The sequence below is a fragment of the Pteronotus mesoamericanus genome, unplaced genomic scaffold, assembly GCF_021234165.1.
Source record: "Pteronotus mesoamericanus isolate MK-2021 breed Mesoamerican mustached bat unplaced genomic scaffold, CSHL_Meso_final contig_166, whole genome shotgun sequence".
In the NCBI taxonomy this organism is placed as follows: Eukaryota; Metazoa; Chordata; class Mammalia; order Chiroptera; family Mormoopidae; genus Pteronotus; species Pteronotus mesoamericanus.
The window spans coordinates 2,557-74,645 of NW_026555066.1; the positions used below are offsets into that span (position 1 = coordinate 2,557).

The 72,089-nt window shown below is 47.3% G+C and overlaps 1 protein-coding gene, 1 long non-coding RNA gene and 1 pseudogene across 3 annotated transcripts in view; 1 reads left to right on the forward strand and 2 right to left on the reverse strand.

Annotated features, from left to right (window-relative positions):
• Positions 1-5,377: 5,377 nt before the first annotated feature.
• On the reverse strand, positions 5,378-13,826 carry LOC129064585 (uncharacterized). Its single transcript, XR_008528503.1, has 3 exons — positions 13,756-13,826; positions 12,365-12,544; positions 5,378-5,454 (listed from the first exon to the last, which is right to left on the reverse strand). It is a non-coding gene; the product is annotated as an uncharacterized LOC129064585 (long non-coding RNA).
• Positions 13,827-16,047: 2,221 nt separating this feature from the next.
• Positions 16,048-21,938, reverse strand: LOC129064569 (protein FAM156A/FAM156B-like; annotated as a pseudogene).
• A 36,578-nt stretch (positions 21,939-58,516) lies between these two features.
• GPR173 (G protein-coupled receptor 173) overlaps positions 58,517-72,089 on the forward strand; it is a 20,575-nt gene continuing 7,002 nt past the window's right edge. For both annotated transcript variants that reach the window (XM_054565685.1, XM_054565687.1), the window contains exon 1: positions 58,517-58,746. The gene's annotated coding sequence lies outside the window, so the exon portion shown is untranslated. The remainder of the gene's footprint in view (positions 58,747-72,089) is intronic.

A 72,089-nucleotide genomic window follows, 5' to 3' on the forward strand; every position in this document is an offset into this window, starting at 1 on the left:
TTAGAGACCTTGGGGTCCTTGCCCCCTCAGCTCTTTGACCCAGGACAACGTTTAGTATCCCGTAAACGGGCTCCTAAAACAAATCACAGAAACAGGAGAGGCGCGGACAGACTCACGGAGAGGAGGAGCTCACGTGGGTGGTCACTGTGGCGAGCAGGGTCTGCTCAAGGCCGTCCTCGCCTCCACAGGCGACGCCCGGCTCCGCGTCCTCTCCCAACACAGGCCTTCCCTTCAAGGCCCGAGTCCCGGGGTTCGCGCGGCTCCACACGCGCGTTTCCAGAGCCAGAAAAGGACTCCTGGGGGAATATGCAGAAAGGCAACTTTTGTTACCAGGAGAAGCCAGTGTTTGCCTTCTTACTTCTTTAGAAGGTAAATCACGCCAGTGTCCTCCCTAGAGTTGAGTCCTGAGGGAGAACCGCAGTAGGTCCCGACACACCCAGACCCTCTCCCGAGATCTCCAGCCCAGCCAGCGTGCCCTCCCGCCCAGAATCTATTCTTCAGGGGGGACCCTGCGCCGGTCCCCTCCACACCCCGGCCCCGGGCGCAGGCAGTGGCTTTTGTCCGGAGAGAGAGCAGCAACCAAGTCAACCCCCCTACCCACCGCCCCTCGTGATGCGCAGGCCTCAGGTCTCCAGTTCTGGGCGCCCCGGGTGCCCCCGGACCCCTGAGTGTGTTTTCCACACAGGAGAGCCCACGGGATAACAGAGGAACGCCCACTAAATGCCAGCAGCGGTATCCGTTGTGGCGGCCTTAAACTTTGGAGCTTACATGGAGCTATGTGACTTAGACGGCATTTACACCCCCATAGCCTCATCTGGTTCTTGCAGCTCAGAAAGCCGGACCCACTGCCCGCTTCATCCTAAGGGGACGGAAGTGCTCTGAGCCCCCCCCCCCCCACCGCCCCGACCCAGTCTCTCAAGTGGAAGCCCGGGACTCGTTCAAAAGCAGACCCCAGGGCTCTTGTGTCTCCGCCTTGTAGGAAGGTGTCACCTTGTAGGAAGGGCTCGGTTCCTCTACTCTCACGGTCCTGCTCCAGCTCATTCCCATTCCTCATCTTTTGCTGTCTCCCGCCTGGTCCTTCCCTCCCTCACCCCTGTCCCTCAGCGGGGTTCAGGAGCTTTGGAAGGGCAGGGATTCCTCCACAAAGACCGTGAGTTCTTACGGCCGCCTGGCTGCGGCCAGGTGGCAACGGCAGCCAGCCCTCCCTTGTGGATCGGACCCTGCTCCTCCACCCGAGAGCACACGCTCCAGTTCTCTCTCGGTGGCCTGAGATCTGCGACCCTCTCGCACTCCCAGCACCCCGCCTGCACCCCTGCACCTGCATCCCCTCTGTGGTGATCTGGGACTGGGTGGATATCCCACCCGTGCGGGGGTCACAATCACAAGGCAGTTCTTCCCGACTGCTCGATGGCTCGGCCCCTCCCTTCCTCACCTAAGCACCCGAGAGCACAGCCCCATCACCACCAGCTAGGGGCGATCGAGGCCAATGTCATCAACAGGCTTAGATTTACAGATGCTTTAAATCTATCCAAGTCCAAGACACACACAAGAGAAACCTCTTGTGCCTCCTCATAGCTTCCTGGGCTTCTACGGTCCTGGAACAAGAAATGTCTCTGCAGGCGACATTTTGTCCGACTCTCGGGACCATTCAGACGCCCATGCCTCCAGGAACTGCCACCACCCCAAGCCCAAGTCCCTTGCGTCCACTGCCCTCATCACAGGACTGATGTCTGCTCCTCCAGTGCCATCAGCTTCCCTCTTATGCCGCCTTTGCCCAAACCCCCGATCCTTCCCTCTGTCCTGACTCAACTCATTCCCGTTCTTCCCTGATACCACCGGCTGAGCCTTTGACTTGGAAGATGTTGTAGCTCCCAACCCAGAGCTCCGTGGGTCAAAGCCAAGAAGGGGGGCAGGAGTGAGGATGGGCGGCTTCCTGCAGACACGGTGTTGCCTCCTCAACCTACAACATCTCCCCCGAGGTTCAGGCCAACCCTCCGACACCCTGTCATCCAGTCAACAGTCCTCAGGATCCACAGGGACTGATGGTACCTGAACCCTGTGGTGTTCTCTCCTGTGTTGCGGACAGTAAATGACATACAGAAAAGCAAAGAGCCCTCCGCTTCTGCTTCTCATACCCACGTCTCGATTCCGTTGACGCCATGCTTCTCACAGCTATGGACTCCAGTAGCATTCCTCCTCGGGGACGGGTCAGGAGAGAGGAGGGATGGCGAGTGCAGGAGCAAAGTGCCCGAGCAGGTGGAAGCCAAGGGGTTCTGAGCACAGGCGAGGGAGGGCTGGATGCAGCCAGGGGCACCCATGCCCAGGGCCCGTACAGAACGCCAGGGTTAAAACAGGTAGATTGGATGTGGGAACCTCTGACAAGGCACACCTCCTTGCTTCTATCTTCTCCATTGAAATGGAGGAGGGCTGCTATGGAGGACAGGAGTGGTGTAGGTAGAACGAGGGGCAAAGTGAGAAGCGATGCTCCTCCGGTCACGGATTTCAGATAAACAATTCAGTGAGGTCAAACATTTTTGTGGTCGAGGCTCAGGCTGCTCACACAGAAGCAGGGTTGTGTCCCTTATGGGAGCACACAGCAGGACAGCATGGGGGTGCTGGGGGTGCGGAGGAGAAAGGACCAAGAGAGGTGCCACAAGTGGCGAGCGGCACCGCGGGGAGTGGGGTGGAGCGGGGCGGGGCGGGGGGGGGCGGGCCAGTGGCGGCCGGGGCGCGGCTATACCCCTGGGCAGGCTGGGAACGGCGGGGGCCTAGTGGAAGGTGGGGAAGGCTTGCGTGTGGGGTCCACACTGAAGAGGGCCCCCAAGAGGTCGAAGGTTGTTTAAGCAGAGGGATTAGCAGGAGGGAGCTAGCTGAACAGGGCCCAGTGTTGAGATGTTGACAGGGAGGCATGCTGGAAGGGACATCACAGGGACGGGGCGGGGGAGAGGGTGGTGGCGGGGTGGGGAGCGGCAGCTGGTTTCCGGAGGTTCAAGCCTTGACCGAGTGCACAGTGATGCTCAGGTGATCAGGAGGAGAAGCACCCTGAGGTGGGAGAGGCCCCGGGGCCCACCGAACCCGCTCGCTCGTGGGTCCTGATGTCACCGGGAGGCTCCCCAAGCCCGGGGGCTGACAGGAGGCAGGCGATTGTGCCAAGGGACCACGGCGTTCTCAGGCTAGGGCGGGCACAGGGTGACCGGGAATTGGTACAGGCCCCCCACGCGCGGGGCGGCTGGGGCATTCGGGCAACAGGACCTGGACATCACAGGTCCTGCCCAGCAGCTGACACTTTGGAACGCGGTCCCTGAGGAAACGGTTAACTGAGGCGGACCGGAAAGGGGCTTGGCGCTCACTATTCCTCCTCCTGCCGGCCTACACCGAACCGCCACTTCCAGGGCCGCCCGCACGTCGCTCTGGTTCCAGGGGCGGGGCTAAGGCCGCGTCGGCGCTGGAGGCGTCGTGCAGTGACCACCGCTGCCGTCTGGTACGGTGTCCCTAGGATTCGCCCGCCGTGCGTTGCTGCTGTTTCACTTTCGAAATGCAGCGGAAAGCGGGCATTTGCTGCCAAGAATGACGGCGCCGCGTTTCTGCGGGCAGCAGGGGGCACTGTGGAGCCAGGAACTCTTTTCTCGCCCCCGCCTTTTGTGGTGGAAAAAACTGCATGAAGCCACTTCCGCGATATTCGGGCCTTCGTTTCTGCCCAGGAGCCGGCTGGCCGGTTCCTTCCCTGTGGCTGAACTGCTCTGTTCACTGGAGTCCCTACGGAAAACTTGGCTCCCCGGTATCCTGTATTTCTGATTCCCTGAATGGTCTACCATTGGCTTTCATCAGCGTGTTTTTCACTGAACTAGTCACGCAGACCTCAGTGCAGGCAATTGGGAGGGCTGATTAAAAAAAAAAAAAAAAATAGGTGATCCGAACCACGCTTTTGCCACCAAGGACGGCCACTGTTCCTTTGTGATACACGTCTTCGTCGGCCTTCGCACCCATAAAGGTGCACTGCACACACAATGAGATGCATGTTGCAGTGTGACTTCAGCTTCTTTTATTAAAAGCTCAGGTTTTGAGCGTGAGGTAGCTGTTCTAAACATCATTTGAGAGGGCTTGAGTAATTGTCGTTCATTTCTCTTTGTAAGAGTACGCGTAGTCTTGAAGAGTGTAAGTACTATATTGGACAACCGAGACGGAGAGCAGAAATGACCCGTGACTCGTGCTTGAAAGGGAAATAACCATACTGTCGCCTTCCTAAGGACAGGGCCCCTGTTTCTGCTTTGTTTTTAACTTTGTATTTTTAACATATGAAATCCACTTGTTTTGTCTGTCCTCCCACATGCTCACTTTATTGTGCCCAGGGCGGGGGCTAGCTGCTCCCTCGCTCCTGTCCAGCAAGCCTGGGAAGTCACAAGACCCACTGAGATGGGTCACATACTCCCTGCGGTGTCTTTCCCCCAGGCTATTTGGGAAAAAAAAAAAAATTCAACGGATTGTAGCCTTTTGGGAGGACAGGAGAAGAGTAATTATCCGTGACCAGCCACGTCCAACACGTTCTGCACGTCACCTTCGTTTTTGAGTCCTTGTGATAGTCCTGTACCCGGGAGAGAACGGTGAGGTTTTCATGGCTGACATTAGGCAATTTATGTATTTTCTGGAAACTCACCTTGGCTTATGCTGCGCCGAACGTGTCCTCCAGTACTCCTCCCTGGCTCTTGAAATACAAACACCAGTGAAACGGCAAACTTGCCGAAGAAACCCGCGCACACGTTTAGGGTAATGGGCCGCGCGCTTGCGCGGAAACCTACAAGTTGACACATACTGCCTCTTTCCTTCAATCGGGGATATAAGCCAGTGGCTGCGCTGTCCTCCCCAGAGGGTACTGATAATCAGACGTGGTCATGTGCTAGGCTGACAGGTGAAACGTAGGTCGTATGGTCTGAACACAAGTCTTTATGATGTGTGAGAGTCAACGTCCTTTCGTATGTTTAATGCCTACCCGTTCTTTTTAAATCCCCCTCATGGAACTTCAATCGATGAGGAGTCACGTAAGGAGATACAGTGACTTTTAAAATGACTCCTTGGACAAATAAGGAAAGGAAAGGAGAAATGAGAATGATAGAGCGAGACCAAAAGCAGGTAAAGCCAAAAATGGTGCCTGGCAGACGCGAACTCAGTCCACTACTCCACGTCTAATTTGCTGTTTTCTCTTTTCATTCTGATAAGGATACTCCTTCCCAGGGGCACGCGGTCACATCGAGTCAAGCCCCAGCCGCGCTGTCCTGTTCGAACGGATCCTCCAAGCTACGATCAAGGCCAGAAGGCCAAAGGACGCACTGCTCCTTCAACTCGCTGCAGGGGCCCGTCTGACTCGGTTCCTGAACCTCGTACATGCCTGGGCCTCCCTCTCGGAAAAGAGCTGGCTGATGATGAAAGGACTTCATCTTGTCCGGACGTTCATCTTGTCTGAGAGAACACAGGGTAAATCACTTACAAGAGGCTCTACTTTTCCTTGCTTCAAGCCGTGTCTCCTACGTTGTTTTCCCCCTTCCCTTCCTTCCCCGAGGCACCCTTTTGGTTGCCTCTATCACCCTCAAATGGTACCAAACAACAGGGCTGGCAGAAACAGCTCTCAAAGAACCCTGCTGACGGCTGCTGGAAGGAGACTGCACCAAGGACCGGACCGGAGCAAGAGGCACGGAGAAGCCGAATGAGTTCCCCGCCATCCCAACCACACATCTGTGACAGGTAACAGAAACCGAAACCTGAGGACCACCACGGTCACGGACCTGCCTTCCCCTTTCCCTGTACAGGGACCTCTCATCCCCTTTCCCTATGCGCGCACCTCTCCTCACCTTCCCCTGTACGGCCTCCAGCCGGCTTCCCGCGCAGACAGTCAGCTGGTCTGAAGAAGACAAACAGCAGCCGAATGAAGCCAGGAGCCCCTATCTGAGTCACTCTAGTCAGACTTTCTCTTCTCCCCAATTCAACCACCAAGTTGACCTCAGTTTTCTAGCGTCCACAGCAGAGGGCTCTGCAGGCTCGCGTGCTCGAGCTGCAGTCACCCGCGGGTCGGTGCGGACCTTTCAAGGCAAGGGAGGGCCAGGCTTCCTGATGAGGCCATTCCAGGGAAACCTCTGCCCTGAGACATGGGAGGGTTCGCGTTACCCAGAAAGCCTCAGCAGTGGTCTCCCTAAGTAGCAATTTTCGTTCTCATCTGCTAAGTGGGGGTCACTTTTTGAAAGTGCAGACAGTTATACTCACCTGCCAGGGAAGGTTTCTGTCCTGAGCGGCACCACACTGCATGCGGAGTAAGACTTAGCCCGGGGTGGGGGGCGGGGGCACGGGGGCGGGGGGGGGGGGCGAGGCGCGGAGTGCCTGACACTAAGTATATACGCTCCGTACATCGTAGCCACGTGATTTTGTAGCAGCAAATAGCCCACGGTGTGGAATCACAATTGGGGCGCTCAAGAATTTCCCTACCTCCTTCGACCGGAGGCAAAAGCTGTCTGTGCCCAAATAATACAACTATGAGCGTGCCGTTAGTTAAGCAATATAGGAAAAGGTCTGACTTGCTATTTGGGAAATGTGTCTCACGGAAAACCTCAGAAGCTGACAAAAAGAAAAAGAGAAAAATAAAATAAAAAGGGCTCGCACTTCTGCATAGAGTTTGTTTTTCTGGGGATGCTGCAGTCCATGCAGGTAGGTAACTCAGGGTACAGGCCAGTCCTTTGGAAGTCGGTTTTTTTTTTTTTTTTGGTTTTTTTTTTTTCCATTTTTGAAAGGTTTTATTGATTTATGTTTAGAGAGAGGGGACGAGAGGGAGACAGACATCAATGTGTGTGTGTGTGTGTGTGTGTGTGTGTGTGTGTGTCCCCCTCGCGCGCCCCGCACTGGGGACCGGGCCCCCAACCCAGGGGAGTGCCCGGACAGGGAATCGGACCGGGCGCACCCCTTCGGCTCCCAGGCCGGCGGCGCTCGACCCAAGGAGCCACACCAGCCAGGGCCGGGCCAGTCTTTTGAATAAGGGAGCGAAACCCCTTAGCTTGAAAGTACATGAAAGTTTCTCTTCCAAGGACTCTTTTCGTTACAACGAGGGCAGGTGTCGTCACTTGAGAGCACCGGGGACCTCCGCTTACAGCTGTCTTTCAGTGTCTGGTACTCCTGAGGACGGCCCAGTCCATTCCTGTTTACGCTGTCGTCCCTCTCCATTCTCCCTCTCGTGTGCGCGGGACTGAGCGCAGAGGGCATCTCAGAGGTCACGCAGACCAGGGGGCATCGAAGTCGCTGTGCAGGTACAATAAACGTTTCGTGCAATAAATCCCTACACATACCGGGACAAAAATGAGTTTCTGTACTCGGACCAGGGGCTCTCTCACCACCCTTGCCTAGATGCACCCTCCTGCTCAACCAATAACTGAGCTTGAATCCTCTTCCTAAAACTGAGGAGACAGCGGGCCCAGAGAGCAAAGAATCTTAATGGAGAGCAAAAGACGGCAAGGCTGGTAGAGCTGGAACTGGGAGGGAGGTCTCTGGAGCCCTGGTCCAGGGCCCTCCAGGAGACCTCCAGGAAGAAAACGCTGGGGAAGAACTTCACGTCCCACCTAAGGACGCCTTTCGCGTGAAGAAGTTGTCAGCATAAACGGGTTCAGATTACCTGTGTACCGTACTCTTTAAGAAGAAACGTTTTGGCAAGAAACATGGGACCTGTTTTCAGTTACGTGAGGCCTGCCAAAGCAGCGTCAGAGCGTCAGAACCATCAGCTGGACTTGGGGAGGGGCAGGCCATTGCCGTCGGGTCAGCCTGGCTTCGCCCGTACCGCTCCCTGTCAGACGGCCGTCGCTGGGCCCCTTCGTACAGGCTCGGTGTGTTCTTCCTTACACGCCCTGCCCCTCACTACGTGACCCAAATCAGCCACCCCAGGCAGCAGGCTAGGGTGACTGTCGCTTTCAACCCTTGGACCAAATCGCCTTGGGGTGCGCTGCAGAATGCAGGTTCTACGAAGTGAATACGCTGCAGGGCAGGGATCCCCCTGGAAAGACTCCCGAAGTGGACTGAATGCTCGGTTTGGGGTGATGGTGACACAGGACAGTAAGAAGCTAGGAAAACGCCTTGGCAAGTGGAGTAGGGACGCCGAGACACGTAGCTGAACACACTGGTCCAGCACTTTACTGGTCCAGCCAGGTGCAGATGGTCACGAGGGCGGAAGGCCCCCGGGGCCTGGCAGGGGCCAAAACCGGGCAAACCAGGACCTCGCCCCGCCACGGTAACCTCTCCACGCTGGAGGTAACAGCCAAACCAGGCCCGGGAAGGCAGCCAAACCAGCTGGGTGATGCCAGAACCCACTGCACTGACTGAAGACCCCCCTGCCCTGTCGCTCACCAATGGGCGGAGACCACCACCCTAAAAGGGCACACCCGGACAGCTGATGAACACGGAGGCCTCCCCGGAGATCCCTGCCCGCAAGACAGGGGTAACGGCCCGAAGGCAAAGGATCCAATGGGCGCCCCGTGGCTCCAGGGAGAAGCCTGTGCCATTCCCTTCCTTTCCACACCAGAACATCCTCCCCTCCGCCCCCCCCCCCCAACAAACACACCAACACACCAACACACCACCGCCACCACCGCCACCACCATTCTTTCTTCACAGGCTTGGGTCTCCTAAACTCTAAGGCAATGGGCAGCTGGCAGCTTGTCCCAGGCTAATCCCCTTGAACCTGCCCCCAAATCCCCCTTTCCTCTGACCTGCCAGTGAGCTAAGGCAGCCGAGCCCAGGCTCCCCTGTTGCTTCTTCTGTGCTAAGTCCTCCCTTGTTTCCCTCTCCGCAGCTGCAATAACTGTATCCACAGAGTGACCTGGCTTCGTGCTGTGAAATCTTTCCTGCCGGACGTCGACAACCCACACACTAGAGCTGGCTTTAGGCAGCCCCACTCGGGGCCAGGCAGGCTCCTGTCCGGTGACAATGGGACAGTGCTTGGGAGCACTCTATTGTATCCGTCCCTGAGTTTTCTATAATGAGGCCCGAGCGACTGCCATCAGTGCAGCCTATGGGCACGAAGGCCCATGAAACCCAAAAGGAGCTGGGGAAAGGCCACGTGGACCCAACTCGGAGGAGCGGCAGGACAGGCTGCTAAGCAGCCTCGGCGGCAACGTAGAAGAAACAGGCAATCTGAAAAGGAAAGCGTCCGGTGTGTGTCTAGAACCCAGCTTTTCACTGGTGAACCTAGTGAAACAACAGCGGCGGGCACGGTGGCTGGCTGCAGAGCCTGCACAGGCCCAGAAGAGAGCCACCAACCACGGATAGGACTGCATTTTTTTTCCAGCAGGAAGGGCGGGGGAGAGCTGGCCCGGCGGGGACACGGTGCGCCACTGCCCTCTACTGCCCAGAGAAACAGGAGGCCGCGCGCGCCACGGAAGACGGGTCTTTTCCTCCGGCGCTCCGCGCCGAGTCAGGGACCCCAGTGGCTGCTGGGGACCAGCGCGGTGACGGTGAGCGTCCGTGAAGGCAAAAGACCCTGCCCGAAAGGCCCCGAAAGGCCCCGGCAAGGCCGCTTTCCCGGCGCGGCCCCCAGAGCCTGCCCCGCGGGAGCCGGAAGTCCAGGCCAGCCCAGGCGGGCAGGAAAGCCGCCTCCCACAAGCGGGTGCTGCCCGCCCTCCGATTGGCGGGTTCTGGGCGTGCGCGCCGGAGCCCTGTGGCGGCTCTGCCAGTCTCCGCGCCAGCGGGCTTAGTCCCAGATCCTGCGGCAACGGTCAGCTGAGGGCCAGGACTCCTGTTGCCCTGGGGCTGGGGACCCGCTTCCCCAGCGCCCCCCCCCCCCCAGCAGTACCCGTACCATTCTCTTCTTCGCTGCCCCCCACCCCCTCCCCGTCCCGATCTCGAACAAGATCTTCCTGTGACGTGTTCTCCCGTGGTCCTCACTCTTTGGCACCGTTCGCGTGACCTCGGGGCCCATGAGCCTGGCCCGGTCCACACGGAGCCTCCACCTCCTCACGGACATACTGCACTTCCTCTCCACCCTACATCCCCATTCCCAAGCACGCGCCTGGGCATCAGGGACCCCCTGCCCCTCCGCGGCGCGTTCGTTTCTAGCATCCTCCTCTATCGTCACCTCGAAACCATGTCCCCCTCTTCCAGCACCCTTGCTCTAATGCCTCCCCTCAGACAGCCTTCCAGCTCATGGGGCCGCCCGTGTGGACGCCACAGCCTGCTCACCAGCCACACGTCCCCCCCCTTACCCAGCCTCTCCTGGGCTATCGACTCCCCCTCTAAGGGCGGCTGTCTCGCTGCTTTCTACCCACTCCGTGCTCTCCTGCTGTGGCCCAGTGAAGAACACACCCCTGGCTTGGGCGTTGATGGCGCCAGTTTAAGCCCCCCTTAACTTTCTGAAATCCCTAACTAGAAGAGCTTTGGTTCTCACTTTGGCCCTCATCCTACCGACACCGCCGCCTTCCTCACTAGCAAGCCTCTTCCATTCCCATGCCCTTCCCCAATAATTTATGCAGGGCACAGAGGCAGCGAGGCAGGGCTCCCGCTCTGCTTCTCAGACCCAGGGGACCTGTTTCTCCCGGGGCAGTCGCTGCTGGCCCTGGGCATGCCTGCTGGCGTCTGCAGCCAGCCCTCACCTGTGCTCAGCATCCCTTGCCTTCCACCTGCTCGGGGACTTTGCTCCCGCGCTTCTCACTAGTCTCCTGAACTATCTATCGCCTGCTCTTTGTACGCGGGGGCCCTCCCACGCCAAAGGGGCCACACCCGACAACCCCCTTCCCGCGTGTCACTCTGCGGCCACTGGCACAGGACTGGATGGTTTTCAGAGGGCAACTGCGTCGACTTCTCCTCAGACCGTTTGCTCCTGGGTCCCCGTCAGTAAGGCTTGGCCGTGCCCAGCACGCCCCTGCAGCTGGGCTACTCAGGGCCACCGCCATGAATATCCGTAGTATCCAGTTGCACCATCGCTTTTCTAGGCTCATCCTGGGCAACTGCTTTGGCAGCTCTGGCTCATAGTCCCACTCCGTCCTCTAGCGCTCTGCTTCATCCTCCCTTTTGGAAGGAAGGCAGACTTGGTGTCAACATACGTAGCCTGCCGTTTCGACAAGGTAACGTTCCACAGGAGGCCCCGCGGACCTGGGCAGGCTCTGGCACATCTGGAGTCAACACGAAAGGCAAACCCCAGAAAACAGTGTCTGTTCCAGTCCCAGGGCGAACGGCCTTCAGAAGCAGAGGCAGGCAGGGGTCAGACCCCTCAGAGAAGGGAGGTGAGTCCAGGAGTGAAGAGGAGCTCCATCTGAGGGAGGATTCACCCCATTCACACTCGGGACACAGAGAAGGACACTGCGCAACGAGCCAGCAGTCTCCTTGGGCGGAGGGAGGGCGGAGGTTGGGAACGCGGCTGTCCTGTCGGGGAGCCGACCCTGCTTCCTGCCGTGGTGTAGGCGAGGCCCCAGGGGACTGCACTCCTTGAAGGGGGCATGTAGAAAGCGGCTGACCGCAGGCGTGGCAGCATGAGGGAGGCCCGAGCAGGCAAGGGGCAAATGACCCTGCGGCGGGGGCTGTGGAGGGGGCAGTCCTGCCCCGGCGGGAAAAGCAGGATGACGCCCAGAGGGGTCCGCACAGGTAGGAGAGGCCGGGTCAGCTGGGGAGCATCACCACCCGCCCGCGTTCGAGACCAAGAGTCCCGTGTCGGGAATGCCAGTTCCGCCCGCCGCACCCTTGGGTGAGCTGCGCCAGTTAGAGCTGGGAGACAAGGGCCCTCGTTTCCCCAGCGACCGCCTGGCGCATGTGAGCCACAGAGGTGTGTCACAGATCCCCCTGCCTCTGTCATCGCAGACTCACAAGCCAAGCACACCCCTTCCCCAGTGTGGAACGAGCCGGGGATGTGGCGCAGAAATCTGAGAGGGAGCGCTTTCACTGACACTCACCGAGCACTTGTACGCACGCACCATGGACGGTGGACGTGTTTGCCTGTAGCTGCACTTAAGCGGATCGGAGGCAAACCGAGAGTCCTTTGGCCCCCACCCCTCACACGCCAGTTCAGGGGGCGGGCGCCTGTGACGGAACAGCAGTACGTTCAGGCAGAATAAATGGGCCGAGTGCAGCTGCTCTCCGAGGAGCACGCGGCAACCTGGGAAGTCAGGACCACCGTCCCTGCCGCCGCCGCCCACCACCACCGCCCACCACCACCGACCCCCCCCCCCGCCCCAACCCCTCCACCCCAAATCTCCTCTGCCCACCTTCCTACTGGAAGGTCCGGGTGACAGAGGTCCTTAGAGACCTTGGGGTCCTTGCCCCCTCAGCTCTTTGACCCAGGACAACGTTTAGTATCCCGTAAACGGGCTCCTAAAACAAATCACAGAAACAGGAGAGGCGCGGACAGACTCACGGAGAGGAGGAGCTCACGTGGGTGGTCACTGTGGCGAGCAGGGTCTGCTCAAGGCCGTCCTCGCCTCCACAGGCGACGCCCGGCTCCGCGTCCTCTCCCAACACAGGCCTTCCCTTCAAGGCCCGAGTCCCGGGGTTCGCGCGGCTCCACACGCGCGTTTCCAGAGCCAGAAAAGGACTCCTGGGGGAATATGCAGAAAGGCAACTTTTGTTACCAGGAGAAGCCAGTGTTTGCCTTCTTACTTCTTTAGAAGGTAAATCACGCCAGTGTCCTCCCTAGAGTTGAGTCCTGAGGGAGAACCGCAGTAGGTCCCGACACACCCAGACCCTCTCCCGAGATCTCCAGCCCAGCCAGCGTGCCCTCCCGCCCAGAATCTATTCTTCAGGGGGGACCCTGCGCCGGTCCCCTCCACACCCCGGCCCCAGGCGCAGGCAGTGGCTTTTGTCCGGAGAGAGAGCAGCAACCAAGTCAACCCCCCTACCCACCGCCCCTCGTGATGCGCAGGCCTCAGGTCTCCAGTTCTGGGCGCCCCGGGTGCCCCCGGACCCCTGAGTGTGTTTTCCACACAGGAGAGCCCACGGGATAACAGAGGAACGCCCACTAAATGCCAGCAGCGGTATCCGTTGTGGCGGCCTTAAACTTTGGAGCTTACATGGAGCTATGTGACTTAGACGGCATTTACACCCCCATAGCCTCATCTGGTTCTTGCAGCTCAGAAAGCCGGACCCACTGCCCGCTTCATCCTAAGGGGACGGAAGTGCTCTGAGCCCCCCCCCCCCCCCACCGCCCCGACCCAGTCTCTCAAGTGGAAGCCCGGGACTCGTTCAAAAGCAGACCCCAGGGCTCTTGTGTCTCCGCCTTGTAGGAAGGTGTCACCTTGTAGGAAGGGCTCGGTTCCTCTACTCTCACGGTCCTGCTCCAGCTCATTCCCATTCCTCATCTTTTGCTGTCTCCCGCCTGGTCCTTCCCTCCCTCACCCCTGTCCCTCAGCGGGGTTCAGGAGCTTTGGAAGGGCAGGGATTCCCTCCACAAAGACCGTGAGTTCTTACGGCCGCCTGGCTGCGGCCAGGTGGCAACGGCAGCCAGCCCTCCCTTGTGGATCGGACCCTGCTCCTCCACCCGAGAGCACACGCTCCAGTTCTCTCTCGGTGGCCTGAGATCTGCGACCCTCTCGCACTCCCAGCACCCCGCCTGCACCCCTGCACCTGCATCCCCTCTGTGGTGATCTGGGACTGGGTGGATATCCCACCCGTGCGGGGGTCACAATCACAAGGCATTTCTTCCCGATTTCTTGCCCCTCTGTTCCCCACCTGAGGCACCCGTGGGCAGAGCCTCATCACCAGCTAGATTGAGAGATCGAGGCCAACGTCAACAAGAGAGCTTCGATTTACCTTTTCCATGCCGTTCGTAGTGTTACATTTTAGCCCCACTCTCTCCCATTATTTTCTTGGCTTGTGTTGTCTCAGGCTCAGTCTCTGGTCTAGAATCAGACTCGCTGGCAATGTCTGGACCTCAATGGATTCTGGCTCGTCATCTGTATATCGGAACAGTGTGCACTCTCAGTGTGACCCCAGATTCCTCCTCCACCCCACACTTAGGTATTGGGACAAAGCCTTTAGGTCGGGAGGGGCGTGGCCTGTGACTCTGTTACCCCACCCACCCATTCTCCTTGACCCCCAAGTCGAAAAGTCAGCAATTAGCACTTCGCTCAGCAAGCCTCCTGCCATTCCTCACCACCTGCCCCCCAGCCCGTCCTCCTCAGTCCTCTCTTCTGGCCAGCGCGCCTCCCAGGGGACCCCATGACACACTCTCTACCACATGTATGGGCGTCAGATCTCTCTCCTTGATTAAAGGCTCAGTTGTCCAGGGCAGGGGCTGGCCCTGGAATTCCTCCTCTTCCACCACTCCGAGAGCCAGGGTACCATGCAGGGGACAGGCGAGGGGAGACGATGGAAACCTTCACGCGCGGTACAAGACTGACTGTGGTTGGCGGGACTGCCCTGATGCGGCTGCTGGAGCGAGGCTCTCCCTTTCCTACCTCTGCCAGCCGGGCACAGTCCCCGCCTTCTCTGTACTCTGCTTTCCCACCTCATAACCTGGGATGGAAATCTTGCTCAATGACGAGTCTGGGGGAAATGGGTGTATGTGGCATACTGTCTGACACCTAGTAAACCACCAGCGAAAGTGAGATGCCACGTTAGGCCTGCTCACCACACACCCCAAACGACCAGGCTGGAGTTCGGCCTTTGTGTTTCACGACAAGCCCTGCTTTACTGACCTTCTCCCCTGGGGCTGCGCACAAAGCCTGGCAGGGTCCATGGAGCTCCCATGCTCTCTGATGAGGTCAGGAGTTTGGAATCTAATAAACGTCCCTCTTCTGAAGCCACTCCTGTCTGCAGAAGACATACATTCTTGCAGCAACACAGGTCTGGGGACCACCTATAAACACATGTCAAGAATGCAGAATTTATTTTCACTTCAGATGAAATGCACGGTCACTTCCTGGGTACACATCGTCGGATTCTGGGGGCGGGGAGAGGCAGGCTTAACCACCTCTCTCTCCTGAAATGAAAAGGCATTGTGTCCGGATCCCGACTCGTACTAGCTAAATGATGTTCTGGTCCTCACGTAGCAGGCACGAAGCTGCTGTTCACATTCACCACCCCAGGGACACCAGGCAGCAAGGAATGTCCCCTGGAGCCCAGGACAGGGGCACCAGCACCATCCTGCAGGCCCCCCTACTGTGGGCACGGACTCTGCTTGCAGCTCTCCCTGGGGAGCGGGACTCTCTGCCATGTCCCCCGCGTGCATGATCTGAAGGCTGTTCTTGCTGTAGGGGCGCCAACAGTGACTGGACCGTGTCCTCTTGAGCCCTCCCTCCTCCCCCCGGTCCTAAATCTCCTCCTCTTGATAAACTCGGATCTGCTGCTCTGGGATTTAAACATAGTGATCTGAGGTCTGACAAAGGACAAGCCCATGTGGATACACAGACCTGAATTCTAAAGTCAGTTTCCTCTAACACGTATATTTATTTGGTACCGAGGATGAGGTACTTCATCAGAAACTCCTTCAAGGGCAATGCTACTCGATGTTAAGGAGCAGGGAAACGCTTAGCTGCATTTCGCACATATTCATAGCGGCTTACACAGAGAACTCGACGGGGAATCGCCACATTCCAGTTCACATCCCCTCTCCACGATTCCTTTAGCCTTAGATTGTTGAAACCGATCTCATACTCGCACACGTGCACTCCGACACCCACGCGGCTCCTTTGTGGTGGCAGTCCACAAAACGGCACAAGAGCACATGGGCATCACCGAGGCATTCGCACTGCAGAGACACTTTATATCTCGTTGAGCATAGCGTAGGGGGGAAAGATAGAGATCCGGGGTGTGAAGGTGACAGCATGCATCACGGAAGCCAGAATATAGCCGTTGAGGACCACTGGTACGCAGTCTCGGTGGCCTCAAAATGGCCCAGTGCGGCGCGACTCCAGGCAGGAAAGGTCAGGACTGTCTTGGGATCGGATCAGCGCTGATAGGACGTTCGATCATAAACTAGTTGAGTTATCCCTCAGACGACTGCTTCCTGTTAGGTCCCCCAAAGGAATCCACGCCCAGGGTCCGGCAACACCAGCGTCCGTGCTCAGTCCGTCCAGATCTCCGTCACGTGAGGCGAGGCGGTCAGTTTTCTTTTAACCACCGTTTGTAGGAGCCTTCGGACCAGTCTTTTGCTTCCCTGCCGCCTCTCCAGTTGGAGCTTCTCCTCTCCCTGCTGCTGTTAGAGCACCCCGGCTGGCAGAAATCCAGGACGATTGGTACCCAGGCTGAGGGTCAGGCCACCGAGGCCCTCCCTGTGCAAGGCTCTCCCGGGAGGAAGGATGTGGGGCCCCGTTTCTCTCCGCTGGCATCCCACAAACACCCCGCCTACGGCTCTGGCGGTGTGGACGTTCACACCTAGATCTGTTCTGATCTCTATCACCAGAGGGAGAGATTCTGGGCGAGGTGTCTCCACTTCACTTGTCTGAGAAACGGTCCCTTCCTCTGAGGGGACGCTGGCCTTTCCCACTGCCCCTCGCGCAGGGTCTTCTCATCTCCGTACCGCTGCTGGAGCAGCCCCTCTGGTACAGGGGCAGGGTAGCTGGTGCCAGGACTGGGGCTGCGGTCACTGAGGCCCACCATTAGCAGTTCTGAGAAGGAAGGATGAGAGGCTGCCTTGACTTCCTGAGAAGTCTCTTCAGAGCTCATCGGGGAAGATTCAGAAATCAACGTTGCGCTGCATTTCTAGGGCGGATCCACGAAGGCCTCCTCTGTGCTCAGAGCTCCAGGCAGCCCCTGGGTCTGGACACAAAGGTGAAGATGAAGGTTCGCAGAGAGCGAAAGGTAGTGAGGGACGTGTGCAGCCAGAAGAACCCGGACTGCAACAAACGGTGATAAAAGAAGAAAGAAAATCCAGTATTATTCATCTTAACGTTTCTGTCCCTCTGTTTCCTAGCTGTAAAGTGGGCGTAATAATAATGAGCCCTACCTCCTAGCACTGTTCTGCGTGTTAGACGGGACAACACACCTCAAGAGCTCCGAATACCGGTGGCACACAGGAATGGTTTTAGAAGTGGGATCCATTGTTGCATGCATGTGACATGGAATGCAAAACGACGGGCCACAGTCAACCATGTGGATGCCCTGCTGACTTTTTACAAAGTATCCTCTAGCATAAGTTGAAGAACAATCAATGTGTGAGTAAGATGGGCTCTTTGCGTAAACACTCCTATACCTTCCCAAAGTAGACTTTTAACTCCATTCTAAGCACTTGCACCATGCTGACACGCCCTGTGAAGTTTTCACCTTCATCCTCACTGGCTATTCATGTAGTGAAAAGTGTGCTCAAGGCTACGGAAATCGAAATGCCTAGGAAGTAGAAATAAGAATTTGTTTTAGTAAAAATAAGAACAGAAATCAATGACGGAAAAAAAACAGAGAAACACAATTAAATCAAACCTGGTTCTTTGAAATGATCGGGAATATTAATAAACCTCTAGCGGGGGCTGGAGTGGGGAGAGCGAGAGCGAGCGAGAGAGAGAGAGAGGGAGAGAGAGAGAGAACAAGTTACCGACAATAGGAGTGAAAGGGGTGATTTTACTCTAGACCCAGCAAGCATGAAGGGCAATGTGGTAGCGCTACATCCAACTCTACGTATGTTAATGCAACAACATACGATGTAGAAGAAATGATCCGATTACCCAAAAACCATAAACTAGGAAAACTCACCCTGGAGAGAGAGTGTGCATAGTCAAGTATCTTTTACAGAAATCTAATCGGTAGTTAAAAACCTTTGGGGAAAAAACCCAGAGTAACACCGGAAACAAACAATGCGTAAGTGTAAAACTGCACATCATTCCGAACAGTGTGATGCAATCCCCCGCCATCCCACGCCGCGCTCCCCCAGGTGAATCATCCTTTCCTCCAGCGTATCCATAACGCTGTATCCATTGCCCACCCGCCTGTTAGGCATTTAGTAACCGTCTCAGTTATCAGATCGGTCCTTGGGGTGCTGCAGTGCTTGTGTCCCAGTAACCCTTATTTTACGTAGTAAATTGCCCAAAGCACAAGAGTAGCGATGCCGGCAATCCAGACATGCGAAAGAGAAGCCACAAAGTGCATGTATGTATAAGAAAAAAGACAATATACATAGGCTTCGGTACTACCTGTGGATTTAGGCATGCACTGGGAGTCGTGGAATGAATCCCTCATGGATAAGGGGGACTACTATATCTCAAGGAATATAGAGAGAGAATCATTAAAGACATTAAAATGCAACATTACAAGACACCCATTTCATGCAAAAGAAAGCAGCAAAGGAGGAACCAGAGACAGAAAGACAGAAAGAAACACAGGGGAAAAAAGTGTGACGGCAAATGTAAGTCCACCCGTGTCAGTAAGAACGTTAAATGTGAATAGATTAAATGATCCAATCAAAAGGCAGACGCTGATAGGCTGCATTTAGAAAAGCAAACAAACGAGATGCAACTGTATATCCTCTACAGGAGACACGGTTTCAATGCAGACGTACAAATAGATTGACAGCCAAAGTAGGGGAAAAGACACGTCATAAAACCAGCAACCACAAGAAGCTGGAGTGGGTATCCTGATATCAGGCACTTTTTAAAAAATAATCTTTATTATTACATGTTTTTCCATGACCATGTTAGCTCCCTTCTACCCCCTCCCCCCAGCAATCACCACACTGCTGTCCATGTCCATGAGTCTGGTTTTTGTTTTTTTTTTTGCTCAACCCCTCCACCCCCTGACCTCCCCCCCACCCCACTAGCTGCCATCTGTTCTCCACTAGGAGTCTGTCTCTGTTTTGCTTGTTAGTTCAGTTTGTTCACTCGACTCCACATATGAGTGAAATCACACGGCATTTGTCTTTCTCTGACTGGCTTATTGCACTTAGCGTGATGTGCTCCAGGTCCATCCATTATTGTCGCCAAGGGTAAAATTTTCTTCCTCTTTACGGCTGAGTAGAATTCCATTGTGTCAATGTCCCATAGTTGTTTTACCCGCTCATCTACTGATGGACACTTGGGCTGCTTCCATATCCTGGCGATTGTAAATAACGCTGCAGTGAACATAGGGGTGCTTATGTTCTTTCAAATTAGTGTTTTGGGTTCCTTTGGACATATTCCCAGAAGTGGGATTGCTGGGTCAAAAGGCAGACCCGCATTTAATTCTCTGAGGTAACTCCATCCTGTGGCTGCACCAGTCTGCCTTTCCACCAACCGTGCAAAAGCGTTCCCCTTTCTCCACATCCTCGCCAGCACTTGTTGATTGTTGATTTATTGATGGTAGCCATCCTGACAGGTGTGAGACGGTATCTCGTTGTGCTTTTTATTTGCATTCCTCTGATGATTAGTGCCGTTGCTCATCTTTTCATATGTCTATCGGCCACCTGTATGTCCTCTTTGGAGAAGTGTCTGTTCAGGTCCTTTGCCCATTTTTTAATTGGGTTGTTTGTTTTTCTGCTGTTGAGTTTTGCAAGTATTTTATACATTTTGGACATTAACCCCTTATCAGATGCATCGGCGAATATGTTCTCCACTCTGGGCTGTCCTTTTATTTTGTTGACGATTGCCTTTGCTGTCCAGAAACTTTGGAGTTTGATCAAGTCCCATTTGCTTATTTTTTCTTTTGTTTCCCTTGCCTGGGGAGATATACCTGATAAAATTTTCTACAAGCAACGTCCGAGATTTTGCTGTCAGGCACTTACTTTTAATATGAAACACACAATGCAGCAATTCTACTCCTAGAGAATTCTTTCCAACAGAAACGAAAACATAATGTCCACACACACCCTGTACTCAAACATCCACAGCACTTTTATCTCTAATAGCCGAACCTAGAAACGACCCAAATATTCAACAACTGGTATGTGGATGAAAGAAAAAGAAACACCCACCCAAAGGATTACTGCACAGTAATTACCAGGAAGTACTGGCGCATGTGAAAGCGTGGATGCCTCTCCGTATGCTCAAGTAAAGAAGGCAGACACAAGAGGCTACACAGTACATGATTTCATGCAAGTGGCGTTCTGGAGAAGGCACAAGTGCAGGCACAGAAGTAGTGCAGTCGTTGCCAGGGTATGGGAGTGAAGGAGGGGTCTGACGGCAAATGGCACAAGGGGGCATTGTCAAAGGATGGGAATTTTCTGTATTTTTATAGAAATGTTGCGGTTTTTAACAGTTGTATACAGTTGTCAAATTCTACAAACTGTATACTTGAAATGTTTCTCCCCCCCCCCCCCCCCAAAGACAAAGGGACCGTTAAGGAAGTACTTAAACGCTGGTTATGGTATTCCATTTTGACCATGAGTTCATAAAAATGAAAGTCTTATTTTGGAATCCTCCACAGAGCTGGCCCTCCTCCAGTATTCCCCATGTCACTGGACGGCACCGTCGCGCTCATTCCCAAACATAGAACCTCGGTCTCAGCCGTTTGCATCTTCCTCTCCTTCACCTGAAGTCCAAAACCCTTGCTGAGTCCTGTCCATTTTACTTCCCAAATGTCGGTCTAATGCTGACACTTTTTTCCCACGTCTAGCACATCTGCTCTAGTCCAAAGACCCTCTCCCTTTGGTTGTCAAACCCGTGTTCTAACGTCTCTCACGTCTACTCAGGGCGCCTGTCTCCCTCTCCCTTCCCCGCCCTTCCCACCTCGCCCACTCCCTCTCCCAGTTGCAGGGCTGCCCGTTACTTTTTAGATCAAGACCACGTTCCCTAAGGGGAATAGATGGAAATGGAAACAATACAATAAAAAAATTAAAAAATAAATTGAAAGTGCTCTTTCAAAAAAAAAAAGGAAAAGAAAAAGAAGAAATAACACATTTCAAACAGTCTCACATCTAAGCAAGTAGGTTATTCTAAGCTAATGCTCTTCAACTAGCACGACCACCTAGTGCTTGTTAAAGGACTTCACTGACTACATTTTTCCTTATTTCTCGTACCTGAAAGTCTTTCTGATTGGCATTCTAGATTGATTCATCGGTAAGTCACAGTATTTGATCTGGAATTAAAGTCTACTGAGAACTGAAATACTCGGCACTGCTTTATCCCAGTGACTTGCCGAGAAGACACAGGCGGATCTGAGGACTGTGATGATCTCGACTCCCGAGAAGTCAGTGTGTAGGAAAGTGAAATAATTATTATCCCATATAGGCTAAGACTAAACAGGATTGTGCGCTAGGAGCAGAGATTAGTTATACCTATTTGAGTCTTACCATTCTTTTCATCCAGCAAAACTATTTTACTTTTAAGCTTCCAATTGATTGCCATTTTACATGTGTGTATGTATAATGAAAATAACTTCAATAGCAGGTTTCATCAATAAAAACTAAGACTTTTAAATAAAAATTTATGAGCTACTAAAACAAAAAGAAGGCCACATTCCTACACAAGGACTTCAAGGCAAGGTCTAAGCCCCCTCCCTCCTGCCGCCTACCTCGCTAGCAACAGGGGAAGCAGAGCTTCCGCATTTTGTCTCTCTTATTGGCTTCTCTCGCATCCTCCAGTTTCCCAAGCTTCTCCACTCACACTGCCCCCTCTTCCTGAAGGCTCCTGACTAGTGAACTCCTGTGCCTCCTTCATATTTCAACTCAACCGATGCCTCTTCAAGGAAGACTTCCCTAAAGATTGAGCTAAAGTCACTTCCTCGAGCCCTGGAGTGCGCCTCTTCGGTACCACCCATCGCAGGAGTAATTTCTACCTGCATTTGTGAGCATTACGTTCACTACTGTCTCATGATTCGACATAAACTCCGTGAGGGCAGGTATGTGTCTTTTTTTTTTATTGTAACACCCAGGCGCCCAGCACAGTGCCTAGACCACAGATGGAGCTTAGCGAATTGTAGTTACGTAAATAAAGACTCTTGTCTCCGTATATTTGTTAAACACGTACACACGCACAGTTACCATCGTAGTTATCCGGGGCAGTCACCCTGACCTGGACTAGGAGGTTGGCGAGTACGGGTGGTTTTGCCAGAAGCTTTCCACGCCTGTCGATGATGAAGGCTGAGACGTTCATGCCCTCGCCCACTCAGCGCCCCCTTGTTAACACTGATGGCGGGTCCTCAGAACACCCGTCCCTCAGTGCGGTGATGACCTCCCAGGCCTCAGACCAGGACGCCCTCTCACCACAACAGTGGACCACTTTATCCTCTTACCGGAAAAGCGGGGCCAGCAAACTGACACTTCGCTGTTCACTCCCTCTGAACGTGGTTTCTCACCTTGGCACTCACGTCCCTGTTTCTTCTTTGGGTCACCCAGTCCAACTCTGCTAACTCCCAACGGATCACTACAACACCTGCACCTCACTTTCTGTGCATGGATTTATCAGGGAGGGGGGCCCTAACTACTGCACTATGCACTCTATTTCTTTTTTCCCTTCTGAACCTGTAGGCTTCCAGAACTGAAAAGTGCTCCTGATCGCCCACAAAAGGCGCGGTAAAGGTGACTCTCGCCCTCAGCGTAGCTCAGAGCATTGCTGCCTCATGAGAACCACGCTCTGCCCCACCGCAGTACACGAGCCAAAAGAGAGGGCAGGTCTGAGAAGTCTTAATACAGGTACCCCTCTCCAGAGAGCAACAGTCTCTATGGGACGTGCAAGCTGCTGTCCATCCGTGGCGTCTTCTCAAGACCTGCAGGCCTAGCTGACCGTTCCCCTGGACCTCTCTGCTTCCGCCACAGCTCCTCTCTACTACACTGCAGCTCGGTCTTCTGCTTTGAAGAGCACTGATGGGTTTTTCACCCGACGAGGATCTCAAAACGATGTTTTATCCTGAAGCATCACGATACCTAAGACAACGAATCTTCAGAAAAACTATTTCAAAGATAGTAATAGGAACACTGGCTATGTAGTCATGATGATACGGCAAACCAAACAGTACATAACACGCTATTTGAAAATTATCTAGAGCTTCACACTTGGAGAAAATGACTTCGTGCATGGCTATTCCCTCCCAAGGTTTTTCCTATGCATTTTTAAGATTGTGAGACATTAGCCCCGGCTGGTGTGGCTCAGAGGATTGAGTGGAGGCCTGCGAACCAAAGGGTCACCGGTTCGATTCCCAGTCGGGGCACATGCCTGGGTTGCACACCAGGTTCCCAGGCGGGGGCGTACGAAAGGCAGCCACACACTGATGTTTCTCTCCCTCTCCTTCTCCTTGCCTTCCCCTCTCTCTAAAAATAAATAAATAAAATCTTTTTAAAAAGTAAAATTGCGAGATTGGGAGGGGGGTGTAATGTGTTTACAATACCGTCTCTGTGGTTTTGTTCGCCTAACTAATGCCGCACGCTACCTTCCATAATGACGACGACGATGGGATTTCTCGCACTCACATCGATAGCAGCAAACACGTGTAGAGACCTTGCTACGGACCAGAGACCGTCCTTTGTGATGTGCGTACGGACTCAGCACCCACAGTATGTCATGCACTTAGGAGACATCACATTCAATCCGCACCCACATCCAACATCATCTGATGAGTGCTGCCGCACACGCTCGTGTGCCTTTTGATGCAAAGAGCATCTGGCACGAAGGTGCACTCCAGAGTTCAGGGTCAGATCCCACGTCTCTTTAAGGCTCTCTCCGGCCTCGGTACAAACCTGAGTCTGCCCGTGCTGGCTAGGTGACTTTGGAGAAGTTGCTTCACCTGTTAAACTCTGTCTCAGTTTCTTCGTCTGTAAACAGGGGCAACGTTAAGATGTTTACCTCACAGTGTTGCTGTGAGCTGAGCACTCACTGACTTGAAAACATGTGTGTATAGAGCGAGGACTGAAGACAACGCCAGGCCCAGAGCGAGCCTCCAAGCGTGAGATTCTATTCTTCCGTCTCTTATCTTCTGCTTTCTGCTCCTCCCCATTATCTCGCCCTCCCCTTGGCCCCCTCACTCCCGTCTCCCTGCCCCACCCCAGCCTTTCCTCCCTAGGCCACGTTCCTCAGCCTCTCCACTGTCCACCCCTCCCCATGATTGAAGTTCCGATGATACTGATACGTCAGCCTCTTGTCAGATAAACGAAGAACGCAAAACGTAGGCAAGATCAACGCAGCAAAGCAGACGATGTGAAAACCACACAAGAAATGAAGTGTGACTGGTGAAAATTTGACTGTTAACAGTTTGATAGCTTTCCCTGATTCACATCTTAACAATTCGACGTGGGAGAACTGGACTTGATGGAAATAGCGGCAGTAAAAGAAGCCCCATGATGAGGTTCTCTGGCCTTTCCGTTTCAGTCTTGAACCTACGTAATTTCGTTAACCAAGCTCGCCCCAGTGAATTCCATGAAGGCGGGAAAAAAAGAGTTTTAAAAATTTACACACTCATGCTCTCCCATTATCCTGTGACCCCCTTACTTTTCCAAGCATTACACAAATCCCATGACCAGGTCATTACGGTTCTCATTCCCCAGAGAAACTTCCCATCTGAGTCCCTGATGGTGCAGCCCAGGCGTTGCACTCAGGCTTCATGACAGCCCTCCAAGGGGAGCCGAATACGCATTATGCTACTGAAATATGCCCCTGCCCGTGCCCCTAGCACTCAGGCCTTGAGTCTCTGAGGAGCTGAAGTGATAGTGCAAAACCCATCCGGTGAGTCCAAGGTCCTCCTGACACTGTCTCTAGGGACCACGCTCCGGGGAGATGAGGGAATGGCGACAATATTAACAGTACCAACAGCAGCTGGAATTCATTGGGAAGTCACCATATGCCAGGCACTATCCGGACATCTTGCCCTGTCTTAGCACAGTCAGTGCCCTAACGGAAGTAGCTAAATTTACCACTAACTAGTGCTTCCATTTCACTAATGGAGAAACCAGGCACAGAGGTGCTAAGCAACTTGCTCGGCGTCGCCCAGCAGTAAGCGCTGGAGCCACCGGTCTGGAGGCACTGCAGAAAACTCACTGTGCCGTGATGCGGTAGCCACTGCAAAGTATTTCGATTAACAGCAAACATGTAACACAAACTGATCCTACAGCATGGGACTGCTCGCTAAATGGAAACCTGATTTCAACAGAGGTCTTTTAGATGGAAACTTGACAAGACCAGAATCAGGACACTCGGAGGAAATGACGATCTGAGGGCCTCCTTAGGCTCTCCGATCAGGCAGCATGGCAGTCTCCTGGCCTGAAAGTCTTGCCTTGCGTTCGTGCATCAGAGAAGGCGCCAAATTGCTGTCACTTCTACACCCTCGCAACGGAGAGAGAAGCCTGGCAGCAGGGAAGACAGGACCGTTGCCCTGTTCTGGGAGTTCCCAGATGACATGTTCACATTAGTCGGAACCCATGAACTTTTACAAGTGTGCGCTCTGTGATCCGCACCCCGGGCACCGCAGCGTGGCCGCAACAGTGCCCTAGAAACCGTTGGGGGGGGGGGGGTTGTTTTGTTTTTTAGTTTTTCTACTCTGCTAGGAAAATCAAGGGACCATTATTAGACTCCTTTGGTAGCCAGCCTGCCTCTAGTGTACTGACTCTCCGGGACAGACACACAATGGGGAAGAGCAACCTGAAAACTCACAAGAACACAACATAATGAACACAGCGTGAGCGTCAAACCAAGGGCAGGGCAGTGGGCCTTTGTGAAGACGTCAGAACCCCACTGGCGTTCCCCTCCGAAGGCTTCAGTTTCTCTCAAGTCCTTTCTCTTTATGACCGGTGGATGGAGGTAGGGACAGGAGAAGACATTTTAGACCCCATAATGCCCTAGGCTTTTCTCAGGGACCACGTAAGACACAGGACACGGGGATATGCGGCTTACGATCCCCACCTCCTCCTGGCCTTTGGTCCTTTCTTGCACCCAACTCCATTCCACGCAAGCCCAGAGCGACCAGGACTTAGGGCAAATGCCTTTCCTTCACCTATCAGACACCCGCCCCTGACCCGCAGAGGCCGTCTCTCCCCCCTCAGCTGTCCTTTTCCTGATCTCACCCGCTGTCCCAAATCAGACAGCCTTCCCCGCTAGCTTAGAGACCTAGCCTGGCCCCTTTACTCTGGTGTCCTAGCCTGGAGAAGGCTTGTTCTCACAGTGAAGGACCCCAGCCCCGGGAGCCAAGAGCCATGACTCGCCCAGAACCATCCTGGGCATCGATGTCCCACGGCAGGGGCACACACGCACACGGCATCGTCCAACCATGAACGAGAAGCAAATGCTGCTTTTTGCGACTGCGGATGGACTTTGAAGGATTTAGGCTAAGTCAGACAGAGAAAGACAAATGGTGTATGTTCTCACATATGTGGAAGCTAAAAAATCCAAACTCAAGGAAACAGAGATGAGAATGGTGGTTGCCAGGGCCTGGGGGAAATGCTGGGCGAAGCGCACGAGCATCCAGCTACAAGATGGATAAGTTATGGGGATCTGAGGCACCACATGGTGACTACAGTTAGCAACACTCTGTTATTACATACTGAAAGCTCGTAAGAGAATGGGTCTTGAATCTTATCATCACACGCACCAAATGGTCACTATGTGAGGGGAGGCAGATGTCAACGAGCCTTACTGAGGTCATCATTTCACCATACATATGCGTATGAAATCATCGTGCTGTACACCTTCAACTTACATATGTTACATGTCAATAATATCTCAAAGCTCAAAAAATAAAGTAAAATTGTCCTCACTGTCAAGTGGGCACCCCCTTCAAGGGACTCTGTGTGCCCCCTGACATCTCCCCAGCATTCCTTGAACTTACCCTTTTATGGACACCGCAAACTGAGCCAGATTCATTTGTCCTTTCCCTCCCCCAGCGCTGGAACCAGGCGCTGAGAGGAGAATCACCTTCAGGGGAGAATCACGTTTAGAAGCCGGGATCTGGGGGCTGCTTGTGCTATCGCTATCGGAATGTTGCTGTCACCGAAACTGTTGGAATATACACATGCACACAATCACACACACATAAATATATACATCTACCTCTATTGACCTATCCATGCATACGCATGTACATATATTGGAAGCCATGCGTTCACATGGAGGCCTCCACTTCCAGTGTGACATCTCAAGGCATGTCCTCATTTTCTTCTTTTCCACATTTGAAACTCCCCCTTCTAAAGCGAGAGTCATGGCTCCCATTATCCTTATACATTTATCGAGTCGAGTCCCAATGCATATAACCCATCCCTTCCCCACACAGAGGCCGTCCTCACGTACCGTGCTGAAGAATCCCCTGCCCTTGACCTCCACAACCCAGTCAGCATTGCGCCCCCCGAGCCAGTTAGCCTCCCCCAACCCTACCCCGAGGGACATCCTGCTTACCCTCTGGGGCCCTGCCCACCCCCCCGCCCCGCTGCAGCCTGTCCCTATGTCTGGATGCCCTCCTCGCTGTCAGCACGGGCACTGACCCTCCGAGTTGCTTCCCTTGCTCTGCCGCACCTGATATGACAGCTTTAGGACAGAACTGCTCTGGCACAAAAGAGAAGGGACGTGAAACAAAGGACAGGGAAGGGGAAAGCGTGGATGCATTGTAATACGCTCAGTTAATTAAGGTCAATCGGGCCCACGCACGGCAATACTCCGAAGCCCGTCCTTTTTCCCCTCACTGTTCTCCAGCTTCCCCCCCCTGCCTCTCTCCTCTGCCCCAGGTCCTCTCTCACCCCTAACATGCTACCCTCCATCGGGACTAGAAGTGTCATCATGGGCGTGATTCCTGTATTAGGATTTACATCTGCAGGCTGGCCGACACTCATTGTGGATGGTGTCCTCCCTGGAGCTCTGAACCCAAGCCTGCCGCCTCTCGTGATGGACTCGAACGGTTTGCCCCTCTTTTAGCCATTTGGGGTGTGAGCAGGAGAGGAAGCTCGGGCCACTCCTCAGAGCCTGAGGTCCTTCGTCTGGAACAGGAGCGTGACCCCACCTCCCTCACAGGTTGGAAGAGAAAGAGAGATGGCAACACCTGACACCTCGCACGAGCGCTATGTGCCAAACCCGGTGAAGAGGGCTTTACCCGCATCATAGGACCACCCCCCCGCCCCGCCGATGCCCAGGAACACACCAAGCGGACTTCCCCCTCAGCACTCTTGCCCTTGCTGTTCCTTCTGCATGGCCTGCTCTTCCCCCAACTCATCTACGGCCTGCTCCCCCACTTCCTCCAGGTCTCTGCTCAGTCATCGCCTTCTCAGGGAGACCTTCCCTGATCACCATGAGTAAAATACACTTTCCCCTGACCTGGTCTTATTTTTCTCCATAGCACTTGCCACTCTCGGCTGTGTTATAGATTTACTGACCAGCTCCATGAAATCAGAGGCTTTGCCAATTTCTTTCCCTTCGCTGTACCCCCCCCCTCCTACAACAGTGCTCAGGCACATAGCAGGTGTTCAGCATATTCTTGTGGAAGACTGACTGGGAGCCAAGCTCTTTACGCACATTGCTAAGATGCACAGCACTCTCCAGTATGGGTACTGGCCTCATTTTATTGATTATGATACACACTGAGGCCCGAGGAGACAAGAGACTTGCCCAAGGACACACAACCAGGACTTGGGGCTCCAGGTTCCGAAACCCTCAGTTCCTGCCCAGAGACCTTGCAACCAAAAAGATGCAAGCTTTCACCCGAGATAGAGACTCACATCCCCAGAGACACCAAAAACAGCTCACCGAACACAACCTAAAACAGATTCTCTGCACAGAGAGCTTACAACTTGAGTCACAGACTCCCACACAGAGCAGAGACCATACCCACGGAGGCAGCCCCTCCCCAACAGACCAAAGTCCTCATCCCCGGAAACAAAACTGCCAGATACCTCACATCCCACAGACAGACCCCCAAAGCACGCGGACACCTCCCAACTCAATACGAAGACCGCACAAACAGAAAGACAGAAGTTCAAATAACTCAAACACCACAGAACCTTAGGATAATGTCCCCAGGCAAATCAGAGGACCTACCCCCCGGACACAGACCCCCCCCCCCAAGCAGCTCAGATACGAGTATACCTTAAGATAACACCTCCCCCACTCCCAAGCAGTTCAGAGACAAAACAACTTGGGGTCCAGAAACACAAACTACTCAGGGACCTCATACCCTGGGGTGCAGACACTTGCACAGAGATCACACCCAAGGACACCAACGCCCAAAGGCTCGGAAGACGCACGCCCGGGTATACAGGCACGCAATACCATAGAGACGCTTAGACCGTGGCGCACAAAATCCCCTCCGAGTAAAGGTCCCGTTCACTCACAATCCTCCAAAAGGTTCGGAGAGATCACATGCACCCCAACAGCATATGTGATGTCACACTCAGAGATACACACGCTCCCAAAGGGCCTGACACACTTGACTTCCTAGGCGGAGACACCAAACCCGCTCAGAGACGTCCGCCTGGACCTGAATTGCACGCATCTGTAGGACTGCCGGTGCGGTGCCAAACGCGCTTGACCAGGCCGGTGGTGACTGAGTTAAGGCTAAAACCATACTGAAGGAGCTCACGTGGAGACAGCACGGTCACCCGCGCGTCCAGCGTCGGACTCTGGCTACAAGCCAGCGATTGCCACCGACCGGGGCGGCTACGCCTGCCCTGTCGGGTCAGCCCGCCGGTGAGCAGCCCAACTCGGACAAAAATTCTACACTCTGAAAAGCCCCATCATACGCACGCACGCACGCACACGCACACACCCCTCACCCGGAGCTCCAGCTCTGCGATCATCGCGTCACCCCAGGCAGACTGGCCAATGGGGAACTGGGCAGGCGAAGGAAGAGGCCCGAGAGGGGTCCAGCTGATTAGGGGTCCAGCTGGAACCAGTCCGCGCCCAGGAAGGGCTTGATCCGTCAATCTCGCCGTGGCCAATCACCGCCCAGCACGCTCCCTGACCCCGCCCCCACACCTGGAAAGCCAGCTCTCAGCCCGCGGCCCGCCCAGCTGGACGTGACCAGTAGAAGCGGACGGGTGAAGCTAGAGACGTGACAATGAGGAGCGCAGCCTCAGAGCCGCTACCTCCCGCAGTAGACTGTCCTCCCTCTGAGTCCCTCAGTGGTAGCTCCCAGGGAGCAACCGTTCTCTCTCGCGCGCCCCTTGGTGGTGGGAACCTGGAACAGCCGTCGATGTAGAAGCCCGTGGACCGCTCTAGGCTGGTCTAGAAAGGGTGGGAGGGCAAAGTCAGGATGAAAACCGCACAGCTCGCTGCAGGCTTGGACTCTTGAAAAAGTCTTCCTAGCTGAACCGTACCTCCCTGCAGTGGGCAATATGATAGCCGGGGACGTTACAAGCTTTCCCTAAGTGCTGGTCGTTGTGGTGGCTTGTGCCTCCCTGGTTAATGCAGAACAGATCTGGGGTGGGACGGGCGGGTGGGGGCGAGGACGCAGCCAAAGTGCCCCAAGGGGCAGGAGGGCTAGCGCTCCCGGCTGGGGTCAGGGGCCTGGTGTGGGGCAGGCTTCAGTCCTGAGCTGTCAGTAATAGGTGAGAGGAACAGCAGGGTGCTTGGGCTTGTTAGGGGAGGGTCCATCTCCCGGGGCCCCAAGGACACCGAGTCCATGAGACAAGGACCACAGGCTTTGCCACAATCTTGTCACCCCTGATCACGTTCCCTAGCAGAATCCTCGGCCTGTCTGGCTATGCCTCCTGCCCCAACTTTGCATTTGAGAGTCATTCTCTCGATCCAGGAAGAGGTTCAGGCTTAATAAAGAACAAAAAGCACTTAGTTGAGCAACAAGAGTTGCAGGCCACCCGCGAGGTGCAGGTCCAGGCGGCGACCCAAACTGCGCTCCAAGGAGAACAAAGAAAGGCAGGGCTCGCAAAGGCAAAACGCAGAAAGTGTAATTCTGTCATGCAAATGAACCATAGCCGGCTAGGTTAGAGGGGACTGGGTGGTTACAATATGCAAATGAGGAAGGCAGAAACTACAAGAAGGCAGAGTCCACGTGTGTCAGTACAGCAGGTCCTGTTCCAGGGCGTTAACGGCTCAGCCTTGAGCAGAGTTTAGCACAAGGTTAGCAATTTACTAGCATCTCTGAGAACTGAGGCCCTGGCATGTGTACAGGCCCCTCTTCCCTAATAGCCTCGGATTTTATTGTGACTCTCTTAGTAATGCTTATTCCATGTCATTTTTTAAATCCATCCTCACGTTCATTCTCTCCAAATTATGTCAGGCACTATAATGGGAGTTAGGAATACAGCCAAGTGGAAAGATAAATAAACCTTGCCCTCATGGAGCTTTATATTCTATTGGAATTGTAGAACACACACACACACACACTCACACACACGTAAGCAATTTGTCAGGTGTTGTTAATTGCTGCAATTACAGTTCAATCAGAGGGGTGCATTTCTAGAAAGAGAGGTCAAGGGACGTTTTCTAAGATCGTGACATTTGAGCTAAAACCTAGAGGAGATAAATACCTGGGAGAAGAGCATCCCAGACAGAAGTAAGACGTAGTGGCAAAGTGTGGGAGTGGGACTCAGCCAGCATATGAGCCACAGCGCAGAGGCCAGTGTGGCTGGCACAGCATGATCCAGGAAGAGGGAGAAAGTGAGGGCAGAGAGGTAATGGGGACCAGAAGCCTTAGGGCCTTCTGTTCTGTGGTGAGGGCTTTGACTCTAAGTGATTCTTGAGAGGGTTTTTAGCCTAGAAGACCCACGCTTTTTTCAGAGGTCTGAGGCTCAGTTTACCCAGCATAAGGAGAGGATCTCCTGGTTTGCCCCCAGGAGGACCTCCATCCCCAGCCCCTTTTCAGTTGAAGCCTGGAGAATCCTGTGCAGTCTAGATCCTTTGTTCTCTCCACAAAGATACACATAAGAGGATGATCCCCTCATGGGAGGAGGAACAAGGGCCCTCAAGTCATGAGTGAGGTTACACTTAGGCTGGTGTATGAGAGAGACAATGTAACAGGCACAGAGCAGACAGACAGAGAGAGCATTAGAGAGACAGGGACAGACAGGCTATTTCTGGCAGATAGTGTCGCCACTGAATTAGCTCCCACCTGTGGGTCCCAAACGTTGCTACTCAATATTGTGACTTTCTCTTCAAGGGAAAGGACACCCCTCCCCAGGGACTGTTTCCACTGAATGACTCTGTTGTCCAGGGCCTTGGCCTTAGTCACACTGTCGTAACACACATTAGGACCCTCTGCCCATCAGGACAAGGACATGTTTCACTTTTGGGGAGGCTCATGCTGTACACAGGGTCCCTCACACCTCCTCAAGCCTTTACCTGTCCTTTTGCTAATCCCAGTGCCTAAGCAATGCTTTAAAGGGGGAGTTGGACGCAGGGGTCTCTACATTTGCAGTGGCCTCTTGTATAAATTCATAAAATCTGAGGTATTTTCTCACCTGCATGGTGTCTCACCTCTCTACCTGCCACCATCACCTCCACAGTTTACGTGAAGATTACATTCCGTACATCGAGTACCAGGCAGGTGTTTGAGCAAGAGACAGGGGGACAGACCTCCTGAGGGTGAGTAAGTCACAGGGTCCTGTGGTGTTGGGCAAACCTCGTCCTTTCCCCTTCCTTGTCTCCCCCCCCCCAAACTGGCTTCAGCTGTTCTGAGCTTTTCCCCGCCTCCTCCAAGGAGACCAAGTTACATCCAGTTCCTCCCCGCTCATGAGCTGAGATCTCCCATCTTCACTGGTCTCCAGACACTTCATCTGCAAATAGTGACCACCTCTTAGGAATTCGCGCAGATTTCCTGAGTTAATATGTGAACATAGCTTTGTCACCGGGCTCTCAACAAGGGTGGCAGTGATGTCAGCAGATACTGGTCTTATTAGTATTCTTACCATGGGCTCCTTCCAGCTGCACATGACTGAGGACTTGCCCTCCCTGAGGATGATGATCCTATGCTTTCATCTTTGTGGTACAAGGGCAGGGATGAGAGAAATCCCAGCAAAGGTGAAATCACAAACCTAGTGAGAGCACTGAGTGAGTAAGGTCCATCCTGCCTTCCTGCCAGAAACATCTTGGGATGCAGTTTTATGAACAGTTCAAAGACCCAACCCTCTGGACAAAGAAAGACTCCTTCATGTAGTTGAGATGTCTTACAAGCCTGGGATGGAGACCCACAAATGGTTCAGAGACCTTCACACTAGATGCAAGCCACAAACAGCTTAAAGGTGTCACACCTGACAACATAGACCCCAACCAGCTCAGAGAATTACTACCTGACGTCACAGCTCCCCTTCACCCAAAGGTGTCATACGCCTCCCCACAGGGTCTACAGACTGCACCCAGGGACACAGAGCCCCGAATCCTCAGCTGAGAGCTGCTGTATGGGCAGTGAAAGTGAGTCTTTGTTCCATCCACCCTGCGGATGAGGGGCTTGGGGTATTGCTGTCCCCACTCTCTGCAGCCACCACCATGTTGTTGTGAGGAGCAGGTTCAGTCCAGGGATGGGGAGGGCCTCTGGGGCTGAGGGGTTCTGAGAGTGACCTCTCATGTCTAATTCCTGGGAATGGCCATGCTCTGATCAACCTTGCTCACTTCTGATCACAGCCAGTGTTGCATCCTGACCCATGGAAGGGAGGGGTGGACCACACATCTACAGGAGTTGGCCCATGCCCTGTTGTCTCTGCCATCTCTCAGCACTCACTGTGGGGTACTGGATCCTGGAGTGATGAGAGCTCTCTGTTTGCACTGCCCAGTGCAGCCCCCATTAAATCCCTCTGGAAACCCTTCTCCTTCTCCTGGTGGCAGCTGCCACACTTCTCTTACCTCAAATCTCCCCTGTCCTCTCATCAGCGACCAGGCCTCCACTTCCACCCCAGGGGCCTCTGAGTCCCTTCCCCTAGGTCTATTCGTGGAGCCCCAGTTACACCTTCTCATCCCCATTTGCATCCTCCCTCCCAGCACCCAGCCCAGCCTCAGAGGAGCCCCTCAGGACCCTCCCTGCCCCCTGCAAGCACAGAACATTGTGCGGGACAGGCTCTGTCCCTACCCCCACAGGAGTCTGTCATAAAGTCCCTGTTAGGGCAAAACTGAAAATCTCTGGGATCCAGGTGAAACTCCAGACCCAGACTGGGAGTCCAGGGTGATTTCCCTCAGAGGTTGGGGGAAAAGGAGTATTTCTGGGAGGAGGAACCCAGGAGGGGGCGAGCGACACGGTGTAGAGCTGTGTCGTGAGCACAGGGAAGGGACCCTGGGAGGGTCAGGGGAGCATGAATGTGAGGAGAGTCCCAGCTATCATATCTAAACAAGGTCTGCCCCACCCTAGCTGGACTACCTGAGCCAGTTACCTGCCTTCTCTGGGCCTGAATGTCCTCATTGGTGACAGGGTTTTCTTCCAAGAGGCCTAGTGAGGATTAAGAGAGATGGCTCTTAAGGAGTACTCAGAACACTGCAAATCAGATGCAGGATTCCCTAAAACCCAGAGCCCTGCCCACTACGAGTCAGCTGACTCCTAGATGTCACTTAGCGATGTCACTAAGGCCTGACCCTGGGGGAATTGTCTTTGACCTTGGGACTGGACAGCGGACCACGTGATGAAGACTGGGTGCCACTGGACCCCCAGGGTTCATGGCTGGGCCTGCATACCAACCACAGTACCCTCCTGTGCAAGTGCAGGAAGCGGGCTTTGGGGATTTGATCTGCCCCCTGCCAAGGCTACAGCTGTGGTCAGCAGGTAGACAGCTCAGAGCAGGCCTGGATTCCTCGCTTTCCTCGTCCCACGATGAATCCATTGCCCCACAGTGGGCTCCCTTTTATTCAAATCTGTAGTAGATGAGCGTGGCTGAAGTGGGACTGGAGCGGCCTCCCGAGAAGCCGGAAAAAGGGTGTCACCCAAGGCCAGAAGTGGGGACTGGGGGACCAGGATAACATCATCTCCATTTCTGTCGAAGGCCCAAGCTGATCTCCCTGGGGTGGGACAGACTTTATTGGCCCTCCACAGATAGTGTTTGTATTGTTACTAAATCGACCCCCACCCCGCTGCTGCACTTCCCGAGGTGATGGTTCCATCTCTGCATCCTCAATGGTATGCTTGGGGCAGTGGACAGTTCCATCCTCACAACCTATCCCTGGACACAACCAGGTGAGACCCAGGGCAGCTGTTTCTCACTTTTGACCTGTGAGTTATTCTGGTGGTCCTAATGCCAAAGTAAAACTTTAACGTGCCTCAGAATCACCTGAGAGCTTGTTAAAACACCATTGTTGAATCTCACCCCCAGAGTTACTGATTCAGTGGGTCCCGGATGGGGCCCCAGGAATTTGCATTTCTAACAAGGTTCTGCCTCCCTCTCACACAACTCAGTGGACACTGACTCCCATCTCCCTCCACCACATTACTAGTGAACCAGTCTTTCTCTGGCACTCTCTCCCTCCTCGCTCCCCAGCACACCCAGATGGGTGATACCTTCACCAGACCCTGAAGAACTGGAAGGGAGCAAAGTCTTAAGCATCCAGTCCACTGCCATAGAGCTCCTGTTCCCAGCATAGTGTGAGGGTGCCAGTCAACAAGCTTGCCTTCCCCTGTAGCACTGGTGGACAGCATGGTGGCCCCATCTATTGAAGTGAAAAATCCTTTCAATGCTGGGTCTGAGAGGGCAGCCACATTTGTTGGTCCAGTTTTCTTATTTTCCCAGTGCCCAGGATATAGTAGGCACCCACTGAATGATTAGTGACTGACTCAACTTTGAGCTAGCAATTCCACCTAAAAGATTCTATAATAAACACACACATACATAGAGCTCTCTATATAAGGGAGGTAGGAGCAAACAGGTGGGTGGGAAGTGAGCAACGAGGGATTCCAGTATTACCACAGATTGTCCACCAGCCACGGACCAGAATGAGGGGACGAGTCTGTACTGATCAGAGGGATTTTCTTTAGAACATGTTGTTAACGTGGGGGAATGGGAAGCAAATGGGAATGCTTATAGTGGGACCAGGGTGTGTGTGTATGTGTGTAGGGTTGAACACAGAAATATCTTTGAAAGAAATAAGGACACACCCAAAACTCACCCTAGTGGTAGGCGCAGGAGGGAGAGAATGTGGGCAAGGGAATGACCTGTGTAGTAGTACATGTACTGATGTACTAATGGAATCTTTTACACCAGCCCCATATCCACATATTATTTGAGTAACTCTTTATATTATAAACAAAGTCATGTGACAAAAAATTGTACCTGAGCCACAGAGAATTTATATGTGTAAAGGCATCTGGAGGGTGTCCAGATACAGGGTTCTCAAACTTATTAGCCCCAGGGCCAGGCAGTTAATGTGCATAAGTGAACCCAGCTGAGCTCAAGGTGAGGAGCAGCACAATGGCTATGACACATGGCGAGGTTTGTCCAGAAGGTATCCAGCTATGCAATATGAAAAACTGAAGAAGGTACGAGATACAAGAAACATTGTACATAGGACAATGATACCTCAGTCCCTTTCAAAGTAGACACCTTGGGACCTCACACAGTTCTCCCAGTCACCATCAGCTGCCCCACTGTATTTTCCTGAATCTCATCAATGGTCTGAAATCTCTTCCCTTTCAAAGATGATTTTAGTTTTGGGAAAAGCCAGAAGTCTCAGGGCACCAAATCTGGGCTGTAGCGGGGCTGAGTCACCTGGGTGATTTGATGTTTTGCCAAAAAAACTCTGCACAAGACATGATGCATGAGCAGGCACATTGTTGTAATGAAGCTGTCAATCACCAGATGCCCATAGCTGCAGCCTTCTGAATCATCTGAATAGTTTCTGTAGAGGAATATTCAAGCTTAATGCAAAATCTGATGCAGATTCATTGCTCTACTTGGTCATTTTGAATGCAATGGCCACACAGTACACATGTTCACTCAACGGCATCTACCGCCCCCACTGACTAGTATTGTTCATGCATGAGCATTCCAGTCCACTCTCCTTGGATGTCAGGTTACATTGATGTCATGCAAACTGTTCTCATTATATTAACAATGGTTGGACTTTTTCTGGACAGACCTCATATGTTCCATGCCAATCAGCCTCAGAGTGGGTACTAGTAGTACCCCCATCTGCTGGGCATCCACAGTGCAGCTACCACCCACTGTCCTTGTGCTGGAATGAGATTCCTGCCAGGCCAGGGCTGGAAGTCTGGTTTCTTGTCTTCTCTTGTTTTATATCTAATGATAGAAACAAATTAAATTGACATAAATTGTGATTCAGTCTAGCTCTGTATAAGCCATATAGAACAACGTGTCTGCTAGTGGGATTGGATCTGAAGCCTCTACTCGGATGCAGATTTTTCTGGAACCCTTCTGGAGCACTTTTATAAGAGAATAGGAGTTCCGAAATTGCCTTTGAAATAATAAACGAAGGAAGGAGAGAATAAACAAATGAACAAGTGAATTCATGCTCTGACCAGGTGGCAGAGAGAGAGAGAACATGAGAGAGCATTCTGGAGATCTGCAGAGGGTTCCCCTGAAGTCTCCAGCTGAATTTTGATCAGTGCACATGTGCGAGGCAACTCTCCAAATATCCAAGTTCGGGAAAGAACCATCAAAAGGAGCAGGCAGAAGAACCCCAGGGCCCACAGAGGGATGGCAGTACTTCGTCTTCTTACCTGCCAGAGGTGAGTAAACCTCAAAATAAGCAGAGTATTCACAGTGTTTTCAGCTGGTTATTACCTAAGTAGTGGGAAACTTTTAGACTAAAGACTGTTCTGATCTCATCTAATAATGCTCGAAAGCAACCTCCAAATGGATAAAACTGTTTCCAAGTAACTGCAGCTTATGATGGCTCTCAAAGTCATTTAAAGGAATCAGTACTATTGTTATTATAAAATCCAAAACCCAAACAATATAAAATTCACAATGTTTGGCATACAATAAAAATTATTAGCCATGCACAGAAACAGAAAATGCAACCAATAATGAAGAGAAAAACCAATCAATAGAAGAAAGACCCAGAAACAACACAAGTGATAAAATTAACCGATGAGGACATCAAAACAGCCTTTATAAATGTTTTCTATGTGTTTAAGAATAGAGGAAAGAGTGAGCATGTTATTAGGAAACATGAGGTTATTTTTAAGACACAAATTGAACTTCCAGAGATAAAAATAAATGGTCTGAGATGAAAAATACATTGGGTGAAATTAACAGCATATTTAGACATTTCAGAAGAAAAGTTTAGTGAACTTGAAGACATGAGATAAAAAAGAAACAACCCACCCTGACCAGTGTGCCTCAGTTGGTTGGGTAAAGTCCTGCAAAGCGTGATTTCATCAGTTTGATTCCCAGTCAGAGGACATGCCTGGGTTGTTGTTTCAGTTCCTGGTCGGGGCATGTACAAGAGGCAAGTGATGTTTTTCTCTCACATTGATGTTTCTCTCCCTCTTCCTCCCTTCCTTTCCCTCTCTCTCAAAAAAAAAAAAAAAAAAAAAAAAAAAAAAAAAATCAATCAATCACCCAAAATTAAGCTGGCGAAGTTTAAAAAGGCTTTGTTAAAAATGAATGGAAAAACAGTGGGCTGTACAAAAACTTCAAGTAGCCTAAAGTACATATTATTGCAGTTGCTGAAGGGAGGTGAACACAAAAAAATATTTACAGAAATAATAGCTGAATATTTTCCAAATGTAATGCAAACCATAAACCCACATGCAAGAAGCTCAGTGATACCCAACTACAGGAAACATAAAGAAACCTAAACCAAGGTACATTATAATTAAAGTGTTTAAAAGCTGTATAAAAAAGAAACTTAAAAGCAGAGAAAGTGGGAGGAAAAACTCATTATGTAAGGTGAAGAAGAGAATTGTTAAACAAAAGTTGAACACTGAGATTAAATAATTTTCAATAATGAAGTTTTAGAAATACAAAAGCTCAAAGAATTCATCAGCAAACCTACATGGTAAAAAATGGTTTTAAAAGTCCTTCAGATAGAATGAAAATGATATCAGATGGACTTGCACAAAGAAAGAAAAAGCACCAGCAATGATAAACATATGTGTAAATATAAATCACCCGATTTCTTATTTTTTATTGCATTTATTGAGGTGACATTGGTTAATAAAATTATATAGATTTCAGGTGTACACTTCTATAACACATCATCTGTTATATTGCACTGCACATTCATCACCTCAAATCAAATCTCCTTCCATCACCATTTTATCCCCCCTTTACCCTCTTCTACCTCCCCCATCCCCTTTCCTTCTGGTAATCACCATACTGTTGTCAGTGTCTATGAGTTTTATATTTTTGTGGGTTTTTTTTTTCCTTAATCCCTTCACCTTTTCCACTAGCTCCCCCAACCCCCTTCCCCTCTGACAGCTGCCAGTCTGTTCTCTGTATCTATGCGTCTGTTTCTATCAATATTTTGTTTGTTAGTTTATTTTGTTCATTAGATTCCACATATAAGTGAAATCATATGGTACTTGTCTTTCTCTGACTGGCTTATTTCACTTAGCATAATATTATCCAGGTCCATCCATGCTGTTCCAAAAAGGTAAGATTTCCTTCTTTAAAAGTAGACAGTATTTTAAGGCTAAAATAATTATAATATGTTATAATTATATAATTCCACAATATATATGGGGTTTATAACATAAATGAAAGTAAACTATATGTCAACCAAAGCAAAAAGACTGAAAACAGTAAAAATGGAATTATACAGTTTAAAATTTTTATATTCTATTCAAAGTTGTATAATATTACTTAAGAATATATTGTGATAAATTGTGGATATATGTTATAAATAAATCAAAAACTGGCTGGTGTGGCTTAGTGGATTGAGTGCCAGCCTGTGAACCAAAGGGTCGCTGGTTTGATTCCCAGTCACAGCATATGTCTGGGTTCCGGGCCAACTTCCCAGTAGGGGGCGCATGACAGGCAACCACACATTGATGTTTCTCTCCCTCTCTTTTTCCCTCCCCCTCTCTAAAAATAAATAAATAAAAAATATTAAAAATGATAAAAAAGAAAATCTAAATAATTAGAGACATATCCTGTCCTCAGACTGGAAGACTCAATGTTGCTAAGATAGATACATTGACAAGCGAATTCTAAAATTTATATGGAAATGCAAAGGACCTAGAAGAACAAAAACTAATTTTTGAAAATAACAAAGCTACAGGACTTATAGTATCCGATTTCAAGCTATAGTAATCAAGACAATGTCGTATTGGTGTAAAAATCAGTGAAAAAGAAGAAAGTCAAATAATAGGTTCATACACAGAGGACCTCAATAGACATTTCTCCAAAGAGGACATACAGATGGCCAATAGACATATGAAAAATGTTCAACATCATTAATCATCAGAGAGATGCAATCTAAAACCACAATGAGATATCACTTCACACCTGTCAGAATGGCTATCATCAATAAATCAACAAACAACAAGTGTTGACAAAGATGTGGAGGAAAGGGAACCCTTGTGCACTGTTGGTGGGAATGCTAATTGGTGCAACCACTATGGAAAACAGTATGAAAGTTCCTCAAAAAATTATAAATGGAACTACCTTATGACCTAGCAATTTCACTTCTGGGTATTTATTTTAAGAAATCCAAAACACTAATTCAAAAAGATATATGCATTTTCAATGTTTACTACAGCATTATTTACAACAGCCAAGATATGGAAGCAACCCAAGTATACATCAATAGACAAGTGGATAAAGAAGTGGTAGTACATATATACAATGGAATATTACTCAACCATAAAAAAGAATGAAAACTTACCGTTTGGGGCAACATGTATGGACCTGAAGGGTATCAAACTAAGTGAAATATGTCAGACAGTAAAAGACAAATACCATATGATTTGACTTATATGTGGAATCTAAAAGACAAAGTAAGCAAACAAAACAGAAACAGGCTCATAAATACAGAAAACAAAGTGATAGTTGCTATATGGGAAGGAATTTGGGGGTCTGGGGGAAAACGGTGAAGGCATTAAGAAGTACAAGTTGGCAGCTACAAAATAGTAATGGAGATGTAAAGTACAGCATAGGGAATATAGTCAATAATATTGTAATAACTATGTGTGGTGCCAGGTGGGTACTAGACTTACCAGGGGATCACTTTATAAATTACATAAATGTTTAATCACTATTTGTATACCTGAAACTAATATAGTATTAATATTGAATGTCAACTATAATATAAAAATAAAAATATTTTTTAAAATATTATATAATTCACAAAAATAAATAGGCTCATACATGTATGGTTAATTGATTTTCAACAAAGGTATAAATGCAATTCAATGAGGGAGAGTACTATTTTCGATAAACAGTGCTGGAGTAACTGAATAGCCATATGCAAAAATATTGAACTTTGACAGTTACTTCACAACATATATAAAAATTAATGCAAGATGAGTCATAGACCTAAATGTAAAATTGAAGACTACAAAAATTTATTAAAGAAAACGTAGAAGGTAATCTTAGCCACTTTTTGGTTTGGCAAATGTTTTCTAACTAGCACTCCAAAAGCATGGATATAAACGAAGCAATGATAACATGGACTTTATCATAATTAGAAATCTTTTTTTTTTCAAAAAGAGATTAATGAAAATAAGACAAACCACAGACTAGGAGGAAAAAAACTGCAAAGCATATATGTAATAGAAAACAGTAATAAGAAATAAAACAACCCATTTTTTTCAATGGGCAAAAGATATGAATAGCCACTTCACTGAAGAAAATATACAGATGACAAATAAGCACATAAAAATGTTCAATATCACTGGTCATTAAAGAAATGTAAGTTAAAATCATGATTAGGTACTATTACACACTTATTAAAATGGCTAAAATTTAAAAGACTGACCGAACCAAGTTTTGGCAAGGATGTAAAGGAGCTGGAACTTTCATACACTGCTGGGAATGAAACGGTACAACCACGCTGGAGAGCAGTTTAGAAGCTTCTTACTAAGTTAAACACATCTACTATACCATCCATCCTTCCCATTCCTTTCAATTTAGCCAAGAGAAATGAAAGCATATGAGGTCCGTCAAGAAAGTATCCAGCCATGTACTATGAAAAATAGAGGCATTTATTGAAAAAGATACAAGATCTAAGAAACATTGTACATAGGACAATGATACCTCAGTCCTCTTCAAAGAAGGCACCTGGGGACCTCACACAGTTCTCTCGGTCGCCATCAACTGCCCCATCGCATTTTCCTGAAATCTCTTCCCTTTCAAAAGTGATTGTAGTTTTATGAAAAGCCAGAAGTTGCAGGGTGCCAAATCTGGGCTGTAGCAGGGCTGAGTCACCTGGGTGATTTGATATTTCACCAAAAATCTCTGCAGAAGACCTGATGCATGAGCAGGCACATTGTTGTGATGAAGGTGCCAGTCACCAGTTGCCCATAGCTACGGATTTCTGAATCATCTGAATAGTTTCCATGGGGGAATGTTCAAGCTTAACACAAAATTTGACGCAGATTCATTGCTCTACTCACTCAGCCATGTTGAATGTGACAGACGCACAGTACACATGTTCACTCAACGGTGTCTACTGCCCCCACTGACTTTTACAGTGAAGTTGTCATTGTTCACACATGCACATTCTAGTCCACTCTTCTTGGCTGCCAGGTTACACTGATGTCACACAAACTGTTCTTGTTATAGTAACAATGGCTGGACTTTTTTCTGGACAGACCTCATATATCTACCCAAAGATAGATGCATGCACAAATATATAGCAGTTTTATTTGTAATAGACAAAACAGAAAATAGCCCAAATGTCCAACAGCATATGAATGGTTAAATTTGTGGTATATAAATAAAATGGAACACTACTCCAGCACTAAAATGAATAGATTATTACTACACAGAACCACAAAAATTAATCTCTAAGTATTGTATGCTGAGTGAAGGAAGCCTGACCAAAAAAAGAAAAAGAAAAGAAAACAGATTATATGATTCCATTTATACAAAATCTAGGAGATGAAAAAAAATAGATTAGTAGACTTCAGGATGGATTGGATGTGGGTGTGAAAGAGAAAGAGTTCTGAAGAATAACTAAGAGTGTAGCCTAAGCAACCGGAAAGATGCTAATTGCCACCATAATAAGAAAAAGACTGCAGGGGGAGGTGATTTGAGGGGAAAGGTCAGGCAGGAGTTCAGTTTTGGTTGTGTTTGAGAATGCCTATTAGACATTCAAGTGGAGATGTTGGGTAAAAAGTTGGATATGACAGTCTGGAGATCAGGAGGGAGGACTGGGTTGGAGAAAATTTGGAAGGCTGACTCCAAGACTTTCACTCTTACCCACCAATATGTATTGCTCCCTGAATGTTGCTATGGCTTTCTCACGGGTTTCCCTGCCTCCTGCTCTTACACTTGCAATCCATCTTCCCTGCCCCATGCTGGAGGGATCTTCTAAACCCCAAAATAGGCCACACAATGCTCCTGCTTAAAAAGTAAAGAAGAAAATGGAGGAGGAATAAGAGGAGAAGGGATAAAGTCTCGTCTTCTTAATCCAGCAACCTAGGACTTTTGTGGCATGTCCTTTGCCTCACTAACTTCCCTGAAAACTCAGTTCTCCCTTCCACCTCTAAAAGCAGCTCCCTCTGACCCGGCCTTCTCAAAATGCCAGCAGTTCCCTGATCCTCACCATGTGTTCCCTCTGTCTAGAAGAAGGGCTCTCTCTCTCAACTGGCAACCTAGGTATGTACCCTGACCGGGGATTGAACCTGCAGCCTTTTGATGCACGGGATGACGCCCTAACCAACTGAGCCATGCCACCAGGGCATGATCTGTTTCTTGATGTCGCTATGTTTGGTTTGTGAAAACTCATCAAGTTGTCTATAATTTTTGTGTGCTTTTGTGTGTGTGTTATACTTCAGTAAAGGAAAGACTAAAAACTAAGGTTGTTAACCATTTAAACAAAGCAAGGAAATATAGGCATACCTCAGAGATAATGTGAATTCAGTTCCAGACCACCACAATAAAGCAAATATAGTGATAAAGTGAGTCACACAAATTTTTGGTTTTTCAGTGCATATAACTTACGGTTGGTTATACTATACCTAGTCTGTTAAGTGTGCAATAGTATTATGTTTATAAAAGCAATGTACATATTTCAGTTTTAAAATATTTTATTGCTAAAAAATGCTAACCATCATCTGAGCTTTCAGCTAGCAATAATCTTTTTGCTGGTGGAGGGTCTTACCTTCAATTTGTAAAAAATCTGCAAGTTACAATAAAGTGAAGCTTGATAAAATAAGGTATGTCTGTAAATACCATAAAATTCAGGGTAAGAGGGAGCTATGATTAGTAAAAGTCATTAAGAGATCTTCTAGGGTGCTAATAATGTTCTATTTCTTGATCTATGTGGTGATTATACAGTTGTTTAAATTTTAATTATTCTTGATGGGGTGGTAAACACACAATACAATAATATACAGAAGGGGTAGAATCTGAAACCTATATAATTTTATTAACCAATGTTACCACAATAAATTCAATAAAAATAAAAACAAAAGAATGATAATTATTCTTAAAAAGTGAATATGTTTTATGTACTTTTATGTCTCTATATTTTATTTTACCATTAAAATGTTTTTATAAGAAGTACATATATTTTCAGGATATATTTGTAAAGAATATAGTGCAAAATCAAAGTGCAATAGAGCATCTATAGTATCTTATCCTTTGTGTAAGAAAGTAGTGGAAATAAAAAATATATGTCTGTTTGTGCAAAAAGAAACACAATAAGAGTAAACTAGAACTAGAGGGATTTATTACCTGCAGGGGATGGAATGAAAAGTGTTAGTGAATGGGAATGGGGAATAGGGGATGGTGAAGTTACACTTCTCTGGGTATAATTTCTATATAGTTTTGACTTTTAAAATCATGTAAGTGTTTTACATAATCAATCAATCAACAAGGATGGAGGAAGAACAAAATGGAATACGAACAGAAATAAATGAGCCTATTTCAAATGAATAACATTACACTGAAGGGGAAAACCAAAAAGAACTACAAACAGATATTAAACCCTAGTTAGTACCTTTATTTTTCTCAGTGATATGGGCTGGCAGTTCTGAAACTACTGAATACATATCCTAGGATTGAACAAGTAAGTAAATATATTGTGGATAATGAGAACCTGGTTTCTTCACTGTCAAAGAAGGGAAAGGGGGAAGGCTAGGATGAACCTTGTGGTTTGAGATTGGAATTGGAGTACCAATATGAACTCATCTTTAAAATGATACAGAGATGATAGATAGATAGATAGATAGATAGATAGATAGATAGATAGATAAAGACAGTTAATGTGTGTATAGAAATGTATATATATAAGCTCTGTCTACTGAGATGGCCTAGAAGCAATGGCCCCCTAGTTGCAGCAGTGAGCACACGCAGAGTCCATATTTTGGTATCTCTACCAAAAGGAACGAAGGCTGGATTCTTGGAGAAATAACTGATTCCAGAGTCAGGGCAGGAAAAGTACAACATGAAGTTGAAACATCTTGCTGTTCCAAAAAGTAAGGAAGTGCTCAAAGAAAGAATGGTGGGCATATCAAAAGGACACAAAAGCGAGCTTGAACAGACTCCCCTTGTCAGATTCTGGGACAATTTAAGTAATGAAATGTAGCAGTTTATAACCCATTAAATAAGGTAAGAATCCACAAATCCACATGATAAAACTAAATATGTGAATGAACAAATAAATAACTAAATAAATGGAGGCGAAGAGAAGGCTCTTCTTCATTGTAGATGAAGTGATAAATGTAGAAGGAATAATGGTATTAGAAAATCACCATTTGGCAACCACCAAAGGAATAATTGCTTCAGTCAAGTGCAGTGGGATTGGGGGAGAGTAAGGGCAAACTGTGGCTTGTTATTCCATACACTTCTGTGTCATTCAAACATCTCACAATGTGCATGCTCTCATGCATTACTCGTGTAATTAAAAATATGTTTATTCTTTTGACATGCTGAGGGACAAGTGTTTGTCACTGTCAGTGCTCACTGAAAGATAGCTGGAGATATAAATAAGTTGCACTGAGTCAACACCCAGGAGCACTGTCTCCTGAGAGACAGAGATAAGAGCAGCAGCCCTAATTAACTGTAATACTGAAAAACACACCAGAACATGGTGATAAGTGGAATCGCTCTTGCCTGAGTACCTTAGCACTGTGCTGGGAACATCATAAGCACTCAATATATGCTTGCGGAAAGTGTAAAACAGTACATCCAGTCCACTAACTCTATGCAAATATGTGTTATATAAAAGTATATGTAGATATATATGTACAAGCATATAGGTATATACTTATATTTGCAGAAAGAAACACAGGAAGGATAAACCAAAAATTAAGAAAAAAATAGTGACCTAGCCCTGGCCAGGTGGCTCAGATGGCTGGAGCGTCATCCAGTACCAAAAGGTTGCAGGTTCTATTCCCGATCAGGGCACACACCTAGGTTGTGGATTGGATACCTGGTCAGGGTGCAAATGGGATGCAACCAATTGTTTCTCTCTCACATTGATGTGTTTCTCTCTCTCTCTCTCTCTCTCTCTCTCTCTCTCTCTCTCTCTCTCTCTCTCCTTTCCTGTCTCTCTAAAAATCAGTAAACATATCCTCAAGTGATGATTAAAAAAATTAAAAAACAAAAGTGACCTATGAGTGAGTTGGTGTAACAGGGTGTAGGGACAGGATAGAAGCTATGTTATATACCTTAGACTATCCATTGGAAATATAAAAGTGGTTTATATATTTAAAAATTAAATTTTGATTAAAAATGTAAAAACCAATCCTTAAAAATAAATTGGAATAAATAAACCTAACTTTATCACATTCATGACATAGCATCCAAAGATAATATATTATTTCCAGCAACCTTAGAACACAGTTTTGAATGCATATCCTTGGTATAATATCTTCCAAGGACAAATAGAGCTACCAAGAAATCTTAGACTTCTTTCAGGAGTCTAGTTGCTGGTAGAAATATTGGTTTTGTTACTTCACTGCAGAAAAGCCATGATAGAAATGTTGTTAGGAACCAAGACATTCAATTTAGAAAGTGCCACTTTTGGAGTATAAAAATTAAATATTGCATAAAAATATTGGAGTGTTAATTTTGAATTGGAAATATTAATATGATCTAGTGACTTTTTTATTTCTCTCAAAGAAAAATTTTCTTGATCTGTTCATTAAAAATAGCTAGAAGCAGTGACACCCGGTATCAATGAGGGTGCACACCTAGCACCCTCACCTTGTCATCCAAATACATCCCAACTAAAAAGAACCAGGACTCCTTGGAGAACTGGCTGGTTTCAGGTCTGGAGCAGGAAATGTTTACTATGGGCCTGGGAATCTTTTCATACTAGAAACCAAGGAACTTACAAAGACAGCTAGTGTCATGTCAAAAAGGCACAGGAGCAAACTTGAAGGGGTTTTCACTGGCTAAATGAAGGATAATTTGAGCATCAAACAGAATAATAATTGTAGTGGATCAAAATACATTCAATATATTTAAAAAACAAAAACAATGAGCTCATAATGACACTAAAAACAACAGGAAGAAAAATAGTCTAAACTAGAATCTCATTTGAATCATTGGACACATAGGGCATCAATATCTTTCTCTAATATTGGCATTGGTCATGAAAGCATTACATCTTTATCTTGTCTTTCCTGTATGAACTGTATTTTGGGTAACCCAATAGCTTGAACTGATGAAGGAAAATTTTTACTTATATAAGAATGTTGGTTAATAAATGTACAAAAGTGATATAATTTTATAAAAATTACCACTCTGCAAATCCTAATAAAAATAACTGATCCAGGCAAGAATCATCAATAGATGAAATCATTAGATGAAAGACTGATGCAGAAATTTTCCATGAAGGGGTCAGGAGATTACCACCATTGTTGGTTAGGTTCCACTTATAGGTGAGATCATATGGTATTTGTTTTTTGCCCCCTGGCTTATTTCGCTTAGCATAATACTCTCAAGTTCCATCCATGCTGTCGCGAAGTTTAGTAGTTCTTTTTTTCTTTCTGCTGTGTAGTATTCCATTGTGTAAATGTACCATAGTTTTTTGGTCCAATCATCTACTGATGGGCATTTAGGTTGCTTCCAACACTTGGCTATTGTAAATTGTGCTGTTGAAACTAAACTAATGAAACTAAACATCATTAAAAGCAGAACCACAAGATATTATATTCTTCCTGGTGTGATTAAATAGCAATCTCACAGCACCACCAATGAAGTGTTCTTGCAAAATAAACAAATAAAAAGCCCGAATGCAATAGAGTCCTCAGCGCTAACTTCCATCTCTGAGAAACATGGGAAGTAAAGAACATGTTAAATGACATCACAAGGGAGCAAACAGGCAAATTGAAAAGATGAGTCCTACAGCACAACTGCAACAAGTCAAGGACATGACACAAAATATGGAAAGAGAGGAGCTGCTCTAGATTAAGGGACCTTAAAAGACATCAAACAATGCAGTGTGCTCTAATTAAAACAAGCCTGCTGTAAAAAAGACATTTGATTATGAAGAAAACTGGATAATTGTGGATTTGCTTATCATTAGACATTACCAAGAACATTATTAGACATTACTATGCATAAGTGTTATGACATAGTGGTTTTATTAAGTTATGTCCCTTTAAAAATGCATAGAAGTATATAGGAATGCGATATAGTGTCTGGGATTTGCTTTGAAATATTGCAACAAAAGGAAAAATGGAATAGATGAAACAAATATGCTATAATCTTATTTATTGTCCAAACATGGTGATGGCAATAGTGGTGGTGGGCGTGTCCATGCCACTATTCTCTGCTTTGTATGTTCGAAATATTCATAATAAAAACATTAACGTTTCTTGAGAGAATGAAAGGGGGCCCTGACTAAGAAAAATTCCAGAATAAGTTGGAAAGAAGCATTTTTTATTCAAGCTTAGGGTAAAAAGCCTTGTTTAGATTCAGTCACTAGGACAGTTAGGCATGGGTGAGAAATGGACTAAACTATTCCCAGCTGTTTAGACACCAGTCTGGGACATTCCTTATGATAAGATTGTGGTTTTTTGTTTTTTAATATAAAAGAATCATTAATTTTAGTGGCTTCTAGATACTGTTAATATTCTACTTCTTGAGTTGAACACTAGTTACACAGGTGTTCACTTATAACTATTTGTTAATCTACCTATGTAAATCATATGCACATTTCTATCTGGATACTGTTAATGTTTTATTTCTTGAGCTGAACAGTGGTTACATGGGTATTTAGCTCACAACTATTTGTTAATCTGCATGTAGAAATTTTACGCACATTTCTAAATTTAATTGGAACATGTTAACTTTTTAAAAAAGTCTAGTTGAATGGTAAAGCAGCACTCATTCTCCCAAGTCAGTGCAGCCTGAGCTGGTTAAGCACACCACAGCAGCCCCACAAAGGTGGTGGGGTACTATCATTTCAGAGAAAGGAAAAGGAGGAAATAAGCAACTTTTAAGATCCTCTAATATGGGCTTATCTTCCCATCTGTGCAGGAAGGTAAACAGAGGAGCAAGGCAGAAGGAAACCAGGGGTCTCCCATTCCTAGAGTTTATTCAGAATGAGGAACTGTGCCTACAAGTGTATGACTCAGTTTCCCTCTCTCCTCCCCCTACAGCTCTGCGTGTTGGTACCTATGTGTTTATCTCATGGAGACAGGCCTTTTTGGAGAATGCTTTCTTCCCCTTGCCAAATGAGGAAGGTTGCTTCAGGGTGGAGAGTAGTATAGGGAGCTTGAGCCCAGCTGGTTTCTGCCACCCTCCTTTCTTCATTGCTGTTCCTCACTATTTCCAAGGATCTCACCAGAACAATTCTTTCTCCTGAGGGCTTAGAAGGACATGGGTTGGGAGCTAGATGAGGGAGAACCAAGATAGCAGGGGTCCAAGTCAATATTTCTGTCTTCAAAAGGAAGTCCAGATATCCAGTCAAGAGGGCAGAGCGGGCAGACATGGCTCACCTATTCGCACAATCACATTAAAATTACAACTAAAATGTACAACAGCCATCACTCGGAACCATCAGAAATTGAGTTGAATGGAAGTCTGACAACTACAGAATTAAAGAAACCACATCCATACTGGTAGGAGGGGAGAAGACATGGAGCTGGTTGGTCCCACACCTGTGTGTGGTGGGTAAAAACTCGAAAAGGATATCTCGGGAGCAAGGAGTCCCAGCCCCACACCAGTCTCCCCAGCCCAGGGTTCCCCAGCCAAGGAAGATAAGTCCCCACAATCTCTGGCTGCAAAACCCAGTGGGGATTGAGTCAGTGTAAGAAACTTCTGGAGCCCCAAGAAGTTCCTCTTAAAGAACCCATACGTGGACTTACTCAGACTCATTCCCTCTGAGCTCCAGCACTGAGGTAGCAGCTTGAAAGGCACGAGTGGCATACAGGGAGGAACTGAAGTGTCTGACATCAAGGCAAGCAAAGGCCATTGTCCCTTTTCTAAACCTTCTCCCCACAGAGCCAGCAAGCTGGCACCATATCTGAGGCTCCATCACCTGGCTAACACTGTTTGACCATCTTGGAGATCCCCAGAGACTCTGTTCCACCCAACTTACGGGCCCACCCTAGCTGCTTTTCCATATGAATGGCTGGTCTTGGCTCAGGCTTCACAACTTTCTAAATCATATCAAAAAGCAACAGCTGGCTTCAGTGAGCCCCAGGCCTAGCGTTAGCAGCACTCAGCTAAGATTCACAGCTTGGCTTTGCCTGTGAATCTCCAAGCCCAGCACAAGTAGCAGCCATCTCAGGTTGCTTTATAGCTCAGACAGGGTGACCCGGACAAAACACAGGTGGAGGCTGACCTTAACCTGCACCACCAAGGAAACCCCAGGACCAGCACACCCAATAGACAGATACAAACCATATCAGCACGCCAACACCCTGCCCCTGTACAGCTGATACTCCTCAGAGGGCTGAGGTTAGTGGTCAGTGGTCACAGCCAGTCCTTGCAGCTGACCGACCTTGGTAAATCCCTCCCACTAATGTGCAAACAACAACCACGGCTCAACTACAAAAGGAGGGTGTACTCAGCCCACATGAAAGGTGCACCTTAAGTACCCAGCTTGGGTGGTAGGGGAGTCTGTGCCTCTGCACCCTATGGGACACGTACTACATAGGCCACACTACCAAGACACAGAGTCACAGCAGATCTATCTAATACATAGAAACAAATACAGGGAGGCTGCCAAAATGAGGAGACAAAGAAACATGGTCCAAATGAAAGAACAGATCAGAACTCCAGAAAAAGAGCTAAATAAATGGAGATAAGCAATCTAGCAGACACAAAGTTCATAACAATAGTTATAAGGATGCTCAAGAAACTTAGTGAGGACCTAAACAGCATAAGATCCAGTCAGAAATGAAGGATAGGACTTCTGGCCAAGATGGAGGTGTAGGCAGATATACTTTGCCGCCTCACACAACCAAAAGAAGGACAACAACACATTTAAAAACAAAAAATAACGAGGACTGCCAGAAAATTGAAATGTATGGAGGTCCGACAACCAAGGAGCTAAACAAGAACCATTCATCCAGATCGGTAGGAGGGCCAGAGATGGGCACCCGGGGCAGAGAGGACACATGGCAAGGCGGTGGCTGGAGGACCAGGTGGGCGAGGGGGGCAGCTGGTGGTCCCACATTTGTGTGCAGATAAACCTGGAGGAACAGCTGGGGAGAGAGACAGACTGCACAACCCAGGGTTCCAGTACAGGAAAAGAAAGCCTCAAAACCTCTGGAGGTAAAAACCTGTGGAGGTTGTGGCGGCAGGAGAAACTCCCAGCCTCACAGGAGAGTCTGTTGGAGAGACCCACAGGGGCCTAGAACGTACACAAACCCACCCAGCCGGGAATCAGCACTAGAAGGGCCCAATTTACTTGTGGGTAGTGGGGGAAGTGACTGAAAGCCAGTGATAGCTGAGCAAGAGGCAGTGATCCCTCTCAGATCCCCCCCTCACATACAGCATCCCAATGCAGTGACCTGGGTTGCCCCGCCATGGCGAATGCCTGAGGCTCTGCCCCTCCCAACATAACAGGAGCAACAAGACAAAGAAATATGGTCCAAATGAAAGACCAGATCAAAGCTCCAAAAATAGAACTAAGCGATGAACAGATAACCAACCAATCAGATGCACAGTTCAAAACACTGGTAATCTGGATGCTCACTGAATTGGTTGAGTATGGTCGCAAAATGAAGGAAAAAGCGAAGGCTACACAAAGTGAAATAAAGAAAAATATACAGGGAACCAACAGTAAAGGGAAGGAAACTGGGACTCAAATCAATGATTGGGAGCAGAAGGAAGAAATAAACAGTCAACCAGAACAGAATGAAGAAATGAGAATTCAAAAAAATGAGGAGACGTTTAGGAACATCTGGGACATCTTTAAATGTTCCAAAATCTGAATCATAGGCATGCCAGAAAGAGAAGAGGAAGAGCAAGACATTGAAAACTTCTTTGAAAAAATAATGGAGGACTTCCCCAATCTGGCAAAGGAAATAGACTTCCAGGAGATCCAGGAAGTTCAGAGTCCCAAAGAAGTTGGACCCAAGGAAGCACACACCAAGGCACATCATAATTACATTATCCAAGATTAAAGATAAGGAGAGAATCTTAAAAGCAGCAAGAGAAAAGGAGAGAGTTACCTACAAAGGAGTTCCCATAAGACCGTCAGCCGATTTCTCAAAAGAAACCTTGCAGGCAAGAAGGGGCTGGCAAGAAGTATTCAAAGTCATGAAAGACAGAGACTTACATCCAAGATTACTCTATCCAGCAAAGCTGTCCTTTAGAATGGAAGGGCAGATAGAGTGCTTCCCAGAAAGGTCAAGTTAAAGGAGTTCATCATCACCAAGCCCTTATTATATGAAATGTTCAAGGGACTTATCTAAGAAAAAGAAGATAAAAAATTATAAACAGTACAATGGCAACAAACTCACAACTATCAACAACTGAACCTGAAAAAAAAAAAAACTACAACTAAGCAAACAACTAGAACAGGAACAGAATCATAGAAATGGAGATGAGAGGGGAGGGGAAGGGAGAAGAAAGTGCGGAAAGGTACAGGGAATAAGCAGCATAAATAGTAGGTACAAAATAGACAGGGGAAGGTTAAGAATAGTATAGGAAATGGAGAAGCTAAAGGACTTATATGTACGACCCATGGACATGAACTAAGGGGTGGGCGGAATGTTGGGGAGAGGGATGGTGCAGGGTAGAGGGGAATAAAGGGGAGAAAAAAATGGGACAACTGTAATAGCATAATCAATAAAATATAGATTAAAATGGATTTTTCAAGGGCAAAAAGCAAAGGATACAATAGTTCATCATTTGGGACACATCACTTATACAGTGTACACAACCTTATTTTTCTATTCTCCTGATGAGAGCTGCTGATAAGTGCAGGCTAGCATGTGGGTTTGGGTGCTGAAGGGCCTGGTCTCTAAAAGTGGGGGTACCCAGGAAAAGTGTCACACCTCTTATGTTTACTTTTATCTAAAAGATAGGAGTTTTTCTATCTATATTAGTCAGTTAGTCCATATGGTGTATGGTGTATGATGGTTGAGGTGTACTGAGGAAGGGGAGGAGTCCACAATATGAGGGCATTGATGGTGCCCCTCCCTCTTAAAAAAAAAGAGAAACAAGGGATAGACTAAATGAAATAAAGAGCAATCTACAGGGAAAGAACAATAGAGTGGATGAAGCCAAGAATCAAATCCATGATTTGGAACATATGAAAGCAAAAAAACAACCTATCAGAACAACAGGAAGAAAAAAAAGAATCCAAAAAACTGAGGGTAGTATAAACAGCCTCTGGGACAACTTCAAGAGGTGCAACATTCACAGCATAGGGGAGCCAGAAGGAGAAGAGAAAGAGCAAGAAATTGGAAATCTATTTGAAAAAATAGTGAAAGAAAACTTTTCTAATTTGGTGAAGAAAACAGACATGCAAATCCAGGAAGCACAGAATCCCAAACAAGAAGTATGCAAAGAAGCCCACTCCAAGTACATCATAATTAAAATGCCAAAGGTTAAAGATAAAGAGAGGATCTTAAAAGCAGCAAGAGAAAAGAAGTTAGTTACCTGCTGGGCAGTTTCCTTAAGACTGTCAGCTGATTTCTCAAAAGAAACTTTGCAGGCTAGAAGGGACTGGCAAGACATATTCAAAGTCATGAAAAGCAGGGACCTACAGCCACGATTGCTCTATCCAGGAAAACTATCATTTAGAATCAAAGGGCAAATAAAGAGCTTCACAGACAAGAAAAAACTAAAGGAGTTCATCATCACCAAACCATTATTATATAAAATGTTAAAAAGGCTTATTTAAGGAAAAGAAGAAGATCAAAGCTATGAACAATAAAATGGCAAAAATACATATCTATCAGCAATTGAATCTAAAAAACAAATTAAGCAAACATGAAGAAGAGAGACAGAATCATGGGTTTGGAGAAGATTTTGATGGTTGCCAGATGGGAGGGGTGTGGGAGAGAATGGGTGAAAGGTGAAGGGATTAATAAGTACAAATAGGTAGTTAGAGAACAGCCCTGGGATGTAAAGGACAGTACAGGAAATGGAGTAGCCAAAGAAGTATATGCATGACCCATGGACATGAACAATGGTGGGGGATTGCCTTGAGGGAGTGGGTGGGGGTGCTGGGTGGAGGGGGGTAAAGGGGAAAAAATCAGGAAAACTGTAAACGCATAATCAATAAAATATAATTAAAAAAAAGAAAGTCTGAGATCCTTAGTCAGGCATTCAGGGTCTGGCCTGCGCCAAAGGAGCATGCCTTTCTCAGGCCATGACAGATTGCTTTTACCCTGCTGCAAATGCGTCTGGCTTTCTGGGACCCTTACCTCACCCCCAAGATTTTGTATGAGCTTTTCATTCACATAGGCACCTTTTTTTAAAAATTTAATCAAGATGCGCATGGTACTAATTATACAACTTGACATTATTACGAACACTTTACAAATATTACCTCATTTATCCTCACAACTCTATGTTGTAGGCATTATTATGACCCCATTTAATAGATAAGGATGTTGAGGGGAAAGGAGGGGAAGAGGCATGGATTCACACCCAAGCAGCCCAGAGCCAGAATCCGCGCTCTTAGCCACGACTATATTGCTTAAACGTCTTCCAATTCACTTGCCTGTACCTCTCCCCACACCACCCCTGACATCCTCGAGCTCTCACCGTTCCCAGTTCCCACTTTTGCCTCCCATTATGATAAAACAATTTGACTGCCTATTTGACTTTTTCATTTTTAAAAACTTGTTTCTTGCGGTGTAACACATCAATAGAAGCCAGGCATAAGTGCACAGCTCTCAATGAATTGATACTAAGTAACCACCCATGTAACCAGCATGGAAAACAGGAAACAGAATATTCCCAGCATTCCAGACTCTTGGGTCTCCTACTCAGACCCCAAAGACAATTGTGATGTCTATCACCACAGATTATTTTCACCTTATTTAGAACTTTATCTAAACGGAACCATACTGTACATGCTCCTTTGTGCCTGTTTTATCTTGCTCCATGCAACATTTATGGAATTCATCCACATTGTTGTATGTAGTTGTGAGGCATTTCTTCTTGTCAATGTGTAGTATTCCACTGTGTGGATATACCACAACTTATTTGTCATTCTTCTGTTGATAACATTTGATTTGTTTCCAGTTTGGATTATTACAAATAATGCTTTTATTAACATTACTGCATATGACTTTCGATAAACATATAAGCATTTCTGTTGGGCACATACCTAGGAGTAGGACCGCTGGGTTATGGAGTGTGCATCTGGCCACCATTAGCAGATATAGCTAAGCAGTTTCCAAAGTCGTTTTATCAATTTATACTGTCATCAGTATTTTATAAGAATTCCAACCACTTCGCATTATCACCAACATTCAGTATTGTCTTTTTCTTTGTAGTCATTCTAGTGATTGTGGTTTTATATCATATTTTATTGCTTACAAATTAATTTGCATCTTTATATCTTCCTTTCTATTCCTTATGTCTTTTATTTATTAATATTTTTCTTGCTTTAGGGCAGTCGCCAGGACTTCCAGTATAATTTAAATAAAAGTCCTTATAGTAGGTATCCTTGCCTCATTCCCAATCTTAGATGAAAAGTGTTCAACATTTCCTATGAGGTATGAAATTTGCTATAGGTTTTTTGTAGATAACATATATTAAATTAAAGAATTTCCCTTATATTTGTAGCAAATTTAAGTTTGCTATGTTTTTGTCATGATGCTTTTTTGGCACCTATTGAAATCATCATATAATTTTTCATATAATTTGTGTAAAATTAGATCATTGTTTTTTTTTTTTTCCTTTAAATATGTTGTAGAGTTCACCATTGACAGTCTCTGGGTCTGGAGGTTTCTTTGTGCAAAGGTTTTTAATTATAAATTCAATTATTAAATTCAATAGTTATAATTGTTGCAACTTAAATTTTTTCTTGTGGGAGTGAATTGTATTTTTCCAGGGACTGTCCCATTTCATCAAAATTTTCAAAATTGTAGGTATAAAGTTCTTCATGATACTGTCTTATTATATTGTAATGTATCTGTAACCCATACTGTAGTGCCCCTTGTAGTATTCCTGATGCTAGTTACGTGGTTTGTATATATTTTTTTCTGGATCAGTCTCAGGGATTTATCGATTTTTTTCTAGTTTTTTTCAAAGGACCAACTTTTAGCTTTGTTGATTCTCTCTGTTGTAGCTGTTTTTCTATTTCATTGATTTGTGTTGTTAGTTTTGTTATTTTTTCCTCTTTCTTTAATTTGTTGTTCCTACCTTCTTGAGATGGACTTTCAGCCTTTTAAAAAATAATAAGTATTAATTTAAAGCTATAAATTTCTCTAAGCATAGCGTAAGGAGCATCACACAGGATTTCAGATGTAGTATTTTCATTAAGAGTGAGTTCAAAATGCATTTTAATTTCCATTGTGAATTTATCCTTGACTCATGGGTTTTTCTTCCTCCCCAAACTTCAGTGGCCATAGGAACAACCACCTGAGAGCCTTGTCAAAATAGGGTTTTAGAGGCTCACCTCAAACCTCCTAGATTAATATTTCTGGGATGTAGACCAGGGAATCCACATTTCGCAAGCTCTCCAAGGGATTTATATACAAATGGGCTGCCAGACCACAATTTGGTAGCAGAGCAAGTTTGATTCACCCGTATTGCCAGTACCCAGCACTGGGGCTAGCATAAATCATGTTTTTAAAAAGTGGGTGAACCAATGGGTGAGGAGAGAAAGTAAATCAAAGTGCTATGTTGAGAGAATTGGAACTCTTGAAAGCTATAAATTAAGGGCCCCACTATGGCATCATTTGGTCCCAATTTAATCCATTCAGAATAGAGTACTTTTGTCTTCAAGTCTCACCTGTCCCATTCTGCTGTCCTGGAACATGCCCTTAAGCATGGGTGCCTGCCTGTGTACCGGCCCAGAGGAAGTAGGGGTGGCACAGAAGATGACCTGAGAAGGGCTGTTCAGAGCTGGGCAGTATTGCCTGCCCCACCGTGAAGTCTACCCCCAGGCCTTGGCTGGGACAATGCCCATAGAATCCATTCTAAATAGGGTTATATACCACGCCTCTTAGAGCCCTAAGCATCCTCCCATCTCAAAGCTTTTGAAAACTTCCACAGGACCTTTCTGCCCCACCCCAACCGCAGAGCCCCCATCCCTGTCTCCTCGGCACTTGCAGCCCCTGTGAGTTCCTCTCTCAGCGGCCTCTTGGCCACCTCTCCCCTGCGTGCCTCTCTCAAGCATCTCAGAAAAGGCGGAGTTTGACTTCCCCAGCCAGCTATTGTCCCGGTAGCACAGCCCCCACGCCAGCATCCCCACCCAGTCGGCCGGCCGGCCAGCCAGCCGGCTGCTCCCCAGCCTCACCGGCACCCCCTCCCCGCCCCGCCCCAGGGAGGACCAGGCTGGCGGCTGGGAGTCTCCCTGCCTGCTCAGCCTCCCTCCTTTCCTCCCTCTTCCTCCAAGCCTCCCTCCCTCCTCCTTCCTCCGCCCGCCCCTGAGGCAGGGACCGTGCAAATCGAGGAGAGGGGGGACGGACAGTAGAGATGGGGTCCAGCTTAGAGCCCCGGGCTCCCCGCTGATGCTCTATCCAGGCTGAGTATCCTAGCATCTTGGGACCTGGATTTGCATGAGCTGGGGTGGTTCCCAGGGCAAGAGGGTAGCTCCGGCACACCCGTAGTCCCCCCATTTTGCATCAGGACCCCCCCTCGGATGCTCTGAGCCACCCTCCTCAACCCGGATCTAAAACCCGGGACACAGCTATCAGGCCAGCCTCTGTCTCCACCCCACCCCCTCTTTCTGGCGTCCATCCCCTCCCCAACACCACCTCTGCTGCTGCCTCTGGCTTGGACCTGCACCTCTTCCCCATCCCCGCCAGGCCTAGGGTGCGGGGTGAGCCTGGATGGGAGCCCCCTCAAACTGGGGCTCTCCCAGGCCATAGCCCGAGTGCTCCCAGGGAGGAGCCCCGGACCCTGAGCATCTGCTAGAGGCTTGGCAGAGGCCCCGCGGGGACCGTGTCTTCTGAGGACAAAAGGCGGCGGCCAGCAGGCAGACGGGGGGGGGCGGGGGGGAGACCGGCAGCCAGGCGGGCAGACGGGTAGCAGGGGCCAGCGCTGGCCCCCCTCCCAGTTTGGCGGTGGCATGAAGATGGGGGTGGGAGTGTGTAGTGGGGGAAGCACCTGCCCGGACCCCCACCTGCCATCTAGCTGGGCACCTCAAGGCTGTGTGCTGCCCATCTGGTGTTTCCCAACACCCCCACCCCTGCCCAGTGCACCCCTCCCCTGCCTGCTTCCCCTGATGTCTGCGATTTAGACCAGCCCAGCTGTATCCACGGCAACAGAAGCAGGAGTGTCACTGGCCGCCAGATCACCGAGGGTCCCACAATGTGGCCTGTGCTGTGATTTATCCTTGGTGAGAGAGCTTGAGCCCCCTCCCTGGATTCCGAGACTGCCCTGCTGAGAGAGCCCAGGTAAGTAGTCAGCATCCCTCCACCAAAGATGGGGGCTGGGAGTTCTCTTCGGTCTTTCTATACAGATTTCAGAGTCTCCATCACTGCCACGCTCTCTCTTTCTCTCTGTCTGTTAGTCTCTCACTGTCTCTCCGCTCCATCACAAGGGCTACTTGGGCACCCAAGCCCTGAGAGTCCTCTAGCCATCCCCACCTTTCCCAATCCCAAATGTCCCATGAGAAAGGGAACCACCACCTGTTTCCCCTGTACGGGGTCTGTTTTTATCATTATGGTCGCGTTTGGGCAAGAGGCTGTATTAATATTTCCTTGTGTGCTAGCTGTGGAAGGCATGCCTGGGAGCCTGTCGTGTTCTCCTCACAATGCCTGCACCCTGGGCAGGCTCAGCCTCCTGCAGCTGCCTCCTCTCCCTCCCTCCTCCTCCACTCTCCTCCAGTTTCCTTGGCTTGCATGCAGGGTGTGTGTCTGTCTGTCTGTATCTGTGTGTGTGTGACCAGGCAGGTGGGTAGACATGACAGAGAAGCTGCTCCCAGCCCAGACCACCCCCTACTCCTTCGTTCCTTCTCCCCTCCCTCCCTCCCTCTTTTCCTCCCTCCCTCCCTCCCTTTCTCCCCTCCCTCCCCTGTCTTTCCCCACAGGTAGCAGACTTATGCTCACTCAAACCTGAAGATATTTCCGTGATTCCAAGATAGGGTGAGGAGGCCACTGTAAGGCTAAAAGGAAGGTGAAGTGGGGGTGGGGACCATTTCCAGGCCCTAGGCTGCCTGATGGCTCTGTGGTGACAAGGACCATACAACTCATCACCCTGCAGAGGCCGGACACAACATGATTATCCCCACAGTGTGGACCCCACCCTCTATCACAAGGCTGTCTATCTGTGTTTCAGACACCATGTTGTGTCTGAGACCCCAGATCTTACAGCCTGTGCACAGTGGTCTGTGGCCTCTATGCCTGCAGGGGCAAAAGGCCTGGTACATGGAGAACATGGAGTCTCCAGGGACACTTCCCCCAACTACTAGCTCTGCAACTTCAGTGAAACTGAGCCACTTACTAAACCTCAGTTTTCCCATCTGTCAGAGAGACTAGTGACCCTTCCGTCATGGGTATGTGTAGTGACTAAATGAGTTGGTGCATGGAAATAAAGGGTGTGTATAGAAATGGTCCTGAATCGATGCCAGCAAAGCTCATGATCAATATTGTTGCTGATTATTCATGATTTATATTGTTATTGATTATTTGTGGGAGGGACTGACCGCTCTTCTCCAGGGTCTTGGCAGAGATCTTGGGAGGGCAGCATGTAGGCAAATAGGGAGGCTGAGTAGTGGAGTGGAGGCAGGATAAGCTCTGTGTTATAACTGCTCATTTGTAGGGAGTAATAAGTGGTGGCTGTGGGCAGAGCCTCCTGCCCTCACCCAACTCCATGCTTCTTTACTTGCACTTTTCCCTGTCACCCTGTCTGTGCACGCACGCATGTGAGTGCACAGACACACACACAGACAGACTTTAGCCCCCCCCCCCCCGCCAATTTAGCAGAGACCTGGATTGCAGCCTGCAGTATTCCTGGCCCTGGTGATGTATGCATCTCCCTGTTGAGGGGAGACTTGGCAAGAGTGGCCTTTGGTCAGTGGTTGGCAGGGCCTGTAGACAAGGCTGTAGCTTCTGAGATAGCAGGGCTTTGGGTAGAGCTGGGGTGTGGCCCATATAGCAGCCAGACCTCTGAGGAAGAGGTCCTGGGGAGTTGCTAACGTAGAGCCTGAGCTGGGGAAACCGTAAGGTCTGCGGGCTGGTTTCTTGATGTGGAGATGTGGTGAAGCACTGGGTAATGGGTTGGTGGCTGTGGGTAATGGAGAAGGGTCCTCAAGGCTGGGGAGGAGGAAGATGGAAAAGACGGAGGTCCAGAAAACCCCCTATGTGGGGACAGAGAGGGTTGGGACTTTGTGTTATAGAGTAGGTTCTCTAAAGAAGTACTTGGTGTAGAAGAGAAAGGACCCAGCCTGTGGTCCAGAGGCATCTGGCCCTCAGCATGGGTGCATATGTGCAACTGAAAACATGTGGCTGTATATGTAGTCTGTTTGTGTTTGTGTGTCAGTTCATGGGCACTGTGCATATGCATGAATCTGTGTGAGCAGGCTACATGATAGTGTGTGCAAGTGTGTGGGTGTTTGGATAGGCTTCTGTATGTGTATAGAAGAGTGGCTATGACTTTGCATGTCTGTATGGATGAGTAAATGGGCATATTTGATTCTGAATTTAAGTGAGGGTGTGTTTCTGTGAGCCAATAGGCCTGTTGAATGTCTGGTTGTATGTGTATGTGGTATCAATTTATCTTTCAGTGTTCATGTGTGGTTGTAGGTGTGTGAATGTGAGGATTTCAGAATGCCTGGCTATGCATATCCAATTAGGTGAATGCCTACTTGTATCTGATTGTGTACATCTGTGTGCGCCCATTCGTGCATATGAGTGTAGGTGCATCTAAATGGTGTGTTTGTGAGTCTAAGGGCATGTGTGTGTGTGTCTGTGACCGTATGGCAGGGTGTGTGTGAACATGCTTCTGTGTGGGTGTGTCTGTCATGTATATGTATGAGTAAGCCTATGTGTGAATGTCCATGTGGATTTTCCAGCATTTTTAATTATGTGTATGGCTGTGTGTACATATTTGAGTACATTTTGTCTGTAGATAGACCTATGGGTTCACATCTGATTAAGGAAATGTTAGTGTAGGTGGTCATACTAGTAGAAAGAGAACTAATTGTGTGCATAAGGAAGAGTGTGTAAATCCTTTTTTGTGCATTAACATATATTTTTTGGATATGCTTATATGTGCACATTTGATTATGTATATGAGTAGGGCTTGGGGAGATGTATGTCTGTATATATGTGCACAAAAGCCTGTGTGCATAGGTGAATGGGGTGCATTTGTGTATATGTCTAATTTTTTGTGGATACACTATTATGTGTGAGTGCATGTCTGATTATGGTAGCATGAATAACTACATTTCATAATGTTTGGGTGCACATGTCTCAAATGTTTTGTTTGAATTTCTAAGTGTGAGTGTGGCTATGTGAGTGACTGAATGTCTGGCTGTGTGTGCATTTGAACATGTCTGTATATTTCCTGTGTGTTCACACACATCTAAATGTGTGTATGTGAATATGCCTGTGTGTGCGCCTGTCTGAATGTACAGATACGTGAATGTACCAGTTTGTACAGTTATAATTATTTGCATAGGTGTGTTGTTTATACTCCATTGTTTGTTCTGGAATGTATGTTATGGAACAGTGTAAATAAATATCTGTGTGCACCACTATTGGCCTGTAATTGTGTTTGTGTGTGTATGAGGATATCTTTGCATGTGTGTGTCTGTGATGAGTGTTATAAATTCTTCTTGTGCAGGTGTACAAGTATGTGAGAATATGTGACGGTCCTTCCATGTGTGCATGTGTGCAAACATACCTTTGTGTCCAAGTGTAAATGGATCTTCTTTTATTTGCATACCTCTCATGTGGATGTATGAACATGTGGGGACATACACAGTATGCACATTTGTGATTGTGTGTGTTTTGAAGTATATTTATGTCTCCACATCTGATTGTGTGCATAGAGTAATGAATGCTGTATAAGTCTATATGCATGTGAATATGCCACAGGTGTACATGCTCAATTGTGTGTGTAAGTCTATGTGTGCTAGAATGTCTGTATATGAATACATCATCTCATTGACAAGCATGTACACTTCTGGGGATTTATATGTTTGAGTATACTCATGTGTGACTGTGTGAGAATATGGTTATGTGGTCATATCTGGGGGTGTGTGTGTGTATAAATTTGGGTGCTCACTTCGGTGTGTCATGTTTATTCATTGTCTCGTTGGGTGTAATACAGCGTCTGCCTATCTATGGGCATGTGTAAGTATGCCTGTATGTACACCTGTATTTGTGAGTGAATGTGTGTCCTTGATGGGCATTAAGTCATGTGAATGTCTGCCATGCATGTATGTCTATGTTTGAGAGTAAATGGATATGCACATGTGAGATCAAGTGCAGTGTGAGTGTGCATTGCTGTAAATCTATGTGTAGGGATAAGTGGAGATATTTGTACATGTTCTTCTCTGATGGTATGTGTGTGAGAGAGAGATACTCGGCCTTGAGCCTGTGCATATAATCTCTGCCACTAAGGGGGTGATAAGGGAGGGTACTTACAAGTCTATGTGATGCTTTGTGTATCCAAGCATGTATTTATGTACATGACTGAGAGTCAGTGGCACTCTGCTAGACCATATATGGTTCTAACTGTGTAGACATCCCACAGGATGGCAAGCTGTAACACCTGAGCAATCCATGACCCCCTTCTGGGGCCTCCCTGGCCTTGACTACATGCTGAGTTTTAATGGGTTGTCTCAGGATAATTCCTGTCATCATTCACACTCAAGAAGCAGGAACCAATCAAGACTGATGCCCTACTAGGGAAGGCGGTCTGTGACCTCTTTAGAAGAGGATTTCTTGAAACACAAAAACCTCCCTTCTCATCACCCCACCATCAAAGGCCCCGGACAAAGTGGCATTGTATGGTGTCTGGGGTTGTGAATGATTTTCACAAAGAGCACCCAAATTATGCCACTCAGGCAGAAATCTAGATGTGAATGTGTATGTATAAGTGAAGGTATATCTGTATGGAGCAGGAAAATAGAAGGAGAGGGAAAGAAAAAGTATCTGGGTGCTGTGTATGTAAGAGAGAGCTTTGGTGTTTCTGAGTAGAGTGTATATGTGAGACATTTGGCTGTACATGTATACCCTGCTTTCCAAAAGTTCTCATTAAGCCATTTCCCTTTTACAAAAGACCTACATTTTTCATAAAAGCAAAGTGACATAACAAATTTTCAGAAAGCAGGGGATACTCTTCACTTTACACCATTTCAGCTTACAAAAGGTTTAATAATAATCTCTACTTTTGGATAGTGGGGAAACCTATATTTGGGAAGGATGAGTGTGAACGTGGATGTATGTAAATGGTGTGTTTGTGAGTTAGTACTATGAGAGCATCAGCCTTTTTGGGTAGAGGATGGTATGAATAAGAGATTGGGTGTGGCAGGGTGGAAATATGTGTGAGGATGTATATATTTGTGGAGTATGTGAGCATGGGTGTATCTGGATGATGCAAGAGAGTGGTGGGTAGCTGGATGTTGTGTATGTTTGATAATGTGGATGTATCTGTGTTGTCTGTGTAAGAGGGTGTGGGTGTTTCTGGGTAGAGTATGTGTATGAGAGAGTATGGGTGTATTGATGTGGGGGGCATTCAGGTGTGAGCATATCTGAATGGTGTGTAGGTGGGTGAGAACATAAATTTATCTAGGCAATGGAAATGTATGATGGAGTATATCTAGATGGTGTGTGTGTGTGTGTGTGTGTATCAGAAAGGGAGTTGGGGCACATCTTGGTGAGGGTGGGGGTGTATGTGAATGTATATATAATTGGAGAGTACTGTGGATAGTGTGTGGGGGTGTATTGAGAGAGTACTTGTATGGTGTATCTGCATTGTGTATGTGGACTGCATCTGTATTCTAGATGATGGTGATTAAGAGAGAAGGAGGATCTGGATTGTGTGTATGTGTAAAAGAGAGTAAGTGTTTCTGAGTGTGGCGAGGGTATGAAGGCACAGATGTGTCTAGTGGGAGGAGTGTGTAAGTGTATATGGATGATGGGGTGTGGGTTTAATTGGGTTGGGGGCGAGTGTGAGTGTATTGGAGTGTGAGTGGGTATATCTTGGATAATGTGTGTGCAAGGTATATATGTATCTGCATGGTGTGTGGGGTACATCTAGGCTGTGTGTAGGACAGTATGTGGGTGCATTTTGGGTGGAATGTGTTTGAATGCGAGTGTATCTGGATGACGGATGGTTGAGAGCACAGGTGTATTTGGATAACAGAGTGTGTACTAACGTATATCTGGATGGTGTGCCATGGGAACTTTGGTTTTGTATCTTGGCATGTATGCACTTGGGTATGTATTTGAGTGTGTGTATAACTGGACGGGGTGTGTGAAAGAGAGTTTAAGGGCATATCTAGGTGGTAAGTTTGTGTTTGGAGTGTGAGCACATTTGGGTGATGTGGAGGGGTTGAGAGCACTGGATGTATCTGGGCGGTGGGTGACTGGGGAGGTGCACCTGGATGGCATGTGTGAGTTGGATATATTGCAGTGGGATATATGTGTGAATGAATATGTATCTAGATGGTAGTAGAGTGTATCTAGATTATGTGTGTGTGGGTGAGTATGTCTAAATGATCCACATGGGATGAATCTGGGTGGTGTATGTGTGAAAGGGTAGGTGAATCTGGATGCGGCCAAGTGACTGGAGCTGTGTTTGGGGTATGGATGTGTATGTGTATGTGTGAGAGAGAGACAGGCAGAAAGAAAATGCCAGAGAAAGTGTGGCTGTATATGGATAGGATTTGTGTGAGTGGGTGTCTCTAAATTATATGTAGGTGGGGATCTGTGTGGCTGTATTTGGGTTAGGAATTTTTGAGTGTGAGTATCTGGGTGGGGTATGTGTAAGTGTGGTGTCATTTTGGGTATGTCTTGATACTGTGTGAGAGAGGCTGTAGGTGTGCTTCGATATGAGGGCTCTGGGATAAAGGGATGAATTTGTATCTTAATGTTGTATGTGAGAGTGTGGGTGTACTGAGTTGGGAGTTCACATAAGTGTGGCTGCATCTGGGTGGAGTGCCTGTAACTGTAGGTGTATTTGAGGGTGTGTGTGTGTGTGTGTGTGTGTGTGTGTGTGTGTAACAGGATGGGTGTGTTTAGATGTGATGTGCGTGAGAGGGTGTGGCTGTATCAGTATTGCATATGCGTGTGAAAGTGGGTATATCTGAATGGTATGTGTGAGAAAGAGAATAGGCACCTATCTGGGTCAGGTGTATGAGAGTGGGTCTATCTAAGTAGGATGCGTGGGGTTCTCTCTGGATGGTATATGAGAAAGAGAGAGGATTATGTGGGTATGTATGAAAGAGAGAGTGTATAAGTGAATCTGTACAGGGTGTGTGAATATGAGTGTATCTGGGTGTGTGTGTGTGTGTGTGTGCATGTGAGCATATCTGGTTAGTGATTCTGAGTGTGGTGTATTTGGGTGGCGAATGTATCTGAGAATGTGGGTGTATCTGTATGTGAGTGTGGACTTACCTGGATGGTGTGTAGGTGGTATAGCTGAGTCTTTTCTGTGTTTGATAGTGTGGGTATATCTGGGTGTGTATGAATATCTATATAATCTTTTGTATGGCATATATACCTTTGCTGGAGTGTTAGCAAGCATATCCATGTGCGCATATGTGTGTGTGGCTACCTGTACCTGAGTGTGTCAATACATGGCTTGTGTATGCATGTGCTTGTGCTAGAATGCTGTGTATCTGTATATGTGCATGAGGTAAATGTATTTCTACATGTGAGTAAGTTGGATCTGTGAGGTCTGTGGAGCCAGACTCTGGATTTGAATCCTAGTCCTGCCATTTCCTAGCTGTGTGGCTTTATGCAGGTCACCTAACCTCAATTAAGTTCCAGTTTCTTATTTTTAAGTAAGGGTAATAATATAACCTATCTCAGAGGGTGAGGATTGGGTGAGTTAATATTTGAAAAGTGCTTAGGACAATACCTGGCTCATAATGAATGAGTCTTCTGTGCCATATAAGGTGTTATCCAGCACTATAATTATTACATGTGCTGATGTGTAACATTATGTGTTCACCTGTAAGTGAATGGGGTTGTTCCCATGTGCATATTTGCTACATCTGTATCTATATGAATGTATGACAGAATGAGCATGTCTTGTGTGTATGTGAGAGTATATTTGTACATAAAACTTGGTTTGTACTTCTATGTGTTCCCAGTGTGCATGTAAAACCATGGATGTATGAGGCAGGAAGTGTGTGTGTAGGAGGTTGATGGAGGGCATTGGTCCTGAGTGTGTATTTCCCAGTGTGCAGACATCTAGGTCTGTGAGTACACACACCTGTATCTGTGGTAGTACTGTGTCCATGTCAGTGTGGGTATTACCTGCATTGCTGGTCTGTTTGCATATGTGTGTGTGCAAGTGTAAGAGTGTGTTTTTATTGGAAGATGTAAACAGGTTTGTAGTGGTCAGGATGTAAATGTATGCTTGTGAATCTCTGTTGTGAGTGTCTGGAAATGTAAGAATGTTGGTATCCACGTTTATATGTGATGATGTGGGGTGGGTGTGTGTGTGTGTAAATGATTTGTGCTTATCTGGCCATGTACTAGGATATGTGTATCTGTGTTGTGTGAGTGTATGTGTAGGTGTGAAAAAGTGTGTGCGTCGGAGGGTTTGTGTCTGTCTGTGTTTATAAGCATCAGTGGTTATGTGGATGTAAATGCATGAGTCTGCACGACTCCACATGCCTGCCTGCCTCTGTGTGTGTAGCAGTGAGCCTGAGCGATGTGCCTCTATGTGCAAGCATGTCTGTACTGTGTGAATGTATGCCAGGGCAGATTTATATACTGTGTGTATGTGCATGTGTGGTAGGGCAGGGTTTGTATAAGATAGTGGGTTTTAATCTCTTAGTGTAAGAGTCTAGGGTGGAGGAATGCCTAGATCTGTAGAATGTGAGCAGGACTTGCTCGTGTCTGAATGTCAGTTTTGTGCATTCATGATTGTGTCTGACAGTCTGCAGGACCATACAATTTGGTCTGTAGGTGTATGTGTCTGCAAGTGTCCATGTGAATGGTGAATGTGTCTCTGCCTAGGCCTGTATTTCTGTAGATGGGTGCCTGTGTGTGTGTTTTGTATATCTGTGTAACTTGCTGGTAGGTGGGCACCTACACATGTCTGTTTCTAAGTAGAAGAGGAGTGTGTGTGTATGTATGTGTATGAGCACTTAGTTGCACTTATCAGCTGATGTAAGTCTGAATGTTGAATACAAACTCAAATCTCCATGTATATATGTGCCTGTGTGCACGTACCTCTCTGTGTATGCTAGTGTATCTATGCAATGTGACTAGATGTGAATGTGTTAGGACATTCATAACTCAGCACACAGAGAATGTGAAATATGTGTATGGCACACTGGAGTAAACTGAAAAGGATGTAGAGGTACTGGAGTTTGATGAAAAGAAATTCCTTACATTTTCTTTATATTATGCAAATTGGTAAGAAAAACAAAAATGCAAAGTTTTAGGAGAATTATAAAATTTATATATAACTTTAATATGAAAATTTTTCTTAACACACTTGAGCACTCTTCTGGAACTATAGATTTTTACTCCCTCATGCCGATTTGTAGTAGTCATCATTGATACCCAATTCTTCTGAGACTTTGGTCATGACTGCCTTGATTTATTTTTATGGTCATTTAATTCATTTATGGTAATTTTAGTCATGATTTGGTAAATCATTCGGTGCTAAGCATAGATCTTCTATCAAATTATCATGTTTCTTGGTTTTAAAAAAACAACAGATAAAGCAAATATTGGGTTGGCCAAAAAGTTCATTTGTTTTTCTCCGTGAAATGGCTCTAGTAATGCTTAGTTGTCTTTAACTTCACTTGAAACAATTTTGTTTGATTGTATTGTGACAGCTGTCATATCAGTGTGCATTTTTTATATTTTATTTATTTATTTTTAGAGAGGGGGAAGGGAGGGAGAAAGAGAGGGAAACATCAATGTGTGGTTGCCTCTCGCGCACCCTCTACTGGGGACCTGGCCTGCAACCCAGGCATGTGCCCTGATTGGGAATCGAACTGGCAACCCTTTGGTTTGCAGACCGGCACTTGGTCCACTGAGCCACACCAGCCAGGGCTCAGTGTGCATTTTTTAAAAAGATTTTATTTATTTATTTTTAGAGAGGGAAGGGAGGGAGGAAGAGAGGGAGAGAAACCTTGATGTGTGAGAGAAACATCAATAGGTTGCCTCTCGCATGCCCCCAAACAGGGACCAGGTAGGCAACCCAGGCGTGTGCCTGCACCAGGAATTGAACCGGGAATTGAACTGCTGACCCTTTGGTTCGCAGGCCAGCACTCAGTCCACCTAGCCACACCAGCCAGGACATCAGTGTGCATTTTTAAAAAAACATCAAAATTAGTGAATTTTTGGTGTAGCCATTTTAATATTGAAGATGGAAGAAAATATGCAACATTTTTGGCATATTATACTTTATTATTTCAAAAAATGTAAAAAACGCAACTGAAATGAAAAAAAAAAAGATTTGTGCAGTGTATGGAGAAGTGGCTGTGACTGATGGAACATGTCACAATTGGTTTGCGAAGTTTCGTGCTGGAGATTTCTTGCCAGATGATGCTCCACGGTTGAGTAGACCAGTTCAAGTTGAAAGCAACCAAATTGAAACATTAGTTGAGAACAATCAATGTTATACCATGTGGGAGATAGCTGACATACTCAAAATATCCAAATCAATAAAGTTATTGGTGAAAATGAAAAATATGTCTTTTATTTTATGGAAAAAAACCATATGGACTTTTTGGCCAAACCAATAGGTAAGATCATTCCATGGAGGATGCTCAGGCACAGTTTGCCCCAATGTCCTCAGTAATTAGCTTGAATGTATGAAACGTAGCTGCAAAGCTCATCTCAAAAGCATGAATTTTGGAACCATCAAGCACATTTGGGTGTAACTGAAGCATCAGATGACAGTTTCTAGTGTTGAATATGGCTAGTGCTTCCACACTATGCCAGCCTTTCTAAAGAAGTGGAATAACTGTTCATGCCTCCCCTTTTCACCTCCCTTTTATAACTCACTTGTTCTTGCCGTGGCCAAGCAGAGACCCAGCTTTTATGCTCAAAATAGCTACATGATCTCTTCTATCTCTTGGTAGTCACCATCAACAAGAATCTGCTTGTGTAAGTAGATGGCAGCAAACGGTCAAAGAATATGTTTTTAATTGGTTAAAACTCCTTTCTCATCAATGAGCAAAACTGGATAATTCACAGTCTTTGAATTTTGCGTTTCAAAGGTGGGATCCTTTTTTAAATCTAAAAGGAAAAGGTTTCTTTTGTTTCAGTCAAATGTGATGTTTAAATTTCTTGTAACAAATGCTCATGAATTTTGAATCCAACAGAAAATGTCCATTTTGAATATTTCAAAATAATGATGTAGCCTTTCCCCTAAGTACATGCACACATTGCTCTCTTCATCTTAATACATCTTTTTTTAGTATTCAACTTTTAATGCCAACTAAACATCACCCAGAGAGACATACTTGACCTCATTTCTTTTAAGTTGAGGTTTGGCTTCGAATCCATAAACCTTGTCAGTATACCCTTATATATTTTTGAGTGTCTTTAAAAATTTTTATGCAATTTTATTCATGTGCTCAAAGAGCCATTTGTTGAAACCAGTAAGCATCAAATCTGGAAAATGAAAATCATTCACAAAGAAATACTGAAATTTTTCTTTTAGCTCATAAACCTTTTACAAAATCTTTATATGCTTAGGTTTAAAGCAATAGAGAATGGTGTACTGATCCCAATGCTTCACAAAAAATTGACACGTGGGTTGGTAGTGCTTTGAATTTAATTAAATTCACCTAGGATCATTAACTGTGGAGATTAGACCTACGGGCAAGCTTTCTTAAGGTAAGGGCTCCTCAGTGAATGAATCTTGGTATTTTTCAGAACAAATTCCAAGTGTAAACTTCCTGCCATCACAACAGCAGCATCAGTCCACAGACTTATGCAGAGTTTCCACAATGTTTCAAAATATTCATGTATCACTTTGAATATTTCAATCTTAGTTTATTTTAGTGCTTCTTGCATTTATTTTCAGGACTTCTGACTAATCCTATGAACCAGGCAAGTTAATTAACATTCAGAGATGCATCAATGTAAAATGAAAACTCTTTGATTCAACAGTCTTCTGGGTTAATGTCATCTTGATGTCCTTTGACCTGCTCACACTGTCTCCTAATAACAGTAATTGAAAGTGGCCGCTCTCCTATTATTTTTACCTCATTGGTTTCAAATGTAATGTGGACAGTTTCCTGGCAGACTGCTCACATGTGAGATTCTACTGGGAGGGGCATCTTAGCTTGTTAATCGTGCAACCCTGTCACTAGCTGATTGAGCTCTATCTAAAAATGTTCTAACCCATCTCATAAACAAGCCTTGTTTCTTAATTTGCACTTCCAGTTGCTTTAAAAAGTCCAAATCTTTCTCTGTGTGATAGTGTTCTGTGGTTAGTTGACCAACATAGCCTATTGGGAAATGAGTTTTTTTGATAACTTTCCCACACAAATCAGATATTTAGGCTGAGGAAGAAAGGACTAATTGGGCAGCTGAATCCAAAATTGGGACAATCTTCATTAAATTGCTTAAATTAGGGACATTCTAGATTTTTTCTGGAACAGGAAACTACTGTGTTTTTCTTGTGAGTTTCTTGATTTTACAACATAAAAAGCCCATGATGATGGAGAAAATATCTTAAATTAAAATTAAATATACTGAGTATAAGAAATTGAAGAGGTCAGCAGACCTTTGTGACTTCTGAAAACAGTTTTCCAATAAACAGATTTTAGGCCTTCTGCATGCTTAACAAAGCAGCACTCCAAAAGAACCATAAAAGCCTAACATTCTCTTCAGTGAATCAATTGAATTCAACTACAGTTAAGCTTCATTCATTTATTGGCAAATATTTTTACCCAAGAAAAAAGAAAATGATTAGTTATGAAATCCCACCAAGAATTATACTTCACTAATTGTTAGTATTAAAAACGAATAGCAAGTAAATCAGTAAATAATCTAAGAAATAATAAAAATGACATTATTATAACGTTTTAAAGTGTTCTTGTCTTTTAGAAATACTGAAATGCTTATGTATGAAATGGTATAATAGATATGCTTCAGAATATTCTGGAAGTAGGGGAAGTATGTGAGGTTATAGGTGAAATAAGACCCTATGAGTTGATCACTAGTGAATCTGGACAATAGATGCACTGAGATTCATTACAGGATTCTTTCTACTTTTTATCTGTTCCAAATATTCTCGAAAAAAGTTTCTTTTATAAAGAGGCAACAATCAAGGAAATTAACAAACTAATTACATTCCTCTAAGGAATACCTAATACTATATAATAGTAATAACAGCAACAATCATACAACCCTTATATTTCTGTGAGAAGAAACGTTGTGGAAAAATAAAAATGAGATCAAATTTTTAAAAAACAAACATTGTACATTTACAGGGAAACAAAAAAAACACTCACTGATGATGAATGAGTGACAATCAGAATAATAATCAGAAAAAGATCTGGCATGTTTCAACAGGAAGAGACCCAAACACTAACAACGTCTCTTTTTACATGGCCTCCTAGAGCCAGCCCCGCATCTTG